The sequence below is a fragment of the Oncorhynchus gorbuscha genome, unplaced genomic scaffold (genome assembly GCF_021184085.1).
Source record: "Oncorhynchus gorbuscha isolate QuinsamMale2020 ecotype Even-year unplaced genomic scaffold, OgorEven_v1.0 Un_scaffold_844, whole genome shotgun sequence".
Classification (NCBI taxonomy): Eukaryota; Metazoa; Chordata; class Actinopteri; order Salmoniformes; family Salmonidae; genus Oncorhynchus; species Oncorhynchus gorbuscha.
The window spans coordinates 25,875-97,963 of record NW_025745836.1 but is presented as its reverse complement, the minus strand read 5'-3'; the positions used below and the strand labels follow the sequence as shown (position 1 = coordinate 97,963).

The 72,089-nt window shown below is 44.4% G+C and overlaps 3 protein-coding genes and 1 pseudogene across 4 annotated transcripts in view; 2 read left to right on the top strand and 2 right to left on the bottom strand.

The window, feature by feature from the left end:
• LOC124020514 overlaps positions 1 to 1,216 on the bottom strand; it is a 4,487-nt pseudogene extending 3,271 nt beyond the window's left edge. Inside the window, exons 1-2 of the transcript XR_006836095.1 lie at positions 1,059 to 1,216; positions 464 to 590 (exon numbers count right to left, since the gene is read on the bottom strand). The product of XR_006836095.1 is annotated as an actin, non-muscle 6.2-like (transcript). The remainder of the gene's footprint in view (positions 1 to 463; positions 591 to 1,058) is intronic.
• A 12,418-nt stretch (positions 1,217 to 13,634) lies between these two features.
• On the bottom strand, positions 13,635 to 17,946 carry LOC124020530 (actin, non-muscle 6.2). Its single transcript, XM_046335767.1, has 6 exons — positions 17,795 to 17,946; positions 17,184 to 17,310; positions 15,499 to 15,738; positions 14,800 to 15,238; positions 14,121 to 14,302; positions 13,635 to 13,911 (listed from the first exon to the last, which is right to left on the bottom strand). The coding sequence occupies exons 2-6, from the start codon at positions 17,307 to 17,309 to the stop codon at positions 13,768 to 13,770; spliced, it is 1,131 nt and encodes a 376-aa protein (XP_046191723.1). The 5' UTR covers position 17,310; positions 17,795 to 17,946; the 3' UTR covers positions 13,635 to 13,767.
• An 11,643-nt stretch (positions 17,947 to 29,589) lies between these two features.
• On the top strand, positions 29,590 to 33,174 carry LOC124020513 (actin, non-muscle 6.2-like). Its single transcript, XM_046335753.1, has 6 exons — positions 29,590 to 29,669; positions 30,110 to 30,236; positions 30,766 to 31,005; positions 31,268 to 31,706; positions 32,308 to 32,489; positions 32,694 to 33,174. Exons 2-6 carry the CDS (start codon positions 30,111 to 30,113, stop codon positions 32,835 to 32,837), a joined length of 1,131 nt encoding a protein of 376 aa, XP_046191709.1. The 5' UTR covers positions 29,590 to 29,669; position 30,110; the 3' UTR covers positions 32,838 to 33,174.
• Positions 33,175 to 34,524: 1,350 nt separating this feature from the next.
• Positions 34,525 to 56,821, top strand: LOC124020518 (chromobox protein homolog 2-like). Its single transcript, XM_046335756.1, has 3 exons — positions 34,525 to 34,981; positions 56,260 to 56,585; positions 56,802 to 56,821. Exons 1-3 carry the CDS (start codon positions 34,935 to 34,937, stop codon positions 56,819 to 56,821), a joined length of 393 nt encoding a protein of 130 aa, XP_046191712.1. The 5' UTR covers positions 34,525 to 34,934.
• Positions 56,822 to 72,089: the final 15,268 nt, after the last annotated feature.

Sequence of the window (72,089 nt, the reverse complement as noted above, 5' to 3'; positions counted from 1 at the left end):
GTGCAGCTGCTTGGCCACGGAAATTAATTTCATTATGCTCCGGACAAAGTTCTTGTGCTGAAGTTGCTTCCAGGGGCAGTTTGAAACTCGGTAGGGAGTGTTGCAACCAAGGTCAGACAATTTTTACATGCTTCTGCAGTCCCATTCTGTGAGCTTGTGTGGCCTACCACTTCACAGCTGAGCCATTGTTGCTCCTAGATGTTTCCACTTCACGATAAAAGCACTTACAGTTGACCAGGGTAGCTCTAGCAGGTCAGGAATTTGACAAACTGACTTGTTGGAAAGGTGGCATTCTAGGACAGTGCCACATTGAAAGTCAGAGCTTTAAGGCCCTTCTACTGACAACATGTGGATGAAACAGCCAAATCCACTAATTTGAAGAAGTGTCCACATATAGTTTGTGTATAAAAGTATAGCCTGTATTAAGTGAATCCAATATCCAAGAGCCCAGTATGGTTCCAACCTGATGTCTGGGTCTTCCAACAATGGAGGGGAAGACAGCACGGGGAGCATCATCCCCTGCAAAACCAGCCTTGCACATGCCTGAACCATTGTCAACCACCAGTGCAGCAATTTCATCTTCAGCCATTCTGTTAAAAAAACAGAGGATTAATGAATCAAGGCCTAAAAATCAAGAACAAAGCCATACCATTTTCTGGGTCAGGGTATATCATCAATACAGACCAACAATTACTACAGTATAAATGAGACAAATTAGAGGTCCTCATTAGTAAGTGTAGACATAGGACCATAGGCAGCTGTAATTCGTAACAATTAGTTCAAATGTTTGACCAGTGATTTAAAAGAGCACTAGCAGACCTTGTAAAAACAGTAGAAATACAATCATTTGGAACAAAGCAAAGAATTACAATCAGTAATTTAGTATTTCTCAATATATGGCTCCGATCCCAACAGCTCAAACACGTATTCACAGACAAATCCAAGCAAAGCTGTATTTCAAATGAAGTGATTTTAACCATTGCTAGAACACATTTAACGATACAACTCCACATTTCAGATTGGCTTTCTCAAACGTCGGGATAGTGGCGTTTTCTTACCTGTCAGTTAGGATGCTTTCTCTTCAAGAATCCGGGAATGATGTCTTCAATGAAGTGTAGCATCCACATTTCAGCAGGAGACTATATACCTCCTTTTCTCCACAACCGTGTCTCATCCTCCGCCTTCGCGTTCACCTGCTCACACCAAATATGGGCATTGTTTTCAAAAAAAGACACCGGATTGGATTGGGAGGTGTTTTACGGTGGAAGTGACCGACCGTTGTCATTCACATGGTAGACGATATTAAAGAGATTGGAAGGTAACAGGTACATGTTGGGTTAGCAGAAAGGTTTTGGGTAATTTAAAGTCGTATCATTTGGAAATGTAAGCAACGTCGTTGAATGTGTTAGCAGGCTAACCCAATATCAAGTGAATCCACATTGTGGAAAAGACAACAAAGAAGAGGTCTGGGGAAAAGAGGTCTGGGGCGATCATATTGTAGTGAGACAAAAGTAGCCGATAGTGCGCGATCAAATGTAATACCTCTACGTGCTCCATCCCTTCGTAATTTATGAACATGACTTGATTGTTTTGTTTTGTTAAATAAATGTTTCCCAAACTATTATTTTGAAAGATCAGCTGCGTGTCATGCATCATATCTGCGCACCCTGGACCAGAGTGTTGCATTGAAAGTTTGACGAGAGACAAGCATAGGTGGGTTATGCTGCCCTTCATAGTCTGTAGACATTAATCAAATACATATTAGACCATGTCAAATACGTGACCTGTGTTTAGTTATTCAGTACTTTACAATGCAACCTCAAAGCACCTAGTATACACAGGCAGCCTAATTCTGATCTGATTGGTCAAAATACCAATAATTGGGCAAAATATCAGAATTGGGCTGCCTTTGGGTAAAAATCAGGTATAATTGCTCCCGAAATACAGGCTAGTAGAAGGCAATTCTTGTAAAAAAAAAAAAAACTCAATGTGTGAGTGGCCTGTACTGTCTGTGGGGCTGTAATTGGCTAACAGGCAGTAGTGGTGTGTGGGTAAAATCACTGGGGTTAGCCAAACCTATGTGTTGTGATACTTGCGTTGTTACCACGGGTATGACAAAACATGTATTTTTCCTCCTCTAATTACGTTGGTATAGTTATAATAGCAGTGAGGCACCTCATAGGTTAGTGATATACTGTTTGGCCAATATACCACGGCTAAGGGCTGTGTCCAGGTACTCTGCATTGTTGGCCGTTGTACAGTATACTGGCCATATAACACACCTCCTCAGGCCTTATTGCTTAATTAGAAAATATAAAACATAGGTCTACATAGCCCACAGGAGCTGTGTAGTAGAAACAGGAGATATTTATTCTGGTACAATTAACATGTAACCTTTAACCTAAGGGGAAGAATCGGAAACTCTTTATCCAAGGGGTTATTTGTCACATAAATGGAAAGTTTTAGTGACAGAAGAAGCTGTTTAGTAGTAAAGAGGATTAATGTCTGTGTACGTACCCTACTGGTCTTGCTGGAGACACTTTCACAGTTATAGTCAGTCTGTCTTCAGAAAAAATGGATCTATATATCTGTGTCATATCTATGCAAGAATTGAGTTTACCCATTTTAACTTCCTTTTCTAAAATGAAGATATTTTCCTGTGTATGACCACTAAGGGGCAATGCAGTTCAATCTACTACAGACCTGGCTACCTACCAGGTGGTCGTCACTGTAGTTACCACAGCCAAAAGTAATAAACCCCACCTATTTCTATAAAAAAATAGACAATTTTGACTTTGTGGCTGTGCTTTCTAGTGGAAACCCTACCACACAGCGCTCATCTTACCGCTGTCCCCCACCCACTCAGCAACAATGGTAGTTAATGCCGTTTTAGGTTTTCTGCTGTGTGCCTCATGTTCTGTGGTCAGTCCCTACATGGGACTTCATTCCCCAAGAGCTCATCAATGTGATGTGTTTCTGCAGTGATGTATTACAGCTTGTTCATAGACATCCAACAATCTGTTGCTCCACATATGGTGTTTGAGACCTGGCGCTTTGTAGGCCTACTTGCAGAGCAATCATTGTACAATTTCTCCATCCCGGCCGTCACGATTTTGGCATCTAGTCTGGTTTGTAATTGCCTTACAGGACAAGCTGTCGCTTCCCTATCTCACTCTCTGACATTTTATAAACTGTTAACGAGGATGACGTGCTGGGCGCTTTAAATAAGTAATTTTAAAGGTAAATATCTCCTACTAACATATCTCCTCCTACTAACATATCTCCTACTAACATATCTCCTCCTACTAACATATCTCCTCCTACTAACACATCTCCTACTAACATATCTCCTACTAACATATCTCCTCCCACTAACATATCTCCTACTAACATATCTCCTACTAACATATCTCCTCCTAACATATCTCCTACTAACATATCTCCTTCTAACATATCTCCTACTAACATATGTCCTCATTCTAACAAATCTCCTCCTTCTAACATATCTCCTACTAACATATCTCCTCCTAACATATCTCCTCCTACTAACATATCTCCTACTACTAACATATCTCCTACCAACATATCTCCTCCTACTAACATATCTCCTACTAACATATCTCCTCCTACTAACATATCTCCTACCAACATATCTCCTACTAACATATCTCCTTCTAACATATATCCTACTAACATATCTCCTCCTAACATATCTCCTCCTACTAACATATCTCCTCCTAACATATCTCCTTCTAACATATCTCCTACTAACATATCTCCTCCTAACATATCTCCTCCTCCTAACATATCTCCTGCTACTAACATATATCCTCCTAACATATCTCCTCCTACTAACATATCTCCTACCAACATATCTCCTTCTAACATATCTCCTCCTACTAACATATCTCCTCCTACTAACATATCTCCTACTACTAACATATCTCCTACCAACATATCTCCTCCTACTAACATATCTCCTACTAACATATCTCCTCCTACTAACATATCTCCTACCAACATATCTCCCACCAACATATCTCCTACCAACATATCTCCTACCAACATATCTCCTACTAACATATCTCCTCCTACTAACATATCTCCTACCAACATATCTCCTACCAACATATCTCCTACTAACATATCTCCTCCTACTAACATATCTCCTACCAACATATCTCCTCCTTCTAACATATCTCCTACTAACATATCTCCTACTAACATATCTCCTACTAACATATCTCCTCCTAACATATCTCCTACTAACATATCTCCTCCTACTAACATATCTCCTACTAACATATCTCCTACTAACATATCTCCTACTAACATATGTCCTCCTACTAACATATCTCCTCCTTCTAACATATCTCCTACTAATATATCTCGTCCTACTAACATATATCCTACTAACATATCTCCTCCTACTAACATATCTCCTACCAACATATCTCCTACTAACATATCTCCTCCTTCTAACATATATCCTACTAACATATCTCCTACTAACATATCTCCTACCAACATATCTCCTTCTAACATATCTCCTCCTACTAACATATCTCCTCCTACTAACATATCTCCTACCAACATATCTCCTCCTTCTAACATATCTCCTACTAACATATCTCCTACTAACATATCTCCTCCTAACATATCTCCTACTAACATATCTCCTCCTACTAACATATCTCCTACTAACATATCTCCTACTAACATATGTCCTCCTACTAACATATCTCCTCCTTCTAACATATCTCCTACTAATATATCTCGTCCTACTAACATATATCCTACTAACATATCTCCTCCTACTAACATATCTCCTACCAACATATCTCCTACTAACATATCTCCTCCTTCTAACATATATCCTACTAACATATCTCCTACTACTAACATACCTCCTACTAACATATCTCCTCCTTCTAACATATCTCCTACTACTAACATACCTCCTACTAACATATCTCCTCCTTCTAACATATCTCCTACTAATATATCTCGTCCTACTAACATATATCCTACTAACATATCTCCTCCTACTAACATATCTCCTTCTAACATATCTCCTACTAACATATGTCCTCCTTCTAACATATCTCCTTCTAACATATCTCCTACTAACATATCTCCTCCTAACATATCTCCTACTAACATATCTCCTCCTACTAACATATCTCGTACTAACATATCTCGTACTAACATATCTCCTTCTAACATATCTCCTACTAACATATGTCCTCCTTCTAACATATCTCCTTCTAACATATCTCCTCCTACTAACATATCTCCTCCTACTAACATATCTCCTACTACTAACATATCTCCTACCAACATATCTCCTCCTACTAACATATTTCCTACCAACATATCTCCTACTAACATATCTCCTCCTAACATATCTCCTCCTACTAACATATATCCTCCTACTAACATATCTCCTACTACTAACATATCTCCTACTAACATATCTCCTCCTACTAACATATCTCCTACCAACATATCTCCTCCTAACATATCTCCTCCTCCTAACATATCTCCTCCTAACATATCTCCTCCTACTAACATATCTCCTCCTAACATATCTCCTCCTACTAACATATCTCCTCTTACTAACATATCTCCTACCAACATATCTCCTACTAACATATCTCCTTCTAACATATCTCCTACCAACATATCTCCTACCAACATATCTCCTACTAACATATCTCCTGCTAACATATCTCCTCCTAACATATCTCCTACTAACATATCTCCTCCTACTAACATATCTCCTACTAACATATCTAACATATCTCCTTCTAACATATCTCCTACTAACATATGTCCTCCTTCTAACATATCTCCTCCTACTAACATATCTCCTCCTACTAACATATCTCCTACTACTAACATATCTCCTCCTACTAACATATCTCCTCCTACTAACACATCTCCTACTAACATATCTCCTACTAACATATCTCCTCCCACTAACATATCTCCTACTAACATATCTCCTACTAACATATCTCCTCCTAACATATCTCCTACTAACATATCTCCTACTAACATATGTCCTCATTCTAACAAATCTCCTCCTTCTAACATATCTCCTACTAACATATCTCCTCCTAACATATCTCCTCCTACTAACATATCTCCTACTACTAACATATCTCCTACCAACATATCTCCTCCTACTAACATATCTCCTACTAACATATCTCCTCCTACTAACATATCTCCTACCAACATATCTCCTACTAACATATCTCCTTCTAACATATATCCTACTAACATATCTCCTCCTAACATATCTCCTCCTACTAACATATCTCCTCCTAACATATCTCCTTCTAACATATCTCCTACTAACATATCTCCTCCTAACATATCTCCTCCTCCTAACATATCTCCTGCTACTAACATATATCCTCCTAACATATCTCCTCCTACTAACATATCTCCTCCTACTAACATATCTCCTACCAACATATCTCCTTCTAACATATCTCCTACTAACATATCTCCTCCTACTAACATATCTCCTACTACTAACATATCTCCTACCAACATATCTCCTCCTACTAACATATCTCCTACTAACATATCTCCTCCTACTAACATATCTCCTACCAACATATCTAACATATCTCCTACCAACATATCTCCTACCAACATATCTCCTACTAACATATCTCCTCCTACTAACATATCTCCTACCAACATATCTCCTACCAACATATCTCCTACTAACATATCTCCTCCTACTAACATATCTCCTACTAACATATCTCCTCCTCTAACATATCTCCTACTAACATATCTCCTACTAACATATCTCCTACTAACATATCTCCTCCTAACATATCTCCTACTAACATATCTCCTCCTACTAACATATCTCCTACTAACATATCTCCTACTAACATATCTCCTACTAACATATGTCCTCCTACTAACATATCTCCTCCTTCTAACATATCTCCTACTAACATATCTCGTCCTACTAACATATATCCTACTAACATATCTCCTCCTACTAACATATCTCCTACCAACATATCTCCTACTAACATATCTCCTCCTTCTAACATATATCCTACTAACATATCTCCTACTAACATATCTCCTACCAACATATCTCCTTCTAACATATCTCCTCCTACTAACATATCTCCTCCTACTAACATATCTCCTACCAACATATCTCCTCCTTCTAACATATCTCCTACTAACATATCTCCTACTAACATATCTCCTCCTAACATATCTCCTACTAACATATCTCCTCCTACTAACATATCTCCTACTAACATATCTCCTACTAACATATGTCCTCCTACTAACATATTTCCTACCAACATATCTCCTACTAACATATCTCCTCCTAACATATCTCCTCCTACTAACATATATCCTCCTACTAACATATCTCCTACTACTAACATATCTCCTACCAACATATCTCCTCCTAACATATCTCCTCCTCCTAACATATCTCCTCCTAACATATCTCCTCCTACTAACATATCTCCTCCTAACATATCTCCTCCTACTAACATATCTCCTCTTACTAACATATCTCCTACCAACATATCTCCTACTAACATATCTCCTTCTAACATATCTCCTACCAACATATCTCCTACCAACATATCTCCTACTAACATATCTCCTGCTAACATATCTCCTCCTAACATATCTCCTACTAACATATCTCCTCCTACTAACATATCTCCTACTAACATATCTCGTACTAACATATCTCCTTCTAACATATCTCCTACTAACATATGTCCTCCTTCTAACATATCTCCTCCTACTAACATATCTCCTCCTACTAACATATCTCCTACTACTAACATATCTCCAACTAACATATCTCCTCCTACTAACATATCTCCTACCAACATATCTCCTACTAACATATCTCCTACTAACATATCTCCTTCTAACATATCTCCTTCTAACATATCTCCTCCTAACATATCTCCTCCTAACATATCTCCTCCTCCTAACATATCTCCTGCTACTAACATATCTCCTCCTACTAACATATCTCCTCCTCCTAACATATCTCCTCCTAACATATCTCCTCCTACTAACATATCTCCTCCTACTAACATATCTCCTACCAACATATCTCCTACTAACATATCTCCTTCTAACATATCTCCTACCAACATATCTCCTACCAACATATCTCCTACTAACATATCTCCTCCTTCTAACATATCTCCTACTAACATATCTCCTTCTAACATATCTCCTTCTAACATATCTCCTACTAACATATCTCCTCCTACTAACATATCTCCTACCAACATATCTCCTCCTACTAACATATCTCCTACTAACATATCTCCTCCTACTAACATATCTCCTACCAACATATCTCCTCCTTCTAACATATCTCCTACTAACATATCTCCTTCTAACATGTCTCCTCCTTCTAACATATATCCTACTAACATATCTCCTACTACTAACATACCTCCTACTAACATATCTCCTCCTACTAACATACCTCCTACTAACATATCTCCTACTACTAACATATCTCCTCCTACTAACATATCTCCTCCTTCTAACATATATCCTACTAACATATCTCCTCCTACTAACATACCTCCTACTAACATATATCCTTCTAACATATATCCTACTACTAACATACCTCCTACTAACATATCTCCTCCTACTAACATACCTCCTACTAACATATCTCCCCCTACTAACATATCTCCTCCTACTAACATATCTCCTACTACTAACATATCTCCTACTAACATATCTCCTCCTACTAACATATCTCCTCCTACTAACATAAAAGCATTTTAGACAGCAGGTATAGTGTACATAGATCTATGAATGAGGTACTGGTCATCAAGAATATTCCTACATAGAACCAGGAGGAGTAATGCATTTGAGAGCAGATATGCCATTTGTCCATTGCTTTGTTTTATTAATTCACAGGTGATATTTTTGGATGATTCTATCATTGTTTGGGGAATAAATAAGTTTAAATTAAATATTCAATGACATCAGCACATAATTGGAGCTGTAATGTAAATGTAAAATCCAATAGATAATTCACTCATCCTTTACCTCCTTTTCAGAGAAAATACTGTTATTGATCAATGAACTCACCAAATTGTCTCAACGATCTCATACCCCACAAGGGGCCAAAGCCTCATGGATTTTGCTCAAAAAGATGGAAAACAATAAACAGCTAGTTGGGTGTGAAACGGTCACTAATTAGTAAGGAACTCCCCTCACCTGGTTGTTTAGGTCTTAATTGAAAGGAAAAAATAAAAACCCAGACACTCGACCCTCCGTGGAATGAGTTTGACACCCGATTTAACCTATGATTCTATACAGCAGGGGCAAACTCTGGAGTACTGCTCATACACTGGAGGTCTGGAGTACTGCTCATACACTGGAGGTCTGGAGTACTGCTCAAACACTGGAGATCTGGAGTACTGCTCATACACTGGAGGTCTGGAGATCTGGAGATCTGGAGTACTGCTCATACACTGGAGATCTGGAGTACTGCTCACAGACTGGAGGTCTGGAGTACTGCTCATACACTGGAGATCTGGAGTACTGCTCATACACTGGAGGTCTGGAGATCTGGAGTACTGCTCACACACTGGAGGTCTGGAGTACTGCTCATACACTGGAGGTCTGGAGTGCAGCTCATACACTGGAGATCTGGAGTACTGCTCATACACTGGAGGTCTGGAGATCTGGAGTACTGCTCACACACTGGAGGTCTGGAGTACTGCTCATACACTGGAGATCTGGAGTACTGCTCACACACTGGAGATCTGGAGTACTGCTCATACACTGGAGGTCTGGAGTACTGCTCATACACTGGAGATCTGGAGTACTGCTCATACACTGGAGATCTGGAGTACTGCTCATACACTGGAGATCTGGAGTACAGCTCATACACTGGAGATCTGGAGTACTGCTCATACACTGGAGATCTGGAGTACTGCTCATACACTGGAGATCTGGAGTACTGCTCATACACTGGAGGTCTGGAGTACTGCTCATACACTGGAGGTCTGGAGTACTGCTCATACACTGGAGATCTGGAGTACTGCTCATACACTGAGAGGAGAGTGTATGGACCTATTTATTAGGGTTCTCAATCAGAGGCAGGTAGCCTGGGTTTCACTGTTGTTCACTGTTGTTTCCGTGTCTTGTTCGCCACATGGTACTGTTTTGGTTTTGTTCACATTTATTGTTTATTGTTTTGTATTTGTGTTCATTTTGAGGTTTTCATATTAAAAACCATGGACACTTACCACGCCGCATCTTGGTCCGATCCTTGCTACACCTCCTCTTCAGACAAAGAGGCGGAAAACCCTTACAGTAGGTGTGGTGTTCTTTGGATGCAACTCAGCATTCTTTTTCCTCCAAACACGACTAGTTGAGTTTTTACCAAAAAGTTATATTTTGGTTTCATCTGACCATATGATATTCTCCCAATCTTCTTCTGGATCATCCAAATGCTCTCTAGCAAACTTCAGACGGGCCTGGACATGTACTGGCTTAAGCAGGGGGACACGTCTGGCACTGCAGGATTTGAGTCCCTGGCGGCGTAGTGTGTTACTGATGGTAGGCTTTGTTACTTTGGTCCCAGCTCTCTGCAGGTCATTCACTAGGTCCCCCCCGTGTGGTTCTGAGATTTTTGCTCACTGTTTCTGTGATCATTTTTACCCCACTTGGTGAGATCTTGCGTGGAGCCCCAGATCAAGGGAGATTATTAGTGGTCTTGTATGTCTTCCATTTCCTAATAATTGCTCCCACAGTTGATTTCTTCAAACCAAGCTCCTTACCTATTGCAGATTCAGTCTTCCCATTCTGGTGCAGGTCTACAATTTTGTTTCTGGTGTCCTTTGACAGCTGTGAGAGCCATAAATCTTGCTTGTTTGTAGGTGACCAAATACTTATTTTCCACCATCATTTGCAAATAATTAAATAAAAAATCCTACAATGTGATTTTCTGGATTTGTTTTCTAATTTTGTCTGTCATAGTTGAAGTGTACCTATGATGAAAATTACAGGCCTCTCTCATCTTTTTAAGTGGGAGAACTTGCACAATTGGTGGCCGACTAAATACTTTTTTTGCCCCACTGTATATGGGGCTTTGGTGACAAAACGGATGGCACTGTGATAGACTGCATCCAATTTGTGGAGTAGGGTATTGGAGGCTATTTTGTAAATGCATCGCCGAAGTCGAAGATTGGTAGGATGGTCAGTTTTACAAGGGTATGTTTGGCAGCATGAGTGAAGGATGCTTTGTTGCGAGATAGGAAGCCAATTCTAGATTTAACTTTGGATTGGAGATGTTTGATGTGGGTCTGGAAGGAGAGTTTACAGTCTAACCAGACACCTAGGTATTTGTAGTTGTCCACGTATTCTAAGTCAGAGCCGTCCAGAGTAGTGATGTTGGACAGGCGGGCAGGTGCAGGCAGCGGTCGGTTGAAGAGCATGCATTTAGTTTTACTTGTATTTAAGAGCAGTTGGAGGCCACGGAAGGAGAGTTGTATGGCATTGAAGTTTGCTTGGAGGGTTGTTAACACAGTGTCCAAAGAAGGGCCAAAAGCATACAGAATGGTGTCATCTGCATAGAGGTGGATCAGAGACTCACCAGCAGCAAGAGCGACATCATTGATACATACAGAGAAGAGAGTCGGTCCAAGAATTGAGCCCTGTGGCACCCGCATAGAGACTGCCAGAGGTCCGGACAGCAGACCCTCCGATTTGACACACTGAACTCTATCAGAGAAGTAGTTGGTGAACCAGGCGAGGCAGTCATTTGAGAAACCAAGGCTGTCGAGTCTGCCGATGAGGATGTGGTGATTGACAGAGTCGAAAGCATTGGCCAGATCATTGAATACGGCTGCACAGTAATGTTTCTTATCGATGGCAGTTAAGATATCGTTTAGGACCTAGAGCATGGCTGAGGTGCACCCATAACCAGCTTTGAAACCAGATTGCATAGCAGAGAGGGTATGGTGAGATTTGAAATGGTCGGTAATCTGTTTGTCGACTTGGCTTTCGAAGATCTTAGAAAGGCAGTGTAGGATAGATATAGGTCTGTAGCAGTTTGGGTCAAGAGAGTCCCCCCCTTTGAAGAGGGGGATGACCGCAGCTGCTTTCCAATCTTTGGGAATCTCAGATGACACAAAAGAGGTTGAAAAGGCTAGTAATAGGGATGGCAAAAATTTCGGTAGATAATTTTAGAAAGAGTCCAGATTGTCTAGCCCGGCTGATTTGTAGGTCCAGATTTTGCAGCTCTTTCAGAAAATCTGACTGGATTTGGGAGAAGGAGAAATACACTGGAGGTCTGGAGTACAGCTCATACACTGGAGATCTGGAATACTGCTCATACACGAGGTCTGAACTACTGCTGTTTCTGTTCTACCTAATCATTAATGGCACCCACCTGTTATCCCAGGTCTAAATCAATACCTGATTAGAGGGGAACAATGAAAAATAAAGCAGTGGAACTGTCTTCCAGTCCAGATATGAATATGAGGGCTATACAGTATCAGTTCTAGGTACATGCAGCCACCAAAAAAAGACTAAGATCCCTAAGGGTTTAGATTAAACCACTGAGGTTCTCCCATGCTCAGTCAGTCTTCACTACCAGTGTAGGTCATGTGACAGCACTGCCATCTAGTGGACATCATGTAAATCAAGGATCTCCAACTGCAGGCCTGCAGGTGTTACTTCCAGGACTAACCCTAGCACTGTTCGATAGGATCATTAAATTACACCCATCTGGTGCCCCAGGTCTAGATAAATACTGAGTATAATCAGTGAACCTGACTTCGAGTGAAATGTGCCTGCCGTATGAAGTCCGACCCAGTTGCCCAGCGTGATCAATGCCAAAACAGGCGTCGGGTCTAGACAGCTCTTTGGTAAACTCACCTGCTTCAGTCTGGGAATTAATTACTGTCGTCAGGTGTTTTAGCACTGGTGTAGAACACACACCTGCAAAGCTTTATGTCTAGATCCCCCTGATATAGAATTAGCTGTCCTCTTATGTTCGTCATCACTGATGTGATTAGAACAGCTACTTCCGTTCATTAGCATGTACTCCTGTCAAAGACAGTGGGCTTTCAGTGTACATTATAGAAGTGGCTTCACCTTGCCTTCATCTATACTGAGATGAAAGGATGTCATCTGGTCAGCACATCCCATAGATCTGAGAGATGAAGCAATAAACATGAGGTTCAGCAAGAGAATGTAACAATGAGAAAACCATTTGATTTAACCTGCAGTGGGTCCCAGCTAATGACAAATACATTAAGTGTGTTTACAAATCACATCATTCCCTGAAATGAAAAGTAAATTAATAAAAAAGTGACAAAACGCATATGACAAGACTTAATGTTGCAAATAGACGACAGAGTATCACATTACAGTGAACTTTTATTCAAAATGGCCCAGTAGCAAATGTTACATACAAGACTAATAGTAACAAATACAACACAGAATGTCACAACCCTAACACTGAGCCTACCCAGAAACCACCCTGTCACACCCCCTCAGGACACCATGTAGAACTGAAACAATATGGCTTTATCTCTACCGATTAGGATAGGTGGAAGTCACTGCTATTCATCTGATCATTTTAGAGCCACACAAATGCTTAGTGGACAGGGGCAAGGTGTTGGCTTCTGGACAGGAGAGTCATCTGAAATAACAGACTCCCTGAAAGGAGTAACACCGAGGTTAAGAGTCAAGGCTTTAGAAACATTTGCGGTGGACGATAGACGGGCCGGATTCCTCGTATTCCTGCTTGGAAATCCACATCTGTTGGAAGGTGGAGAGAGAGGCCAGGATGGAACCGCCAATCCACACAGAGTATTTACGCTCGGGAGGGGCGATGATCTGGCAACAAGAGATTTGAACGTATTCATTAGTAAAACAGGGAGATCTAAAGTGGTTTTATTGCAGAACACATTCATAAATCAGATTTCTGATTAAAGTATTCGGGAAGCCAAAAAGATCACATGAGAAAAAATTAATATGGCTAGTCGAGAGATGCCACACTGAATGCCCATGGGCTAAAAGTGACAGAATAACACGTGAATGCCCACCTTAATCTTCATAGTAGGAGGTGCCAAGCCACTGATCTCCTTCTGCATTCTATCAGCGATGCCAGGGAACATAGTGGTTCCACCTGAGAGAACAGTGTTGGCATACAGGTCTTTCCTGATGTCCACATCACACTTCATGATAGAGTTGTAGGTGGTCTCATGCACTCCAGTGCTTTCCATTCCTACAAAAGCAAGCATGTACATGTCAATGGCAGCCCCAGGAACAGAAATTAACAGGCCTACAAGTATGGCTCTTTTAATGAGGTCAGTGAACACGCAACTGGCAAGAAGCTCAGCGCTCCAGAGGATTGTATAGTGGTGAATGACTGTCACTAAGCTGAGTAACATTGTCTAGACAAGAACATTTGTACATGTATTAAAGAGAGACTCCAGTGGCCAAATGGAACATTTGTCCGCTAATTTATAAAAAAATACATTTTTTTAAAAAGCCAGAAAGTTGTATGTTTAGTGCTTATGAATAGTCATATCAATACATAGAGGGTGCATCTTGTGTGACCTCTACCAAGAGGAATCATTTTCAGAGCCTCCATTTTAGTAGTGGATAGAAATGAGGATTTCGGGACTAGAATTACTATAGTCACCAACCATAGACAAATGGCTTTTAACAAAGACATTTTTAGCTTAAGTTACTCTTTAAAGACACAGAAAAACATCTCACCAATGAAGGACGGCTGAAACATGGTCTCAGGGCACCGGAAGCGCTCGTTGCCGATAGTGATGACCTGTCCATCAGGCAGCTCGTAGCTCTTCTCCAGAGAGGAACTGGAGGCAGAGGTATTCATCTCCTGCTCAAAGTCCAGCGCCACGTAGGCCAGCTTCTCCTTGATGTCGCGCACAATCTCCCTCTCGGCCGTGGTGGTGAAGCTGTAGCCACGCTCAGTCAGGATCTTCATCAGGTAGTCCGTGAGGTCGCGTCCGGCCAGGTCCAGACGCAGGATGGCGTGGGGAAGAGCGTAGCCCTCGTAGATGGGCACAGTGTGGCTGACGCCATCCCCAGAATCCATCACGATTCCTGTGGTGCGACCAGATGCGTACAAAGAAAGCACGGCCTGGATACCTACATACATGGCTGGGCTGTTGAAGGTCTCAAACATGATCTGGTGGAAGAATAGAAGGTGGGAATTAGGACTGAGAGACTCTTTATAAAAAGGGTGTTTTAAACACCTACAAATACTGCTAAGAATGTGAGGCCCACCACTAATCAATACCTACCCTCAGGCAAGGTGAACAGAGTAACCCTGATGTGAAACTGCTCTACATTCTGCTGGTGGATGAGGAGTCCATGTAAATAAAATGACTGGGTTTATTTACTACTGCCACAGTGTTTATTTGTAAAAAACGTAATGCCCCCACTTACCTGGGTCATCTTCTCCCTGTTGGCTTTGGGGTTGAGTGGGGCCTCTGTGAGCAGGACGGGATGCTCTTCAGGGGCCACACGCAGCTCATTGTAGAAGGTGTGATGCCAGATCTTCTCCATGTCGTCCCAGTTGGTAACAATGCCGTGCTCGATGGGGTACTTCAGAGTCAGGATGCCCCTCTTGCTCTGGGCCTCATCTCCCACGTAGCTGTCCTTCTGTCCCATGCCCACCATCACACCCTGGGGAAAGAGACATTACGTTACACTTTGTCCCTGCACTACGCATAAACTCAATTTACACTACAGAAGTTGTTTTCATCAAATGTTGGATTGAGTTGCCTGTATGTTTCACATACACAGCGCAATCAATTTAGTGGGTTTGGGGAGGGGTGTCCTTTTCTTTTTAATGAGGCCATTTCTGGCCAATATTTGTCCATTTAGTGGACCTCTTGGCTCAAGAGCACCCCCAGAAGGAAGAGTTCTGTATAGCCTCTTCAAAATATCCCAAAGTCAAATATTGGAGATTGAGAACATTACTGTAAGTAGACACATTCTCAAACATCTAAATTCCAAAATCATGGGTATTAATATAGAGTTGGTCCCCTCCTTTACTGCTATAATAGCCTCCACTCATCTGAGAAGGCTTTCCACTAGATGTTTGAACAATGCTGTGGGGAATTGCTTTCATTCAGCCACAAGAGCATTAGTGAAGTCAGGCACTGATGTTGAGCAAATAGGCCTGACTCACAGTCAGTGTTCCACTTCATCACAAAAGTGGTCGATGGGGTTGAGGTCTGGGCTCAGAGCAGGCCAGTCAAGTTCTTCCATACAATCCACAGACCATTTCTGTATGGACCTCGCTTTGTGCGCAGGAGTATTGTTATGCTGAAACAGGAAATAGTCTTCACCCAAACTGTTGCCACAAAGACAAGAGCACAGAATCATCCAGAATGTCATTGTATGCTGTAGCGTTAAGATGTCCCATTAATGGAATTAAGTGGCCTAGCCTGAAACATGGAAAAACAGCCCTAGACTTATTCCTCCACCAAACTTTAGTTGACAATACACAGTCGGGCAGGTAGCGTTCTCCTGGCATCCGCCAAGCCCAGATTCATCAGTCAGACTGCAAGATGGTGACGTGAGTCAACACTCAAGAGAACGTGTTTCCACTGCTCCAGAGTCTAAAGTGAGCTTTACACCACAATGCACATAGTGATCTTAGGCTTGTGTGCAGCTGGGCCAGAAATTAATTTCATTATTGAACAGTTCTTGTGCTGAAGTTGCTTCCAGGGGCAGTTTGAAACTCGGTAGGGAGTGTTGCAACCAAGGTCAGACAATTTTTACATGCTTCTGCAGTCCCATTCTGTGAGCTTGTGTGGCCTACCACTTCACAGCTGAGCCATTGTTGCTCCTAGATGTTTCCACTTCACGATAAAAGCACTTACAGTTGACCAGGGTAGCTCTAGCAGGTCAGGAATTTGACAAACTGACTTGTTGGAAAGGTGGCATTCTAGGACAGTGCCACATTGAAAGTCAGAGCTTTTCAGTAAGGCCCTTCTACTGACAACATGTGGATGAAACAGCCAAATCCACTAATTTGAAGGAGTGTCCACATATAGTTTGTGTATAAAAGTATAGCCTGTATGAAGTGAATCCAATATCCAAGAGCCCAGTATGGTTCCAACCTGATGTCTGGGTCTTCCAACAATGGAGGGGAAGACAGCACGGGGAGCATCATCCCCTGCAAAACCAGCCTTGCACATGCCTGAACCATTGTCAACCACCAGTGCAGCAATTTCATCTTCAGCCATTCTGTAAAAAAACAGAGGATTAATGAATCAAGGCCTAAAAATCAAGAACAAAGCCAAACCATTTTCTGGGTCAGGGTATATCATCAATAGAGACCAACAATTACTACAGTATAAATGTGACAAATTAGAGGTCCACATTAGTAAGTGTAGACATAGGACCATAGTCAACTGTAATTCATAACAATTAGTTAAAAATGTTTAACCACTGACTTAAAAAGAACTAGTCTACTAGCAGACATTGTAAAAACTGTGGAATTGAACAAAATACAATCATTTGGAACAAAGCAAAGAATTACAATCAGTAATTTATTATTTCTCAATATTTGGCTCCGATCCCAACAGCTCAAACACGTATTCACAGACAAATCCAAGCAAAGCTGTATTTCAAATCAAGTGATTTTAACCATTGCTAGAACACATTTAACGATACAACTCCACATTTCAGATTGGCTTTCTCAAACGTCGGGATAGTGGCGTTTTCTTACCTGTCAGTTAGGATGCTTTCTCTTCAAGAATCCGGGAATGATGTCTTCAATGAAGTGTAGCATCCACATTTCAGCAGGAGACTATATACCTCCTTTTCTCCACAACCGTGTCTCATCCTCCGCCTTCGCGTTCACCTGCTCACACCAAATATGGGCATTGTTTTCAAAAAAAGACACCGGATTGGATTGGGAGGTGTTTTACGGTGGAAGTGACCGACCGTTGTCATTCACATGGTAGACGATATTAAAGAGATTGGAAGGTAACAGGTACATGTTGGGTTAGCAGAAAGGTTTTGGGTAATTTAAAGTCAGTATCATTTGGAAATGTAAGCAACGTCGTTGAATGTGTTAGCAGGCTAACCCAATATCAAGTGAATCCACATTGTGGAAAAGACAACAAAGAAGAGGTCTGGGGAAAAGAGGTCTGGGGCGATCATATTGTAGTGAGACAAAAGTAGCCGATAGTGCGCGATCAAATGTAATACCTCTATGTGCTCGATCCCTTCGTAATTTATGAACATGGTTTGATTGTTTTGTTTTGTTAAATACATTTTTCCCAAACTATTATTTTGAAAGATCAGCTGCGTGTCATGCATCATATCTGCGCACCCTGGACCAGAGTGTTGCATTGAAAGTTTGACGAGAGACAAGCATAGGTGGGTTATGCTGCCCTTCATAGTCTGTAGACATTAATCAAATACATATTAGACCATGTCAAATACGTGACCTGTGTTTAGTTATTCAGTACTTTACAATGCAACCTCAAAGCACCTAGTATACACAGGCAGCCTAATTATGATCTGATTGGTCAAAATACCAATAATTGGGCAAAATATCATAATTGGGCTGCCTTTGGGTAAAAATCAGGTATAATTGCTCCTGAATACAGGCTAGCAGAAGGCGATTATTGTAAAAAATAAAATAAAAAACTCAATGTATGAGAGGCCTGTACTGTCTGTGGGGCTGTAATTGGCTAACAGGCAGAGGTGGTGTGTGGGTAAAATCACTGGGGTTAGCCAAACCAATGTGTTGTGATAATTGCGTTGTTTGCTCTATAACATGTTAGCTCATATGCCTTGCGACCGTGATATATGGGCCTAAGGTCGAGACAATAAGAAGACACAGTGGCTGAATAAATTCATCAACACCATTGTTTCATCACAAAACCGGAGAGCAACCTCTGTCTGGTGAAGTCCACAAAGCATATTGAATGTAACAAACAGTTACATGATCTACAGCATGGTCAAGTTAATGTTTCTGACATTTTCAGACTACTAAACAACTGTTGATTTAGAACCGTGGCAGCTGCATTCATATAAACGGTATCGCAATAGTCAATAACTGGAATAAATTATTTGTTTTCAGCTATTTAACAAAATAAATGACCTGTTCCTATAGAAGAAGCCTATTTTAATCCTTAATTTATTAACTAACTCATCAACATGCTTTTTGAAACATAGCTTTTTGTCAATTCAGATTCCCAGATATTTATACGAGGGAACATGATCAATGAGGGCACCATCCAAAGTACATGTGCATAAATCACCAGATACATTTTTTTAAATGAATCGAAACCAAACTTTTTGTAACATAAATATATTTTCTGCAACATTACCTCTGCTGGATGTTCCTCATTACAATCCCTCAACAAAATATGTGAACATGCCTTTCCTACTTGCTATGCTTTGACGAAAGAATGCTTTATGGTTCATTACTAATGAGCAAACGGATGGATCACTGGTATCTGAAACCATTTCCTTATATTAATTATAAACTGGGTGGTTCGAGCCCTGAATGCTGAATGGCTGACAGCCATGGTATATCAGACCGTATACCACGGGTATGACAAAACATGTATTTTTACTCCTCTAATTACGTTGGTATAGTTATAATAGCAGTAAGGCACCTCGGAGGTTAGTGATATACTGTTTGGCCAATATACCACGGCTAAGGGCTGTGTCCAGGCACTCTGCATTTTTAGCCGTTGTACAGTATACTGGCCATATAACACACCTCCTCAGGCCTTATTGCTTAATTAGAAAATATAAAACACAGGAGCTGTGTAGTAGAAACAGGAGATATTTATTCTGGTACAATTAACATATAACCTTTAACCTAAGGGGAAGAATAGGAAACTCTTTATCCAAGGGGTTATTTGTCACATAAATGGAAAGTTTTAGTGACAGAAGAAGCTGTTTAGTAGTAAAGAGGATTAATGTCTGTGTACGTACTCTACTGGTCTTGCTGGAGACACTTTCACAGTTATAGTCAGTCTGTCTTCAGAAAAAATGGATCTATATATCTGTGTCATATCTATGCAAGAATTGAGTTTACCCATTTTAACTTCCTTTTCTAAAATGAAGATATTTTCCTGTGTATGACCACTAAGGGGCAATGCAGTTCAATCTACTACAGACCTGGCTACCTACCAGATGGTCGTCACTGTAGTTACCACAGCCACAAAGTAATAAACCCCGCCTATTTCTATAAAAAAAATAGACAATTTTGACTTTGTGGCTGTGCTTTCTAGTGGAAACCCTACCACACAGCGCTCGTCTTACCGCTGTCCCCCACCCACTCAGCAACAATGGTAGTTAATGCCGTTTTAGGTTTTCTGCTGTGTGCCTCTCCTCCATGTTCTGTGGTCAGTCCCTACATGGGACTTCATTCCCCAAGAGCTCATCAATGTGATGTGTTTCTGCAGTGATGTATTACAGCTTGTTCATAGACATCCAACAATCTGTTTCTCCACATATGGTGTTTGAGAGCTGGCGCTTTGTAGGCCTACTTGCAGAGCAATCATTGTACAATTTCTCCATCCCGGCCGTCACGGTTTTGGCATCTAGTCTGATTTGTATTGCCTTACAGGACTTCTCTGCTGTCGCTTCCCTATCTCACTCTCTGACATTTTTTAAACTGTTAACGAGGATGACATGCTGGGCGCTTTAAATAAGTCATTTTAAAGATACATATCTCCTACTAACATACCTCCTACTAACATATCTCCAACTAACATATATCCTCCTAACATATCTCCTACTAACATATCACCTCCTACTAACATATATCCTCCTAACATATCTCCTACTAACATATCACCTCCTACTAACATATCTCCCACTAACATATCTCCTACTAACATATCTCCTACTAACATATCTCCTACTAACATATCTCCTCCTACAAACATATCTCCCACTAACATATCTCCTACTAACATATCTCCTACTAACATATCTCCTCCTACAAACATATCTCCTACTAACATATCTCCCACTAACATATCTCCTACTAACATATCTCCTGCTACTAACATATCTCCTACTAACATATCTCCTCCTACTAACATATCTCCTACTAACATATCTCCTGCTACTAACATATCCTCTACTAACATATCTCCTACTAACATATCTCCTGCTACTAACATATCCTCTACTAACATATCTCCTCCTACTAACATATCTCCCACTAACATATCTCCTACTAACATATCTCCTCCTACTAACATATCTCCTACTAACATATCTCCTCCTACTAACATATCTCCTACTAACATATCTCCTACTACTAACATATCTCCTACCAACATATCTACTACTAACATATCCCCTACTAACATATCTCCCACTAACATATCTCCTCCTACTAACATATCTCCCACTAACATATATCCTACTAACATATCTCCTCCTCCTAACATATCTCCTACCAACATATCTCCTCCTCCTAACATATCTCCTACTAACATATCTCCTACTAACATATCTCCTCCTAACATATCTCCTACTAACATATCTCCTCCTAACATATCTCCTACTAATATATCTCCTCCTAACATGTCTCCTACTAACATATCTCCTCCTACTAACATATCTCCTCCTAACATATCTCCTACTAACATACCTCCTACTAACATATATCCTACTAACATATCTCCTCCTACTAACATATCTCCTGCTAACATATCTCCTGCTACTAACATATCCTCTACTAACATATCTCCTCCTACTAACATATATCCTACTAACATATCTCCTACTAACATATCTCCTACTAACATATCTCCTACTAACATATCTCCTCCTACTAACATATCCTCCTACTAACATATCTCCTCCTACTAACATATCTCCTCCTAACATATCTCCTCCTACTAACATATCTCCTCCTACTAACATATCCTCCTACTAACATATCTCCTCCTACTAACATATCTCCTACTAACATACCTCCTACTAACATATCTCCTCCTACTAACATATCTCCTCCTAATAACATATCTCCTCCTACTAACATATCTCCTCCTACTAACATATCTCCTCCTACTAACATATCTCCTACTAACATATCTCCTGCTACTAACATATCTCCTACTAACATATCTCCTCCTACTAACATATCTCCTACTAACATATCTCCTGCTACTAACATATCCTCTACTAACATATCTCCTCCTACTAACATATCTCCTACTAACATACCTCCTACTAACATATCTCCTCCTACTAACATATCTCCTCCTAATAACATATCTCCTGCTACTAACATATCTCCTACTAACATATCTCCTGCTACTAACATATCTCCTAACATATCTCCTCCTACTAACATATCTCCTACCAACATATCTCCTACTAACATATCCCCTACTAACATATCGCCCACTAACATATCTCCTCCTAATAACATATCTCCTGCTACTAACATATCTCCTACTAACATATCTCCTGCTACTAACATATCTCCTCCTACTAACATACCTCCTACTAACATATCTCCTCATACTAACATATCTCCCACTAACATATATCCTACTAACATATCTCCTCCTACTAACATATCTCCCACTAACATATATCCTACTAACATATCTCCTCCTCCTAACATATCTCCTACCAACATATCTCCTCCTAACATATATCCTCCTACTAACATATCTCCTACTAACATATCTCCTCCTAACATATCTCCTACTAACATATCTCCTCCTACTAACATATCTCCCACTAACATATATCCTACTAACATATCTCCTCCTACTAACATATGTCCTCCTACTAACATATCTCCTCATACTAACATATCTCCCACTAACATATATCCTACTAACATATCTCCTCCTACTAACATATCTCCTCCCACTAACATATCTCCTACTAACATATCTCCCACTAACATATCTCCTCCCACTAACATATCTCCTACTAACATATCTCCTCCTACTAACATATCTCCTACTAACATATCTCCTACTAACATATCTCCTCCTACTAACTTATCTCCTCCTACTAACATATCTCCTCCTAATAATATATCTCCTCCTACTAACATAAAAGCATTTTAGACAGCAGGTATAGTGTACATAGAACTATGAATGAGGTACTGGTCACCAAGAATATTCCTACATAGAACCAGGAGGAGTAATGCATTTGAGAGCAGATATGCCATTTGTCCATTTTTTGTTTTATTAATTCACAGGTGATATTTATGGATGATTCTATCATTGTTTGGGGAATAAATAAGTTTAAATTAAATATTCAATGACATCAGCACATAATTGGAGCTGTAATGTAAATGTAGAATCCAATAGATAATTCACTCATCCTTTACCTCCTTTTCAGAGAAAATACTGTTATTGATCAATGAACTCACCAAATTGTCTCAACGATCTCATACCCCACAAGGGGCCAAAGCCTCATGGATTTTCCTCAAAAGGATGGAAAACAATAAACAGCTAGTTGGGTGTGAAACTGTCACTAATTAGTAAGGAACTCCCCTCACCTGGTTGTTTAGGTCTTAATTGAAAGGAAAAAACAAAAATGGAATGAGTTTTAACCTATGATTCTATACAGCAGGGAGTACTGAGTACTGCTCATACACTGGAGATCTGGAGTACAGTACACTGGAGATCTGGAGGTCTGGAGGACAGCTCATACACTGGAGATCTGGAGGTCTGTCTGGAGTACAGCTCATACACTGGAGATCTACAGCTCATACACTGGAGGTCTGGAATACAGCTCATACACTGGAGACTGGAGGTCTGGAATACTGCTACACTAGACTGGAGTACAGTCTGGAGTACTGCTCATACACTGGAGGTCTGGAGTACAGCTCATACACTGGAGGTCTGGAGTACTGGAGTACTGCTCATATACTGGAGGTCTGGAGTACTGCTCATACACTGGAGGTCTGGAGTACTGCTCATACACTGGAGGTCTGGAGTACAGCTCATACACTGGAGGTCTGGAGTACTGCTCATTTTTTTATTTAACTTTTTTTTAACCAGGTAGGCAAGTTGAGAACGAGTTCTCATTTACAATTGCGACCTGGCCAAGATAAAGCAAAGCAGTTCGACACATACAACGACACAGAGTTACACATGGAGTAAAACAAACATACAGTCAATAATACAGTAGAAACAAGTCTATATACAGTGGGGCAAAAAAGTATTTAGTCAGCCACCAATTGTGCAAGTTCTTCCACTTAAAAAGATGAGAGAGGCCTGTAATTTTCATCATAGGTACACATCAACTATGACAGACAAAATGAGAAAAGAAAATCCAGAAAATCACATTGTAGGATTTTTAATGAATTTATTTGCAAATGATGGTGGAAAATAAGTATTTGGTCAATAACAAAAGTTTATCTCAATACTTTGTTATATACCCTTTGTTGGCAATGACAGAGGTCAAATGTTTCTGTAAGTCCTCACAAGGTTTTCACACACTGTTGCTGGTATTTTGGCCCATTCTCCCATGCAGATCTCCTCTAGAGCAGTGATGTTTTGGGGCTGTTGCTGGGCAACACGGACTTTCAACTCCCTCCAAAGATTTTCTATGGGGTTGAGATCTGGAGACTGGCTAGGCCACTCCAGGACCTTGAAATGCTTCTTCCGAAGCCACTCCTTCGTTGCCCGGGCGGTGTGTTTGGGATCATTATCATGCTGAAAGACCCAGCCATGTTTCATCTTCAATGCCCTTTCTGATGGAAGGAGGTTTTCACTCAAAATCTCACAATACATGGCCCCATTCATTCTTTCCTTTACAAGGATCAGTCGTCCTGGTCCCTTTGCAGAAAAACAGCCCCAAAGCATGATGTTTCCACCGCCATGCTTCACATTAGGTGTCACGTTCTGACCCTGGTTCTTCGTTTGTTTGTTTTAGTTGGTCAGGACGTGAGTTGGGTGGGCATTCTATGTTTTGTGTTTCTAGGTTGGTTTTCTGTGTTCGGCCTAGTATGGTTCTCAATCAGAGGCAGGTGTCGTTAGTTGTCTCTGATCGAGAATCATACTTAGGTAGCCTGGGCTTCACTGTTGTTTTGGTCCGATCTTCAGACGAAGAGGAGGAAAATAGAGGAGATATGTTAGGAGGAGATATGTTAGTAGGAGGACATATGTTAGTAGGAGGACATATGTTAGTAGGAGATATGTTAGTAGGAGGAGATATGTTAGTAGGAGGAGATATGTTAGGAGGAGATATGTTAGTAGGAGGAGATATGTTAGTAGGAGGAGATAGGAGATATATAGTTAGGTAGGAGATATGTTAGTAGGAGATATGTTAGTAGGGATATATGTTAGTAGGAGATATGTTAGTAGGAGGAGATATGTTAGTAGGAGGAGATATGTTAGTAGGAGGAGATATGTTAGTAGGAGATATGTTAGTAGGAGATATGTTAGTAGGAGGAAATATGCTGGTAGGAGGAAATATGTTAGTAGGAGTAGATATGTTAGTAGGAAATATGTTAGTAGGACGAGATATGTTAGTAGGAGGAAATATGTTAGGAGGAGATATTTACCTTTAAAATGACTTATTTAAAGCGCCCAGCACGTCATCCTCGTTAACAGTTTATAAAATGTCAGAGAGTGAGAAAGGAAGCGACAGCAGAGAAGTCCTGTAAGGCGATACAAACCAGACTAGATGCCAAAACCGTGACGGCCGGGATGGAGAAATTGTACAATGATTGCTCTGCAAGTAGACCTACAAAGCGCCAGCTCTCAAACACCATATGTGGAGAAACAGATTGTTCGATGTCTATGAACAAGCTGTAATACATCACTGTAGAAACACATCACATTGATGAGCTCTTGGGAAATGAAGTCCCATGTAGGGACTGACCACACAACATGGAGGAGAGGCACACAGCAGAAAACCTAAAACGGCATTAACTACCATTGTTGCTGAGTGGGTGGGGGACAGCGGTAAGATGAGCGCTGTGTGGTAGGGTTTCCACTAGATAGCACAGCCACAAAGTCTAAATTATATTATTATAGAAATAGGCGGGGTTTATGACTTTGTGGCTGTGGTAACTACAGTGATGACCATCTGGTAGGTAGCCAGGTCTGTGGTAGATTGAACAGCATTGCCCCTTAGTTGAGCAGTTTACTACCGCTGTTAGCAGTGGCGTGTATTCATAGATGGCAAGGGAAGTCAGGCTTTCCCAAAACATTGACCAATAAAACAATACATAAACATCTTTCAGTTCGCAAGAGGCTGAACAGCATCCGAGTGAGCGAAACAGCGGCCATCTATCTGATGCCAGCAAGCATTTGGCCTCCCTTGATCATTTAAAAAAATAATAATAATAGCCAATCGGCGTTGGGCTAAACTGAGCGAGCTCAACTGTGACTGGTCCTGGCACACCCCAAAAAAAGTGTAAACGGAATCCAGTATGGATTTTACATCAAAAGCCAAACATAATTGACAGAGACATGAATTGTAATCTTGTGCTGTTTCCTCCGTTTGCTAGCTAGCTAAAATTGGCCCTTTCCTAAATTACCCATGGATGGAGATAGGGATTTGGACTTGTGGTTTTACTTCATTCTCCGTACTGGCCAATGATTATAATGGCGATTTTGATCCAACCATTAATTCATACATTGTGCTCCTGGCCTGAGAGGATGGAAGTTCAATATGTAGCTAATGTACTGTAGTAGGCTAATGTTACCTAGCGGCACATCGTTGCCCATGAAAGGAAGTTAGGTTGCGAGCAAGAATTTTAGCCAGGTCGCCTAAGAAAACAAAAACTAAGTGTGTACTGTATGACAGAGTCATAGACTGTTTCGTCAACATGAAAGAGAGGAGGATGGCATTGGAATTTCTCTACAAGTAGAGTCCACATGTTTTTTCTACTTGCACAAATGCACACACACACAAACACACACACACACACACACACACACACACACACACACACACACACACACACACACACACACACACACACACACACACACACACACACACACACACACACACACACACACACACACACACACACACACACACACACACTGTCATGTTTTGTCTTATATCATCTTGTCATTTTGCTTTTCCTTCTGTTCGTTTCCCCCTGCTGGTCTTATTAGGTTCGTTCCCTTTTTCTATCCCTCTCTCTCCCCCTCCCTCTCTCTCCTCTCTCTATCGTTCCGTTCCTGCTCCCAGCTGTTCCTATTCCCCTAATCATCATTTAGTCTTCCCACACCTGTTCCCGATCCTTTCCCTGATTAGAGTCCCTATTTATTCCTTTGTGTTCCGTTCCTGTCCCGTCGGTTCCTTGTTTTGTATTCACCATGCTGTGATTGTGTTTCGCCCTGTCCTGTCGTGTTTTTGCCTTCATCAGATGCTGCGTGTGAGCAGGTGTCTCTGTCTACTACGGCCTGCGCCTACCCGAAGCGACCTGCAGTCTGTGGCCGCTTCTCTTGTCATTCCCCTCTACAGACTAGAGGATTTCTGTTATTCCCTGTTTGGACTTGAATAAACTCTGTTTCTGTTAAGTCGCTCTGTCATGCAGGTGATAGAGGACCCAAAAGCGACTTAACAGAAACAGAGTTTATTCAAGTCCAAACAGGGAATAACAGAAATCCTCTAGTCTGTAGAGGGGAATGACAAGAGAAGCGGCCACAGACTGCATCGCGGTAGGCGCAGGCCCATGAAAGGACACCTGCTCACCACGGCATCTGATGAAGGCAAAATTTTAGGTCGAAACACAATCACAGCATGGTGAATACAAAACAAGAACCGACGGACAGGAACGGAACACAAAGGAATAAATAGGGACTCTAATCAGGGGAAAGATCGGTCAAAACAGGTGTGGGAAGACTAAATGATGATTAGGGGAATAGGAACAGCTGGGAGCAGGAACGGAACGATAGAGAGAGGAGAGAGAGGGATGCACAAGGGATGCAAAGGGAACACAACCTAATAAGACCAGCAGGGGGAAACAACAGAAGGAAAAGCAAATGACAAGATGATATAAGACAAAACATGACACACACACACACACACACACACACACACACACACACACACACACACACACACACACACACACACACACACACACACACACACACACACACACACACACACACACACACACACACACACACACACACAGAGAGAGAGAGAGAAACATCAGAACCATGGACAGCCACATCACATTTAGCTTACATTGATTGGACTAAATTGTTTTTGGTATCTTCTAGTTGTCACTGTATAAGACTAAGCAGAGGTGATTTGATGATGTTGAAATGGTGCTGGAATAGTGAAGGCAGCTTCTGTTTTCTTTGCAACTTGTGGCAACTTTGTGGTTCTAAATCAACAGTTGTTTAGCAGTCTGAAAATGTCAGAAACATTAACTTGACCATGCTGTAGATCATGTAACTGTTTGTTACATTCAATATGCTTTGTGGACTTCACCAGACAGAGGTTGCTCTCCGGTTTTGTGATGAAACAAAGGTGTTGTTAAATTTATTCAGCCACTGTGTCTTCTTATTGTCTCGACCTTAGGCCCATATATCACGGTCGCAAGGCATATGAGCTAACATGTTATAGAGCAAACAACGCAATTATCACAACACATTGGTTTGGCTAACCCCAGTGATTTTACCCACACACCACCTCTGCCTGTTAGCCAATTACAGCCCCACAGACAGTACAGGCCTCTCAGACATTGAGTTTTTTTACAACAATTGCCTTCTGCTAGCCTGTATTTCAGGAGCAATTATACCTGATTTTTACCCAAAGGCAGCCCAATTATGATATTTTGCCCAATTATTGGTATTTTGACCAATCAGATCAGAATTAGGCTGCCTGTGTATACTAGGTGCTTTGAGGTTGCATTGTAAAGTACAGAATAACTAAACACAGGTCACGTATTTGACATGGTCTAATATGTATTTGATTAATGTCTACAGACTATGAAGGGCAGCATAGCCCACCTATACCTGTCTCTCGTCAAACTTTCAATGCAACACTCTGGTCCAGGGTGCGCAGATCTGATGCATGACACGCAGCTGATCTTTCAAAATAATAGTTTGGGAAACATTTATTTAACAAAGCAAAACAATCAAACCATGTTCATAAATTACGAAGGGATCGAGCACATAGAGGTATTACATTTGATCGCGCACTATCGGCTACTTTTGTCTCACTACAATATGATCGCCCCAGACCTCTTTTCCCCAGACCTCTTCTTTGTTGTCTTTTCCACAATGTGGATTCACTTGATATTGGGTTAGCCTGCTAACACATTCAACGACGTTGCTTACATTTCCAAAATATACTGACTTTAAATTACCCAAAACCTTTCGGTTAACCCAACATGTACCTGTTACCTTCCAATCTCTAATATCGTCTACCATGTGAATGACAAAGGTCGGTCACTTCCACCGTAAAACACCTCCCAATCCAATCCGGTGTCTTTTTTTGAAAACAATGCCCATATTTGGTGTGAGCAGGTGAACGCGAAGGCGGAGGATGAGACACGGTTGTGGAGAAAAGGAGGTATATAGTATCCTGCTGAAATGTGGATGCTACACTTCATTGAAGACATCATTCCCGGATTCTTGAAGAGAAAGCATCCTAACTGACAGGTAATCAAACGCCACTATCCCGACGTTTGAGAAAGCCAATCTGAAATGTGGAGTTGTATCGCTAAATATGTTCTAGCAATGGTTAAAATCACTTGATTTCAAATACAGCTTTGCTTGGATTTGTCTGTGAATACGTGTTTGAGCTGTTGGGATCGGGGGCATATATTGAGAAATAAATTACTGATTGGAATTCTTTGCTTCGTTCCAAATTATTGTATTTCCACTATTTTTACAAGGTCTGCTAGTAGACTAGTGCTCTTTTAAATCACTGGTCAAACATTTGAACTAATTGTTACGAATTACAGCTGACTGGTCCTATGTCTACACTTACTAATGAGAACCTCTAATTTGTCTCATTTATATTGTAGCAGACCCAGAAAATGGTATGGCTTTGTTCTTGCTTTTTAGGCCTTGATTCATTAATCCTCTTTTTTTAACAGAATGGCTGAAGATGATATTGCTGCACTGGTGGTTGACAATGGTTCAGGCATGTGCAAGGCTGGTTTTGCAGGGGATGATGCTCCCCGTGCTGTCTTCCCCTCCATTGTTGGAAGACCCAGACATCAGGTTGGAACCATACTGGGCTCTTGGATATTGGATTCACTTCATACAGGCTATACTTTTATACACAAACTATATGTGGACACTCCTTCAAATTAGTGGATTTGGCTGTTTCATCCACAAGTTGTCAGTAGAAGGGCCTGACTGAAAAGCTCTGCCTTTCAATGTGGCACTGTCCTAGAATGCCACCTTTCCAATTTGCTCAACATCAGTGCCTGACTTCACTAATGCTCTTGTGGCTGAATGGAAGCAATTCCCCACAGCATTGTTCAAACATCTAGTGGAAAGCCTTCTCAGATGAGTGGAGGCTATTATAGCAGCAATATTAATACCCATGATTTTGGAAATTAGATGTTTGAGCATGTGTCCACTTAGAACATTACTGTATCTCTATATTTGACTTTGGGATAGAGTTTGAAGAGGCTATATAGAACTCTTCCTTCTGGGGGTGCTCTTGAGCCAACAACTTCTGTAGTGTAAATTGAGTTTATGTGTAGTGCAGGGACAAAGTGTAACGTAATGTCTCTTTCCCCAGGGTGTGATGGTGGGCATGGGACAGAAGGACAGCTACGTGGGAGATGAGGCCCAGAGCAAGAGGGGCATCCTGACTCTGAAGTACCCCATCGAGCACGGCATTGTTACCAACTGGGACGACATGGAGAAGATCTGGCATCACACCTTCTACAATGAGCTGCGTGTGGCCCCTGAAGAGCATCCCGTCCTGCTCACAGAGGCCCCACTCAACCCCAAAGCCAACAGGGAGAAGATGACCCAGGTAAGTGGGGGCATTAGTGTTTTTTGCAAATAAACACTGGCAGTAGTAAATAAACCCAGCCATTTTATTTACATAGACTCCTCATCCACCAACAGAATGTAGAGCAGTTTCACATCAGGGTTACTCTGTTCACCTTGCCTGAGGGTAGGTATTGATTTAGTGGTGGGCCTCACATTCTTAGCAGTATTTGTAGGTGTTTTAAACACCCTTTCGATAAAGAGTCTCTCACAGTCCTAATTCCCACCTTCTATTCTTCCACCAGATCATGTTTGAGACCTTCAACAGCCCAGCCATGTATGTAGGTATCCAGGCTGTGCTTTCTTTGTACGCATCTGGTCGCACCACAGGAATCGTGATGGATTCCGGGGATGGCGTTAGCCACACTGTGCCCATCTACGAGGGCTACGCTCTTCCCCACGCCATCCTGCGTCTGGACCTGGCCGGACGCGACATCACGGACTACCTGATGAAGATCCTGACTGAGCGTGGCTACAGCTTCACCACCACGGCCGAGAGGGAGATTGTGCGCGACATCAAGGAGAAGCTGGCCTACGTGGCGCTGGACTTTGAGCAGGAGATGAATACCTCTGCCTCCAGTTCCTCTCTGGAGAAGAGCTACGAGCTGCCTGATGGACAGGTCATCACTATCGGCAACGAGCGCTTCCGGTGCCCTGAGACCATGTTCCAGCCGTCCTTCATTGGTGAGATGTTTTTCTGTGTCTTTAAAGAGTAACTTCAGTTAAAAATGTCTTTGTTAAAAGCCATTTGTCTATGGTTGGCGAGTTTAGTAATTCTAGTCCTGAAATCGTCACTTCTATCCACTACTAAAATGGAGGCTCTGAAAATGATTCCTCTTGGTAGAGGTCACACAAGATGCACCCTCTATGTATTGATATGACTATTCATAAGCACTAAACATACAACTTTCTGGCTTTTTTAAAATGTATTTTTTATAAATCAGTGGACAAAGGTTCCATTTGGCCACTGGAGTCGCTCTTTAATACATGTACAAATGTTCACCTGCATTGTTTGCTGTTTGGGGTTTTAGGCTGGGTTTCTGTACAGCACTTTGAGATATCAGCTGATGTACGAAGGGCTATATAAATAAATTTGATTTGATTTTGATTTGATTCTTGTCTAGACAATGTTACTCAGCGTAGTGATAGTCATTCACCACTATACAATCCTCTGAGCTTCTCGCCAGTTGTGTGTTCACTGACCTCATTAAAAGAGCAATACTTGTAGGCCTGTTAATTTCTGTTCCTGGGGCTGCCATTGACATGTACATGCTTGCTTTTGTAGGAATGGAAAGCTCTGGAGTGCATGAGACCACCTACAACTCTATCATGAAGTGTGATGTGGACATCAGGAAAGACCTGTATGCCAACACTGTTCTCTCTGGTGGAACCACTATGTTCCCTGGCATCGCTGATAGAATGCAGAAGGAGATCAGTGGCTTGGCACCTCCTACTATGAAGATTAAGGTGGGCATTCACGTGTTATTCTGTCACTTTTAGCCATTGGGCATTCAGTGTGACATCTCTCGACTAGCCCCATTTTTATTTCTCTATCTTTTTTGCTTCCCAAATAGTTTCATCAGAAATCTAATATATGACTGTATTCTGTACTAAAACTACTTTAGATCTCCCTGTTTTACTAATGAATGCGTTCAAATCTCTTGTTGCCAGATCATCGCCCCTCCCGAGCGTAAATACTCTGTGTGGATTGGCGGTTCCATCCTGGCCTCTCTCTCCACCTTCCAACAGATGTGGATTTCCAAGCAGGAATATGAGGAATCTGGCCCGTCTATCGTCCACCGCAAATGTTTCTAAAGCCTTGACTCTTAACCTCGGTGTTACTCCTTTCAGGGAGTCTGTTATTTCAGATGGCTCTCCTGTCCAGAAGCCAACACCTTGCCCCTGTCCACTAAGCATTTGTGTGGCTCTAAAATGATCAGATGAGTAGCAGTGACTTCCACCTATCCTAACCGGTAGAGATAAAGCCATATTGTTTCAGTTCTACATGGGGGGGGGGGGGATTGACAGGGTGCTTTCTGGGTAGGCTCAGTGTTAGGGTTGTGACATTCTGCCTTGTGTTGTATTTGTTACTATTAGTCTTGTATGTAACATCTGCTACTGGGCCATTGAATAAATGTTAACTGTAATGTGATACTCTGTGTAGTCTATTTGCAACATTAAGTCTTGTAATTTGTTTGACATTTTTTTTAATTTACTGCTCATTTCAGGGAATGATGTGATTTATAAACACACTTAATGTATTTGTCATTAGCTGGGACCCACTGCAGGTCAAATCAACTGGTTTTCTCATTGTTACATTCTCTTGCTGAACCTCATGTTTATTGCTTCATCTCTCAGTTCTTTGGGATGTGCTGGCCAGATGACATCCTTTCATCTCAGTATAGATGAAGCCACTTCTATAATGTACACTGAAAGCCCACTGTCTTTGACAGGAGTACATGCTAATGAATGGAAGTAGCTGTTCTAATCACATCAGTGATGACGTGAACATAAGAGGACAGCTAATTCTATATCAGGGGGTCTTGTCATGAAAGGCTGTGCAGGTGTGTGTTCTACACCAGTGCTAAAAAACCTGATGGCAGTATTTAAATCCCAGACTGAAGCAGGTGAGTTTACAAAATAGCTAGCTAGACCCGACGCCTATTTTGGCATTGATCACGCTGGTCAACTGGGTGGGACTTCATACGGCAGGCACATTTCACTCGCAGCCAGGTTCACTGATGATTTTCAGTATTTATCTAGACCTGGAGCACCAGATGAGTGCAATTTAATGATCCTATCGAACAGGGTTAGTCCTGGAAGTTGTGCCAGACTCCAGGCCTGCAGTTGGAGATCCCTGATTTACATGATATGTCCACTTGATGGCAGTGCCGTGTTGACATTGTCACATGACCTACACTGGGCGGGGAGCAGGTGCTGCTGTCACATGACCTACACTGGTAGTGAAGACAGTGCTGCTGTCACATGACCTACACTGGTATGACCTACACTGGTAGTGAAGACAGTGCTGCTGTCACATGCCCTACACTGGTAGTGAAGACAGTGCTGCTGTCACATGACCTACACTGGTCGGGGAGACAGTGCTGCTTTCACATGACCTACACTGGTAGTGAAGACTGTGCTGACTGAGCATGGGAGAACCTCAGTGGTTTAATCTAAACCCTCAGGGATCTTAGTCTATAATATGTTGTTTTGGTGGCTGCATGTACCTAGAACTGATACTGTATAGCCCTCATATTCATATCTGGACTGGAAGCCAGTTCCACTGCTTTATTTTTCATTGTTCCCCTCTAATCAGGTATTGATTTAGACCTGGGATACCAGGTGGGTGCCATTAATGATTAGGTAGAACAGAAACAGCAGTAGTTCAGACCTCATGTGTATGAGTAGTACTCCAGATCTCCAGTGTATGAGCTGTACTCCAGACCTCCAGTGTATGAGCAGTACTCCAGTACTCCAGACCTCCAGTGAATGAGCAGTACTCCAGACCTCCAGTGTATGAGCAGTACTCCAGACCTCCAGACCTCCAGTGTATGAGCAGTACTCCAGAGTTTGCCCCTGCTGTATAGAATCATAGGTTAAATCGGGTGTCAAACTCATTCCACGGAGGGTCGAGTGTCTGGGTTTTTGTTTTTTCCTTTCAATTAAGACCTAGACAACCAGGTGAGGGGAGTTCCTTACTAATTAGTGACCGTAATTAATCAATCAAGTACAAGGGAGGAGCAAAATCCCACAGATATTCAGCCTTCTATGGAATGAGTTTGACACGTGTATGAAATTAATTTGGTTCACTGTAGTCTTTTGAAATGGGAATTGAATGAACAACCAATCCATAGACAGTTTCACACCCAACTAGCTGTTTATTGTTTTCCATCCTTTTGAGGAAAATCTATGAGGCTTTGGCCCCTTGTGGGGTATGAGATCGTTGAGACAATTTGGTGAGTTCATTGATCAATAACAACATTTTCTCTGAAAAGGAGGTAAAGGATGAGTGAATTATCTATTGGATTTCACATTTGCATAACAGCTCCAATTATGTGCTGATGTCATTGAATATTTAATTTAAACTTATTTATTCCCCAAACAATGATAGAATCATCCATAAATATCACCTGTGAATTAATAAAACAAAGCAATGGACAAATGGCATATCTGCTCTCAAATGCATTACTCCTCCGGGATCTATGTAGGAATATTCTTGATGACCAGTACCTCATTCATAGTTCTATGTACACTATACCTGCTGTCTAAAATGCTTTTAAAGGGAATTCAGTATAACAATATCCCTTGGTATGTCAATCAACACAGAGATCAACTCAAGTGAGGAGTGTGTAATTTGGGGGCAGACCACAGGCATGTTACATTACTACAGTAATACAGTGCCTTGCGAAAGTATTCGGCCCCCTTGAACTTTGCGACCTTTTGCCACATTTCAGGCTTCAAACATAAAGATATAAAACTGTATTTTTTTGTGAAGAATCAACAACAAGTGGGACAAAATCATGAAGTGGAACGACATTTATTGGATATTTCTAACTTTTTTAACAAATCCAAAACTGAAAAATTGGGCGTGCAAAATTATTCAGCCCCCTTAAGTTAATACTTTGTAGCGCCACCTTTTGCTGCGATTACAGCTGTAAGTCGCTTGGGGTATGTCTCTATCAGTTTTGCACATCAAGAGACTGAACATTTTTCCCATTCCTCCTTGCAAAACAGCTCGAGCTCAGTGAGGTTGGATGGAGAGCATTTGTGAACAGCAGTTTTCAGTTCTTTCCACAGATTCTCGATTGGATTCAGGTCTGGACTGTGACTTGGCCATTCTAACACCTGGATATGTTTATTTTTGAACCATTCCATTGTAGATTTTGCTTTATGTTTTGGATCATTGTCTTGTTGGAAGACAATCTCCGTCCCAGTCTCAGGTCTTCTGCAGACTCCATCAGGTTTTCTTGGTGTGTTTAGGGTGATGAGCTGTGTTGCTTTTACGCCAAACATAACGTTTTGCATTGTTGCATTGTTACCGAAAAGTTCAATTTTGGTTTCATCTGACCAGAGCACCTTCTTCCACATGTTTGGTGTGTCTCCCAGGTGGCTTGTGGCAAACTTTAAACGACACTTTTTATGGATATCTTTAAGAAATGGCTTTCTTCTTGCCACTCTTCCATAAAGGCCAGATTTGTGCAATATACGACTGATTGTTGTCCTATGGACAGAGTCTCCCACCTCAGCTGTAGATCTCTGCAGTTCATCCAGAGTGATCATGGGCCTCTTGGCTGCATCTCTGATCAGTCTTCTCCTTGTATGAGCTGAAAGTTTAGAGGGATGGCCAGGTCTTGGTAGATTTGCAGTGGTCTGATACTCCTTCCATTTCAATATTATCGCTTGCACAGTGCTCCTTGGGATGTTTAAAGCTTGGGAAATCTTTGTGTCCAAATCCGGCTTTAAACTTCTTCACAACAGTATCTCGGACCTGCCTGGTGTGTTCCTTGTTCATCATGATGCTCTCTGCGCTTTTAACAGACCTCTGAGACTATCACAGTGCAGGTGCATTTATACGGAGACTTGATTACACACAGGTGGATTGTATTTATCATCATTAGTCATTTAGGTCAACATTGGATCATTCAGAGAACCTCAGTGAACTTCTGTTGAGTTTTCTGCACTGAAAGTAAAGGGGCTGAATAATTGTGCACGCCAAATTTTTCAGTTTTTGATTTGTTAAAAAAGTTTGAAATATCCAATAAATGTCGTTCCACTTCATGATTGTGTCCCACTTGTTGTTGATTCTTCACAAAACAATACAGTTTTATATCTTTATGTTTGAAGCCTGAAATGTTGCAAAAGGTCGCAAAGTTCAAGGGGGCCGAATACTTTCGCAAGGCACTGTACATGTCATAACTGCTGATCAATTATGATTCATAGTAACTTTGCTGTCTGTCGAGTTTGCAGGTATAAAAAGTACTTGTTACTGTTGTCTGATCCTAGATCAGTGTCTGAAAGCAGAATTAAGCTGGAGTTTGGGAATGACATGTTTATTTTATTTGCTGCCCTGAGTACCCCACTGTGTGAGTGCATCCGTGTGTGTGTTTGAGCATGTATACGTGTGAGTGTGTGTGTAACAGTATAACTTTAGACCGTCCCCTCTGCTAACGTTTCACATCCGTTACACTCACCCTCCTTTTCCGCAGCAACCAGTGATCCGGGTCAACAGCATCAATGTAACAGTATAACTTTAGACCGTCCCCTCGCCCATACCCGGGCGCGAACCAGGGACCCTCTGCACACATCAACAACAGTCACCCACAAAGTATCGTTACCCATCGCTCCATAACAGCCGCAGCCCTTGCAGAGCAAGGGGAACCACTACTTCAAGGTCTCAGAGCAAGTGACGTCAGTCGAAACACTATTTGGCGCGCACCACCGCTAACTAAGCTAGCGTTTCACATCCGTTACATGTGTGCGTGCATGTGTATATGTGTGTGTGTGTGTGTGTGTGTGTGGTACTATAATGTTGTATTGTTGACTTCTGGAATGCTCTAATGCACTGTGAGGTGTGTGACCAGAGTGCTGGCAGATGAAGGTCTCAATGAGCTAATGAGGACAGTGGCTTTCTTCTCTCCTTAACCCCCCTCTCTTCATCACGCTCTCCTGCTGAGTTACCCAACCACTGTTCTTGGAAGCCTGTGTGCATTACCAATTTAATCTTATTCATTATTTGTCTTGATCCCTCTCACTGTCTCTCGCTTTCTCTCTCTCTCTCTCTCTCTCTCTCTCTCTCTCTCTCTCTCTCTCTCTCTCTCTCTCTCTCTCTCTCTCTCTCTCTCTCTCTCTCTCTCTCTCTCTTTATCTGTCTCACTCTCAATTCAAATAACTTCAATTCTCTCTCTCAGGTAAATGACACTCCCCCCACCTATTCAAAACCCATTGGATGAGAAGGTCAGAAGGGATGGACCTCTGAACTCATCATCCAATGTTCTGACCTTCTCATCCAATGGGTTTTCAGAAGGAGGCGAGGAGGTAGGAAGCCAGGAATAAAGGAAATACAATAGAGGTTCTATGCCTCCTCTCCTCTTCCATCTGTAAGCTTGTAGCCCCTCCAACTGCCACCCCTGTAGACCAGGCAGGACCAGAGGAGGAGAAATGTGTTGAGATGTGCTGTTACTTAGGCCAGGATTCAATCTGGACCATGGAAGATCCACGTTGTAGCGCGGTTGACATTTAAAGGTCATTTTAGATTGAGACACCATCTGCAGCGTTTACCTTGCATGTGATCTCCGATGCACTAACATTGGGAGATGGGATTAAAAGGGTGTCTTTGTCTGGGATTCTCCCTCCTTAGCATGTCTGTGGTCTGTGACCCTATTAACCAAGGTGTTCATTCATTTACAGGACAGCCCTCCCACAAGCCTGTTAAAGGCTCACCCAGCCCAGCCTAGACCCACGCACAAATCCACTCACTCACTCACTCACTCACTCACACTCACTCACTCACTCACTCACTCACTCACTCAGCCACCCACTCATGCTCTCTACCTGTTTAAATGACAGTCATTTAAATTAGCCTCCGTAAATGTCGGCTCTTTTAATGCCAAGTTGTAACAGCAAATTGTTTAGCGAGCTGTCATTTGTTTTTATCGTACGCCAACTTGTTAAAACCTTTTTTCTCTGTCTAGCGTGTAAAAGCACAGACGTGCTCATAGTAATGGCTGGAATGGTATCCAACACATCCAACATGTTTTCCATGTGTTTGATACCATTCCATTCACTCCATTCCAGACATTATTATGAGCCGTCCTCCCCTCAGCAGCCCCCTGTGATTGTAAAGACAAAAGCGGTCATGCAAACAGAGCAGGTTATTTCACTTACTTTCAGGGTCAAACGATTAACTCGGACATATGGCACAATACAACATACTCCTAGTTTGTTGTTGTAAAAACCTCTGGGATCTAAATACCTGGCTGTGAATGATTGTGGGAGCCCTGTGTAGATGGAGACAAACATGGGTTCAAGTAGTATTTGTTTTCTTCCAAATATTTTAGCTGCACTTGAATGAGCTTTCCTGACAACTCTGGGTCATTGGAATAGTGTCTGCAAACTGGCACTCCAGACAGGCTCAATTGAACGCTCACATTATTTGAAAGTACACCAATACTATATGAACCCAGGTCTGGATAGAATGGTGGTCTTTTAGGGCCCAGACAGGCCTTCAGGGGACAGCAGCAGCAGCAGCACTCCTGTTATTGCCCTCCTCTCTGTTCACCGGCTCAGACAGACAGGAAAGGTCATCTGTGGCCTCAGCGGCTCCCTCCGCTCTGACAGATGCCTGTCTCTTTCATGTAAGAAAAATGACCACATGAATTACACTGGCAGGTGTGTTGGCAGGTGTGTGTGTGTGTCTTGCTCCCCTGCATTCACAGAGGTTTATGTAGGACAGCTGCCATGTTACAGGGGCTAGACATAGCTGGCTCCCACTGCATTTCTCCTCCATGGCTTTAACTGTATTTCCACAACCAGACACTGTCAAATTAAATAAATACTCTGTGGTCCAGTGATACAGCGTATTACTCCTCCCATGCTGATTCCAAGGCTGGTGCTACTGTAGGGAGGTCACAGAGATGTGATGCTGGTTCTCCTGTAGGGTCACAGAGACATGGTGCTGTTTCTCCTGTAGGGAGGTCACAGAGACATGGTGCTGTTTCTCCTGTAGGGAGGTCACAGAGACATGGTGCTGTTTCTCCTGTAGGGAGGTCACAGAGACATGGTGCTGTTTCTCCTGTAGGGCGGTCACAGAGACATGGTGCTGTTTCTCCTGTAGGGAGGTCACAGAGACATGGTGCTGTTTCTGCTGTAGGGAGATTACAGAGACATGGTGCTGTTTCTCCTGTAGGGTGGTCACAGTAAAATGGTGCTGGTTCTCCTGTAAGGAGGTCACAGAGACATGGTGCAGTTTCCCCTGTAGGGAGTTCACAGAGACATGTTGCTGGTTCTCCTGTAGGGTCACAGTGGCTCTCCTGTAGGGAGGTCACAGAGACATGGTGCTGGATATCCTATAGGGAGGTTACAGAGAAATGGTGCTGGTTCTCCTGTAGGGAGGTCACAGAGAAATGGTGCTGGTACTCCTGTAGGGAGGTCACAGAGACATGGTGCTGGATATCCTATAGGGAGGTCACAGAGAAATGGTGCTGGATATCCTATAGGGAGGTCACAGAGAAATGGTGCTGGTTCTCCTGTAGGAAGGTTACAGAGAAATGGTGCTGGTTCTCCTGTAGGAAGGTTACAGAGAAATGGTGCTGGTTCTCCTGTAGGAAGATTACAGAGAAATTGTGCTGGTTCTCCTGTAGGAAGGTTACAGAGAAATGGTGCTGGTTCTCCTGCTTTTAAAATGTTCAGTTTTGGTGGTCAAAGACCTGTAGCACCTACCAGAGGGTAGGGTCTGAATGAGGTAATTGGCTGGATGGGAGGGGTTGTTGTTGATGATTTCTTTCTGCACTTTGGAGGGGTGCTTGGTGTACAGACAGGTCATAGAGTGAAGGTCCCAGCCAGTGATCTTTGAGGCTTTCGACACAACCCTCTCTAGTCTGATATTTAAGGCTTTCAACACAACCCTCTCTAGTCTGATATTTAAGGCTTTCGACACAACCCTCTCTAGAATTGTTAAGAATTTGTCAGGGTTATTGGTTGGCCAGTGATTATGACGGGCTCAGAGGGGGTCTTTCTTATTCTGTAGTCTGTCTGTCTCTGTGGTTTATGAGGCGTGGAGCATGAGGTCGTTGTCCTTGCACCACATCACCACCCGAGCCACTTCACGGCGGTACTGTGTTAGCAGGCCTCTAGCAGGCCTCTGGTCAGAACAGTAGCATGCAGGGGAAAATATCTCAAACATGAGGATCGTACCTGTCCTTTATAGTTTGTAGAGCCTTGATCTACTGTCAATGGGAATGTTACTACTGCCATCGGAATGATGCTTCTACTGCCATCTGAATGATGCTTCTACTGCCATCTGATTGTTGTTACTACTGCCATCTGAATGTTGTTTACTGCCATATGAATGATGCTTCTACTGCCATATGAATGATGCTTCTACTGCCATCTGAATGTTGTTACTACTGCCATATGAATGATGCTTCTACTGCCATCTGAATGTTGTTACTACTGCCATCTGAATGTTGTTACTACTGCCATCTGAATGATGCTTCTACTGCCATATGAATGATGCTTCTACTGCCATCTGAATGTTGTTACTACTGCCATCTGAATGATGCTTCTACTGCCATATGAATGTTGTTACTACTGCCATCTGAATGTTGTTACTACTGCCATCTGAATGTTGTTACTACTGCCATCTGAATGTTGTTACTACTGCCATCTGAATGATGCTTCTACTGCCATCTGAATGATGCTTCTACTGCCATCTGAATGATGCTTCTACTGCCATCTGAATGATGCTTCTACTGCCTTCTGAATGATGCTTCTACTGCCTTCTGAATGATGCTTCTACTGCCGTCTGAATGATGCTTCTACTGCCGTCTGAATGATGCTTCTACTGCCGTCTGAATGATGCTTCTACTGCCTCTCTGAATGATGCTTCTACTGCCTCTCTGAATGATGCTTCTACTGCCGTCTGAATGATGCTTCTACTGCCGTCTGAATGATGCTTCTACTGCCGTCTGAATGATGCTTCTACTGCCGTCTGAATGATGCTTCTACTGCCGTCTGAATGATGCTTCTACTGCCGTCTGAATAATTATTCTACTGCCGTCTGAATGTTGTTACTACTGCCGTCTGAATGATGTTACTACTGCCATCTGAATGATGCTTCTACTGCCACCCAAACCAAGTCTTTAATATGGGGGATGTGTATCACATCCCAGGTCCCCTAGACAACCCCTATCGTGACCTCTAGCCCCTGTCTGGCTGTCTGTCTGTGTAGAAGTAGATACAAGTGTTCCTTGTTTCCCACACACCCATTGAGCCTAACTTCACTGACAAACTGATGTCAATGTGTTTACAGAACAGAAGTAGATGTACCAATCACGCCCTTCTGTATGTCTCTTCTAGTCATTTTCACACTCTTGTCTTTTAGATTGTTTACAGAAGGAAGTGCTTGGCATTCTCTAATCTGGCATTGAGAGACCATGACTTGGCTTGGGTTTGTTAGCAGAGCATCATTCACAGTCCCAGTGCCTGTTTCACTCTAATTCATGCACTACTGAGATCCATTCTTCCCCCAATAAAAGACATTTAGTTGATTGTTCAGTCTGTTTTTGATTACATCCTTGTTGGTGAGCAGAACAGGACAACAGTCCAGCAGCCATCGCCTGAGGATTGGACAATGGGGCCGATGCTACATTTATAGGCCAGATTTCAAGCCAGTACAGTAACTGTTGTGGTTTTCAGTCAGTTGAACAATTATCATTGCGTTCTTCTGTTGTTTGCCCAGCTGTAATGCAGGGTGCAGAGAGAGAGAGGATATTGATGTCTTTGAAGTGCAAACAGAAGGTGACACTTGACCTCAGAGAGGGAGGTGGCATGGTGTGAATAGTGCAGAATCTCCTGCGTAACTATTCCAATTGGTCGGTGCTGAAGTGCTAAGCCTATCGGGAGTCTTTGTGCCGTATAAGGCTTGTGTTCCCCTGAGCATCCCCCACCTGTCAACTTGTTTTAAGAAACGCAAGTGTTGTTTGTGTGTGTGTGTTTAAGTGCTTACAGAGATAGTGTGATGGTAGTCTTGGATGTTAGCAGGAGCTGAAAGTGCAGTATGTCTGAGAGTATTGTTCTGGGGAGGGGGAGTATGTCTGACAGTATTGTTCTAGGAGGAGGAGGGGAGTATGTCTGAGAGTATTGTTCTAGGAAGGGGAGGGGCAGTATTTCTGAGAGTATTGTTCTAGGAAGGGGGAGGGGCAGTATATCTGAGAGTATTGTTCTAGGAAGGGGGATGGGCAGGTGGGCAGTATGTCTGAGAGTATTGTTATAGGAAGGGGGGGGCAGGTGGGCAGTATGTCTGAGAGTATTGTTCTAGGAAGGGGGATGGGCAGGTGGGCAGTATGTCTGAGAGTATTGTTCTAGGAAGGGGGGCAGGTGGGCAGTATGTCTGAGAGTATTGTTCTAGGAAGGGGGGGGCAGGTGGGCAGTATGTCTGAGAGTATTGTTCTAGGAAGGGGGATGGGCAGGTGGGCAGTATGTCTGAGAGTATTGTTCTAGGAAGGGGGATGGGCAGGTGGGCAGTATGTCTGAGAGTATTGTTCTAGGAAGGGGGATGGGCAGGTGGGCAGTATGTCTGAGAGTATTGTTCTAGGAAGGGGGATGGGCAGGTGGGCAGTATGTCTGAGAGTATTGTTCTAGGAAGGGGGGGGCAGGTGGGCAGTATGTCTGAGAGTATTGTTCTAGGAAGGGGGGGGCAGGTGGGCAGTATGTCTGAGAGTATTGTTCTAGGAAGGGGGGGCAGGTGGGCAGTATGTCTGAGAGTATTGTTCTAGGAAGGGGGGGGGCAGGTGGGCAGTATGTCTGAGAGTATTGTTCTAGGAAGGGGGATGGGCAGGTGGGCAGTATGTCTGAGAGTATTGTTCTAGGAAGGGGGGCAGGTGGGCAGTATGTCTGAGAGTATTGTTCTAGGAAGGGGGGGGGGGCAGGTCGACAGATTCAGAACACCCAATAATACTTTCACTTCACCACTTACATTAGTGATCCAAGAAAAGAATGTGCATGTGCGTGTGTGCTTACGTGCATGCACATTCACGTGTGTGTGCTTTCGTGTGTGTGTGTGTGTGTGTTTTTGTGTGTGTGTTTTCGTGTGTGTGTTTTCCAAGGGGGCCACCTGATCATATAACATCAAAGGCTGAAGAGCCGTCTGCCTCCTGTAGTCATTAAGCCCCTACGAGAGGCAGTAAATCAGCCCTGCGTCTGCAGCAGCTGCTCTGATCACCTATTAAAACTTCCAGAATGTGTGTGAGGACAGAGTGCTGTCTTGTAAGCCGATACCATTGGACAGACCACTGATAAAGGCCATCTTAAACCCAGTACTCCGGCTCTGTGGTTTGGATACCAAAGGAAGTGAGAATCCGGGGGGTAGCGAGGAGGGGGGAAGTGGAGATGGAGAGGCGCTATCATTATGGACAACTGCCCCAGGCAGTTTAAGACAGATATGAAGCTGTGGGTGTATTTATGAACGTTAAGCCACTGGACTCTCTGAGCCAAAGCCTTATATCCCCCAGGTGTTTGGTGTGTTTACATTTGAATGCATTCAACGTGGTGGTAGTGGACTTCCTAGGCGAATGCCTGCAAGATCGTCAACCAGGAAGACTGAGATATAAGTTTCTCTCACATATGACAGATCGTGTTACTCTGATAGGGAAAGAGAAGAGGACATGTTGGCCATATAAAAGAGGTATTCTGTGATTGTCACGGTTGTCGTAAGAACGGGATCAAGGCGCAGCGGATGTTGAGTTCCACCTATTTATTTCAGAGTGAAACTTAAGCAGAAACAATAAATCAATAACGAAACGTGACTACTTGATGCACAAACACAAAACAATATCCCACAAACACAGGTGGTAAAAATATCTACAGAAATATGTTCCCCAATTAGAGACAACGATTACCAGCTGCCTCTAATTGGGAACCATACAAAACACCAACATAGAAACTATAAACTAGAACACAGAAATGTTACACCAGAATACCCCCTAGTCACGCCCTGACCTACTACACCATAGAGAAACAAGGGCTCTCTATGGTCAGGTCGTGACAGTGATAGGGAAAGAAAAGAGGACATGTTAGCCAAAACACTGCAGATAATACTTGGACTCTCCCTGAATTGACATGAATTGATCCTGTATGTGAATGGACAAAAGGATCAATAACAAATCAAAGAGAACGTTAAGACACTGGCCTCAACCGCTCTTCATTGCTCGGGTTTTGTGTCCTAGGTGATCTTGACCACAGCCTTGTTTCTGATCAGACCAGAGGAACATAAACAGTATTAAAATGAATACCAGTCATGAGTTGACGGGAGCAGTCAGACCAGAGAAAATACTCCCCACTCAGGAGCGTCTCCATGGAGACCAAACAGGGCATGAAGTGAATTCTCTGTGTGGATCAGACAGCTTAATTAGACAATTGAAGTTACATTTTCTCTTTCTTCCTTTCTTTCTCTCTCTAAAACCCTTCTCCCCTTCTCTATTTATCACCTCTGTCTCTCTGTCCCGCTCTACTCCTCTGAATTGGGTGGTAGGGCTAGAATAGAAATCCCTCCCATAACCTTTTTTTCTTCACTCAAACTACAATCCCCTTGACTGTACAATTACATACATTGCAAATGGCTAGCTAGTTAGCGGTGCCTGCTACTAGAGTTTCAATCAGTGACGTCACTCGCTCTGAGACCTTGAAGTATTTGTTTCCCTTTAACTGTAAGGATTGTGGCTTGTGTGGAGAGATGGGTAACGATGCTTGGCGGGTGTGTTCAGAGGGTCCCTGGATGGAGCCCAGGTCGGGGCGAGGGACAGGATTAACACTGTTACATGACAATGGCTTTACCTTCTGCACCAGGTGCAGTTTGTGCTTTGAGTTTCACTATAACCCTGTGGATTTGTTTTAAGGAAATGAAAAATGTCTCCAAAATGTCTGATCAAAGGAGTGCTTTGTGGCCCAGGGGCTTTTACTGTGATGATATGTGAGGCTGTCAGTCATAGTGGATGACTCAGTGTTCTGTCAGTATGTCTGATCAAAGGAGTGCTTTGTGGCCCAGGGGCTTTTACTGTGATGATATGTGAGGCTGTCAGTCATAGTGGATGACTCAGTGTTCTGTCAGTATGTCTGATCAAAGGAGTGCTTTGTGGCCCAGGGGCTTTTACTGTGATGATATGTGAGGGTGTCAGTCATAGTGGATGACTCAGTGTTCTGTCAGTATGTCTGATCAAAGGAGTGCTTTGTGGCCCAGGGGCTTTTACTGTGATGATATGTGAGGGTGTCAGTCATAGTGGATGACTCAGTGTTCTGTCAGTATGTCTGATCAAAGGAGTGCTTTGTGGCCCAGGGGCTTTTACTGTGATGATATGTGAGGGTGTCAGTCATAGTGGATGACTCAGTGTTCTGTCAGTATATTTTATAATGCTGAATATAAACGGAGAGTCACACAGTGGAGGATATACACACACACACACAGTGGAGGACGTGTTTAGGGGCCTTGGCAGCGGGCGCTGGAGGCTTGGCAGCTGGGCAGACTCTTTTATACCCTGGAATGACTGGCAGTTTGACCCACACATTCACACAACTCAGACAGAGGGGTTTGAAAGGAGAGAGCCAATAGATATCCTCTGTCTGTGAGTGAGTGTGTGTATTCAGGGTATTGGGTAGCCTGACTGTGCTAGTCTCTACTTTGTCTCTGTCCCTGCATGTGTGTGTGTGTGTGTGTGTGTGTGTGTGTGTGTGTGTGTGTGTGTGTGTGTGTGTGTGTGTGTGTGTGTGTGTGTGTGTGTGTGTGTGTGTGTGTGTGTGTGTGTGTGTGTGTGTGTGTGTGTGTGTGTGTGTGTGTGTGTGTGTGTGTGTGTGTGTGTGTGTGTGCGCGTGCGTGTATTCAGGGTATTGGGTACCTGACTGTGCTAGTCTCTTCTTTGTCTCTGGCCCTGCATGAACAGGTGTGTGTGTGTATTCAGGGTATTCAGGGTATTGGGTAGCCTGACTGTGCTAGTCTCTTCTTTGTCTCTGGCCCTGCATGAACAGGTGTGTGCAATAGGACACTAGCATGCCTCAGATCCTCCTCTCTCGCCTGGCTGACTCATCTCATCTGTTTCTCAGTGCTATTTCCCACAATTCAACCCATGTTTGTTGCTGTAGAGCAAATACTCAGAGAGAGAGAGAGAGAGAGAGAGAGAGAGAGAGAGAGAATCAAGAAAACTGTGTTTTTCTAGCTACCTCCACAGCTGAGGTCATGTATTTAATATCAGACTGCAACAATTAATTAACAACATTATTGAGTATTGTTGCCTACTTTGTTCTGAAGTGTCCCCCCTGCTACTACAGTGCCGTGCGAAAGTATTCGGCCCCCTTGAACTTTGCGACCTTTTGCCACATTTCAGGCTTCAAACATAAAGATATAAAACTGTATTTTTTTGTGAAGAATCAACAACAAGTGGGACACAATCATGAAGTGGAACGACATTTATTGGATATTTCAAACTTTTTTAACAAATCAAAAACTGAAAAATTGGGCGTGCAAAAAAAAAGCATTAAACATTTATGGCAATTTAGCTTGCACTTGCTAGCTAATTTGTCCTATTTAGCTAGCTTGCTGTTGCTAGATAATTTGTCCTCGGATATAAACATTAGGTTGTTATTTTACCTGAAATGCACAAGGTTCTCTACTCCGACAATTAATCAACACATAAAAACGGTCAACCGAATCTTTTCTTGTCATCTCTCCTCCTTCCAGGCTTTTTCATTGTTTAACTTATATGGTGATTGACATCTAAACTTTCATAGTATTACCACGACAACTGGCAACAGTTTGTCTTTCAATCACCCACGTGGGTATAACCAATGAGGAGATGGCACGTGGGTACTCGCAGGACTTGCAGCGCGATCTTTGTCAGAAATAGGAATGACTTCTATTTTAGCCCAACGCTCGTGTCTGCGTTGTAGTCAGGTTATGAGACTGCATTTTCGGCAGTTCTTACTTTCACCACTAGAGGCCATTTTCTAAAGGTCTCTACTCCCAAAGTTGTTGACTGTTTTTGTGTTTGCCAGTACACCTGGACCCAGTGTGATTTGGCTCTCGCTCCTGAGGACATATGATGGGACTGCTGCCAGGTGCCAGGGGTTCCTGATGCAGGAGGGAGGGTCATGAGGAGAGAATTAGTCTCTTCCTGATTGATTCTCCTGCGTTCCCGTGGTGTTGGGCCTTCCCTGTTTGGCCTATCATGACCCCACTATTTCGTGGTAACAGAGGGCTCTCAAGGGATGGTCACGTAAGTGCTTAGGGAGGTGTCTAGATGTTTCCATTGGTGCTAATAGGGTGGAGAGTCCAGACCAGGTCTCCACCGTGCACATCCCCTCTGAATATGCCGATGTCTCTGAACAAACTTTATTTAACTCTTTGCAAACTGGAAACCATTTATCCGGAGGCTGCATTCATTGTAGCTGGGGATTTTAACAAGGCTAATCTGAAAACAAGACTCCCTAAATTTTATCAGCATATCGATTGCGCAACCAGGGGTGGAAAAACCTTAGATCATTGTTACTCTAACTTCCGCGACGCATATAAGGCCCTGCCCCGCCCCCCTTTCGGAAAAGCTGACCACGACTCCATTTTGCTGATCCCTGCCTACAGACAGAAACTAAAACTAGAGGCTCCCACACTGAGGTCTGTCTAACGCTGGTCCGACCAAGCTGACTCCACACTCCAAGACTGCTTGCATCACGTGGACTGGGATATGTTTCGTATTGCGTCAGATAACAACATTGACGAATACGCTGATTCAGTGTGCGAGTTCATTAGAATGTGCGTTGAAGATGTCGTTCCTATAGCAACGATTAAAACATTCCCTAACCAGAAACCGTGGATTGATGGCAGCATTCGCGTGAAACTGAAAGCGCGAACCACTGCTTTTAATCAGGGCAAGGTGTCTGGTAACATGACCGAATACAAACAGTGCAGCTATTCCCTCCGCAAGGCTATCAAACAAGCTAAACGTCAGTACAGAGACAAAGTTGAATCTCAATTCAACGGCTCAGACACAAGAGGCATGTGGCAGGGTCTACAATCAATCACGGACTACTGGAAGAAATCCAGCCCAGTCACGGACCAGGATGTCTTGCTCCCAGGCAGACTAAATCACTTTTTGCCCGCTTTGAGGACAATACAGTGCCACTGACACGGCCTGCAACGAAAACATGCGGTCTCTCCTTCACTGCAGCCGAGGTGAGTAAGACATTTAAACGTGTTAACCCTCGCAAGGCTGCAGGCCCAGACGGCATCCCCAGCCGCGCCCTCAGAGCATGCGCAGACCAGCTGGCCGGTGTGTTTACGGACATATTCAATCAATCCCTATACCAGTCTGCTGTTCCCACATGCTTCAAGAGGGCCACCATTGTTCCTGTTCCCAAGAAAGCTAAGGTAACTGAGCTAAACGACTACCGCCCCATAACACTCACTTCCGTCATCATGAAGTGCTTTGAGAGGCTAGTCAAGGACCATATCACCTCCACCCTACCTGACACCCTAGACCCTCTCCAATTTGCTTACCGCCCAAATAGGTCCACAGACGATGCAATCTCAACCACACTGCACACTGCCCTAACCCATCTGGACAAGAGGAATACCTATGTGAGAATGCTGTTCATCGACTACAGCTCGGCATTCAACACCATAGTACCCTCCAAGCTCGTCATCAAGCTCGAGACCCTGGGTCTCGACCCCGCCCTGTGCAACTGGGTACTGGACTTCCTGACGGGCCGATAACAACATCTCCTCCCCGCTGATCCTCAACACTGGGGCCCCACAAGGGCGCGTTCTGAGCCCTCTCCTGTACTTCCTGTTCACCCACGACTGCGTGGCCACGCACACCTCCAACTCAATCATCAAGTTTGCGGACGACACAACAGTGGTAGGCTTGATTACCAACAACGACGAGACAGCCTACAGGGAGGAGGTGAGGGCCCTCGGAGTGTGGTGTCAAGAAAATAACCTCGCACTCAACGTCAACAAAACTAAGGAGATGATTGTGGACTTCAGGAAACAGCAGAGGTAACACCCCCCTATCCACATCGATGGAACAGTAGTGGAGAGGGTAGCAAGTTTTAAGTTCCTCGGCATACACATCACAGACAAACTGAATTGGTCCACTCACACAGACAGCATCGTGAAGAAGGCGCAGCAGCGCCTCTTCAACCTCAGGAGGCTGAAGAAATTCTGCTTGTCACCAAAAGCACTCACAAACTTCTACAGATGCACAATCGAGAGCATCCTGGCGGGCTGTATCACCGCCTGGTACGGCAACTGCTCCGCCCTCAACCGTAAGGCTCTCCAGAGGGTAGTGAGGTCTGCACAACGCATCACCGGGGGCAAACTACCTGCCCTCCAGGACACCTACACCACCCGATGTTACAGGAAGGCCATAAAGATCATCAAGGACATCAACCACCCGAGCCACTGCCTGTTCACCCCGCTATCATCCAGAAGGCGAGGCCAGTACAGGTGCATCAAAGCTGGGACCGAGAGACTGAAAAACAGCTTCTATCTCAAGGCCATCAGACTGTTAAACAGCCACCACTAACATTGAGTGGCTGCTGCCAATACACTGACACTGACTCAACTCCAGCCACTTTAATAATGGAAATTGATGGGAAATGATGTAAATATATCACTAGCCACTTTAAACAATGCTACCTTATATAATGTTACTTACCCTACATTATTCATCTCATATGCATACGTATATACTGTACTCTATATCATCGACTGCATCCTTATGTAATACATGTATCACTAGCCACTTTAACTATGCCACTTTGTTTACATACTCATCTCATATGTATATACTGTACTCGATACCATCTACTGTATCTTGCCTATGCTGCTCTGTACCATCACTCATTCATTTACATTACATTTACATTTACATTTAAGTCATTTAGCAGACGCTCTTATCCAGAGCGACTTACAAATTGGTGCATTCACCTTATGACATCCAGTGGGACAGTCACTTAACAATAGTGCATCTAAAACTTAGGGGGGGTGGGGTGAGAGGGATTACTTAACCTATCCTAGGTATTCCTTAAAGAGGTGGGGTTTCAGGTGTCTCCGGAAGGTGGTGATTGACTCCGCTGTCCTGGCGTCGTGAGGGAGTTTGTTCCACCATTGGGGGGCCAGGGCAGCGAACAGTTTTGCCTGGGCTGAGCGGGAGCTGTACTTCCTCAGTGGTAGGGAGGCGAGCAGGCCAGAGGTGGATGAACGCAGTGCCCTTGTTTGGGTGTAGGGCCTGATCAGAGCCTGGAGGTACTGAGGTGCCGTTCCCCTCACAGCTCCGTAGGCAAGCACCATGGTCTTGTAGCGGATGCGAGCTTCAACTGGAAGCCAGTGGAGAGAACGGAGGAGCGGGGTGACGTGAGAGAACTTGGGAAGGTTGAACACCAGACGGGCTGCGGCGTTCTGGATGAGTTGAAGGGGTTTAATGGCACAGGCAGGGAGCCCAGCCAACAGCGAGTTGCAGTAATCCAGACGGGAGATGACAAGTGCCTGGATTAGGACCTGCGCCGCTTCCTGTGTGAGGCAGGGTCGTACTCTGCGGATGTTGTAGAGCATGAACCTACAGGAACGGGCCACCGCCTTGATGTTAGTTGAGAACGACAGGGTGTTGTCCAGGATCACGCCAAGGTTCTTGGCGCTCTGGGAGGAGGACACAATGGAGTTGTCAACCGTGATGGCGAGATCATGGAACGGGCAGTCCTTCCCCGGGAGGAAGAGCAGCTCCGTCTTGCCGAGGTTCAGCTTGAGGTGGTGATCCGTCATCCACACTGATATGTCTGCCAGACATGCAGAGATGCGATTCGCCACCTGGTCATCAGAAGGGGGAAAGGAGAAGATTAATTGTGTGTCGTCTGCATAGCAATGATAAGAGAGACCATGTGAGGTTATGACAGAGCCAAGTGACTTGGTGTATAGCGAGAATAGGAGAGGGCCAAGAACAGAGCCCTGGGGGACACCAGTGGTGAGAGCGCGTGGTGAGGAGACAGATTCTCGCCACGCCACCTGGTAGGAGCAACCTGTCAGGTAGGACGCAATCCAAGTGTGGGCCACGCCGGAGATGCCCAACTCGGAGAGGGTGGAGAGGAGGATCTGATGGTTCACAGTATCGAAGGCAGCCGATAGATCTAGAAGGATGAGAGCAGAGGAGAGAGAGTTAGCTTTAGCAGTGCGGAGCGCCTCCGTGATACAGAGGAGAGCAGTCTCAGTTGAATGACTAGTCTTGAAACCTGACTGATTTGGATCAAGAAGGTCATTCAGAGAGAGATAGCGGGAGAGCTGGCCAAGGACGGCACGTTCAAGAGTTTTGGAGAGAAAAGAAAGAAGGGATACTGGTCTGTAATTGTTGACATCGGAGGGATCGAGTGTAGGTTTTTTCAGAAGGGGTGCAACTCTCGCTCTCTTGAAGACGGAAGGGACGTAGCCAACGGTCAGGGATGAGTTGATGAGCGAGGTGAGGTAAGGGAGAAGGTCTCCGGAAATGGTCTGGAGAAGAGAGGAGGGGATAGGGTCAAGCGGGCAGGTTGTTGGGCGGCCGGCCGTCACAAGACGCGAGATTTCATCTGGAGAGAGAGGGGAGAAAGAGGTCAGAGCACAGGGTAGGGCAGTGTGAGCAGAACCAGCGGTGTCGTTTGACTTAGCAAACGAGGATCGGATGTCGTCGACCTTCTTTTCAAAATGGTTGACGAAGTCATCTGCAGAGAGGGAGGAGGGGGGAGGGGGCGGAGGATTCAGGAGGGAGGAGAAGGTGGCAAAGAGCTTCCTAGGGTTAGAGGCAGATGCTTGGAATTTAGCGTGGTAGAAAGTGGCTTTAGCAGCAGAGACAGAGGAGGAAAATGTAGAGAGGAGGGAGTGAAAGGATGCCAGGTCCGCAGGGAGGCGAGTTTTCCTCCATTTCCGCTCGGCTGCCCGGAGCCCTGTTCTGTGAGCTCGCAATGAGTCATCGAGCCACGGAGCGGGAGGGGAGGACCGAGCCGGCCTGGAGGATAGGGGACATAGAGAGTCAAGGGATGCAGAGAGGGAGGAGAGGAGGGTTGAGGAGGCAGAATCAGGAGATAGGTGGGAGAAGGTTTGAGCGGAGGGAAGAGATGATAGGATGGAAGAGGAGAGAGTAGCGGGGGAGAGAGAGCGAAGGTTGGGACGGCGCGATACCATCCGAGTAGGGGCAGTGTGGGAGGTGTTGGATGAGAGCGAGAGGGAAAAGGATACAAGGCAGTGGTCGGAGACTTGGAGGGGAGTTGCAATGAGGTTAGTGGAAGAACAGCATCTAGTAAAGATGAGGTCGAGCGTATTGCCTGCCTTGTGAGTAGGGGGAAGGTGAGAGGGTGAGGTCAAAAGAGGAGAGGAGTGGAAAGAAGGAGGCAGAGAGGAAAGAGTCAAAGGTAGACGTGGGGAGGTTAAAGTCGCCCAGAACTGTGAGAGGTGAGCCGTCCTCAGGAAAGGAGCTTATCAAGGCATCAAGCTCATTGATGAACTCTCCGAGGGAACCTGGAGGGCGATAAATGATAAGGATGTTAAGCTTGAAAGGGCTAGTAACTGTGACAGCATGGAATTCAAAGGAGGCGATAGACAGATGGGTAAGGGGAGAAAGAGAGAATGACCACTTGGGAGAGATGAGGATCCCGGTGCCACCACCCCGCTGACCAGACGCTCTCGGGGTGTGCGAGAACACGTGGGCGGACGAAGAGAGAGCAGTAGGAGTAGCAGTGTTGTCTGTGGTGATCCATGTTTCCGTCAGTGCCAAGAAGTCGAGGGACTGGAGGGAGGCATAGGCTGAGATGAACTCTGCCTTGTTGACCGCAGATTGGCAGTTCCAGAGGCTACCGGAGACCTGGAACTCCACGTGGGTCGTGCGCGCTGGGACCACCAGAGTAGGGTGGCCGCGGCCACGCGGTGAGGAGCGTTTGTATGGTCTGTGCAGAGAGGAGAGAACAGGGATAAACAGACACATAGTTGACAGGCTACAGAAGAGGCTACGCTAATGCAAAGGAGATTGGAATGACAAGTGGACTACACGTCTCGAATGTTCAGAAAGTTAAGCTACGTAGCAAGAATCATTCATATATCCTTATGTATATATTCTTTATCCCCTTACACTGTGTATAAGACAGTAGTTTAGGAATTGTTAGTTAGATTACTTGTTGGTTATTACTGCATTGTCGAAACTAGAAGCACAAGCATTTCGCTACACTCGCATTAACATCTGCTAACCATGTGTATGTGACAATTATTATTATATTATTATTATTATTAAATAACATTTGATTTGATTTGGCGAGTCAACTACCACCTCATCGATGGGGGGATTGTGTGATTAATCTCTTGGTAGACGCAGCACTTCCCAGGAGTCACATGTATCCCTTGTCACAGGAGGAGATGGCGGCTATGGAAAGATATGTCTCCGAATCTCTGGGTCAGGGATACATTTGGCCTTCCACTTCACCTGCCTCCTCGAGTCTATTTTGTGAAGAAGAAGGACTGTGGTTTACACCCGTGTATTGACTATCACTATGAGTACCTCTTCATGCCCTACGGGGTGATGAATGCTCCATCGGTATTCCAAGCCTTTGTAGATGAGATTTTCAGGGACCGACACGGTCAGGGTGTAGTGGTGTATATCGAAGACATTCTGATATACTCCGCTACACGCACTGAGCATGTGTCCCTGGTGTGCAAGGTGCTTAGTTGACTGTTGGAGCATGACCTGTATGTTCTTTCAACAGTCCGTCTCCTTCCTAGGGTACCGCCTTTCTACATCAGGGGTGGAGAAGGAAAGTGACCGCAATTCAGCCATGGGAAATTGGCCGACTCCAACCACGGTAAAGGAGGTGCAGCGGTTCTTAGGGTTTGCCAACTACTACCCGAGGTTTATCCGGGGCTTTGGTCAGGTAGCGGCTCCCATTACCTCACTGCTTAAGGGGGGACCGGTGCGACTGCAGTGGTCGGCTGGGGCGGACAGGGCTTTTGGTCACCTGAAGGCTCTGTTTAACCAGGCTCCCGTGCTGGCTCATCCTGATCCCTCCTTGGCATTTATAGTGGAGGTGGAGGTATCTGAGGCTAAGATAGGTGCTGTGCTCTCTCAGCGCTCGGGTACGCCACCCAAACTCCACCCTCGTGCTTTCATTTCGAAGAAGCTCAGCTCAGTGGAGCAAAACTATGATGTTGGGGACCGGGAGCTACTGGCTGTCGTAAAGGCTCTGAAAGCGTGGAGGCATTGGCTTGAGGGGGCTAAACACCCTTTCCTCATCTGGACTGACCACCGCAATCTGGAGTACATCCGGGCGGCGAGGAGACTGAACCCTCGCCAGGCAAGGTGGACCATGTATTTCACCCGTTTTTGTTTTCACCCTGTCCTACAGACCAGTTTCCCAGAACGCGAAGGCAGACACACTGTCCCGGATGTATGAGACAGAGGAGCGGTCCATGGAACCCACTCCCATACTTCCTAGTGGCACCATTGGTGTGGGAGCTAGACGTAGACATCGAGCGGGCATTACATACAGAGCCCACTCCAACCCAGTGTCCAGCTGGGCGGCTGTATGTTCCATCTGCTGTCCGTGACTGTTTGCTCTATTTGGTCCACACGTCCCCCTCCTCTGGTCACCCTGGCATCGGTAGGACGGTGCGCTGTCTTAGTGGGATGTACTGGTGGCCCACTTTAGCTAAGGACGTGAGGGTTTATGTTTCTTCCTGCTCGGTGTGTGCCCAGTGCAAGGCACCTAGACACCTGCCCAGAGGGAAATTACAAACCCTACCTGTTCCACAACGGCCGTGGATCTTCCTCCGTCACAAGGCAACACCACGATCCTGGTCGTTGTGGATCGGTTTTCTTAGTCCTGCCGTCTCCTTCCTTTGCACGGTCTCCCTACGGCTCCACAGACTGTGGAGGCCCTGTTCACCCACGTCTTCCGGCACTACGGCGTGCCTGAGGATATAGTTTCTGATCGGGGTCCCCAGTTCACGTCTAGGGTCTGGAGGGCGTTTATGGAACGTCTGGGGGTCTCGGTCAGCCTCACATCAGGTTTTCACCCCGAGAGTAAAGGGCAGGTGGAGAGAGTTAACCAGGATGTGGGTAGGTTTCTGCAGTCCTATTGCCAGCACCGGCCGGGGGAGTGGGCGGCTTTCATCCCTTGGGCAGAGATGGCCCAAAACTCCCTTCGCCACTCCTCCACTAACCTATCATTTGGTCCTGGCAACACCTGCGGTAGATGAATGGTTTCAGCGGTGTGCACCTGCAATGGGCCATCAGGCGGCAGAAAGCAAGCGCCAACCGCCACCGCATTGAGGCCCCGGTTTATGCACCAGGGGACCGGGTCTGGCTCTCGACCCGAAACCTGCCCCTTCGCCTGCCCTGCCGGAAGCTGAGTCCGCAGTTTGTGGGGCCATTGAAATTCCTAAGGAGACTGAACGAGGTATGTTACAGGTTACAGCTCCCCCTGATTACCGTATTAACCCCTGGTTTCATGTGTCTCTCCTCAGGCCGGTGATGGCTGGTCCACTCCAGGAGTCTGAGGTGCAGGAGGTTCCTCCGCCCCCTCTGGACATCGACAGGGCCCAGGCGTATACTGTTCGAGCCATCATGGACTCAAGGCGTCGGGCAAGGGGCCTTCCGTACCTCGTGGAGTGGGAGGGGTACAGTCCGGAGGAGAGATGCTGGGTGCCGGTGGAGGACATCCTAGACCCTTCGTTACTGCGGGAATTTCACCGTCTCCACCCGGATCGTCCTGCGCCTCGTCCTCCGGGTCGTCCCCGAGGCCGGTGTCGGTGCGCTGCTGGAGCCGCGCACGTCAAGGGGGGGGGGGGGGGTACTGTCACGACTTCCGCTGAAGTTGGTGCCTCTCCTAGTTCGGGCGGCGTTTGGCGGTCGATATCACCGGTTTTCTAGCCGCCACCGATCTACGTTTCATTGTCCATTTGTTTTGTCTATATTGTACACACCTGGTTTCCATGACATTATTAGTTATTCCTTATTTAAGCCTCTGGTTCCCACATGGTTTTGTGCATGTTTGTTCTGTGTTTAGCTGTCGCTACTATTTTGTAAGCTGGTTGTTTTCACTGCGTGGAATTTATTTTGTTGTCGTCTTGAGTAAAAGTCCGTTATTACTCATCCTCTGTGTCCTGCGCCTGACTCCGTCCCACCTGCTGCACATCGACCTTTTACAGTGTGAGAGTTATTGTTACACACACACACACAACCCAAGAGCACAAACACATGCATGCAAGGGTCGCACACACACGTGTGCACATCCTATGCACGCACAAAATCACACATACTCACTCACACATGCAAGCACTCCCTCACATAAATATGTAAACATGCTTACACACAAACAGGCCCCTACAATATTCCCATGCCCCCCCAGACAGAAGCCATTGTATTGTGATTAATGAGGTGTCTCCTGTCCCCGTTGCTACTCAGGGTGATGGTGGCCTTTCTCTCAGATTTCCTCCTCTCCTCCTGACCCAGCAACCAGCTGTGTGTGTGTGTGTGTGTGTGTGTGTGTGTGTGTGTGTGTGTGTGTGTGTGTGTGTGTGTGTGTGTGTGTGTGTGTGTGTGTGTGTGTGTGTGTGTGTGTGTGTGTGTGTTAAGGGGGTGGTTTGTGTGTGTGTGTTAAAGGGGGGGGGGCGTAGTGTGTGTGTGTGTGTGTGTTAAAGGGGGAGGGCGTAGTGTGTGTGTGAGGCAGTGCGCTGTGTGTGTCTGTACGTGTGCTGTGTGCGCATGTGTGTGTGATGAGGAGGAGGAAAAGGGCGGTTGAATACACGGAGGGGGAGATAACTCCCACACGAGGAGACTATTCATAGTGTAGTATGGTCTGCATGTCCCTGACCCACTCTTACTGTAATAACTTGACTGTCCGACTCTGTTGACTCAGTGTGGAGACAGTGGCCTTGTTCCTATACCTTCAAGATCAGGGCTCTACAAACCTGTTCCTGGAGAGCTACCGGCCTGTGGGTTTTCGCTCCAACCCTAATCTAGCACACCTGTGTGTATGTGTGTTAAAGGGGGGGGGCGTAGTGTGTGTGTGTGTGTGTGTGTGTGTGAGGCAGTGCGCTGTGCTGCGGTAACAGTACCAGCCGTGCCAGCACACGCAGGCAGTTATCGGGAGAGCTGGGAGCTTCATGAGAGCCCTGTGTGGGTTACAGCAGCCCACTCACTCTCAGCTGAACAGCTGTTTGTAGTGAGCTGCACCAGAGAGCTGGACAACACTGTCAATAGAGGAGGAATGCTGTGTAAACAGCCATGGGTTTCAGGAAGCTAGCTAGCTGTGTTGGCTGTGAATGAGGGGTAAACTACACTACAAGCCGGGGAGAGGAGAGGGAGATGAGGGAGAGGGGAGGTTGAGAGGGAGGGAGAGAAGGGAGAAGAAGGAGGGGAGGGGGAGGAGAAGGAGGGGGAGAGCGAAGGAGAAGGAGTGGGGAGGTTGAAAGGGGAGAGGGGAGTAGAAGGAGAGGGGAGGGGAGGAGAAGGAGAGGGGAGGAGAAGAAGAGGGGAGGGGGAGAAGGGGGAGGGGGGAAAGCTATGCCCAACTATAGGAAACAAGAAAACATGGGACAGAAACATTTAAAAAATGTTGTGCAAAAGAAAACGAAAACAAGTGGTTCTCTTTGGAACTGCTCAGATAGTACCACTATGAATGAACTGTATTTCATTCCATTTCTTACTGTTCTTCTCAGTTTCTTTTCTAGTGAACAGTACTTAGGAGTAGGCACTTACCCCTCTCATCTTTCTTGATTTCTCAGTTCAGGAAGGTTTTGCTGGGGACCTTAAAACCTCTAGGAATAAATACACAATGAGCAATGATAGCTTGGCTATATGCATGGAGTACCAGTACCAAGTCAATGATAGCTTGGCTGTATGCATGGAGTACCAGTACCAAGTCAATGATAGCTTGGCTGTATGCATGGAGTACCAGTACCAAGTCAATGATAGCTTGGCTGTATGCATGGAGTACCAGTACCAAGTCAATGATAGCTTGGCTATATGCATGGAGTACCAGTACCAAGTCAATGATAGCTTGGCTGTATGCATGGAGTACCAGTACCAAGTCAATGATAGCTTGGCTGTATGCATGGAGTACCAGTACCAAGTCAATGATAGCTTGGCTGTATGCATGGAGTACCAGTACCAAGTCAATGATAGCTTGGCTGTATGCATGGAGTACCAGTACCAAGTCAATGATAGCTTGGCTGTATGCATGGAGTACCAGTACCAAGTCAATGATAGCTTGGCTGTATGCATGGAGTACCAGTACCAAGTCAATGATAGCTTGGCTGTATGCATGGAGTACCAGTACCAAGTCAATGATAGCTTGGCTATATGCATGGACTACCAGTACCAAGTCAATGATAGCTTGGCTGTATGCATGGAGTACCAGTACCAAGTCAATGATAGCTTGGCTATATGCATGGAGTACCAGTACCAAGTCAATGATAGCTTGGCTATATGCATGGAGTACCAGTACCAAGTCAATGATAGCTTGGCTATTTGCATGGAGTACCAGTACCAAGTCAATGATAGCTTGACTATATGCATGGAGTACCAGTACCAAGTCAATGATAGCTTGACTATATGCATGGACTACCAGTACCAAGTCAATGATAGCTTGGCTATATGCATGGAGTACCAGTACCAAGTCAATGATAGCTTGGCTATTTGCATGGAGTACCAGTACCAAGTCAATGATAGCTTGGCTGTATGCATGGAGTACCAGTACCAAGTCAATGATAGCTTGGCTGTATGCATGGAGTACCAGTACCAAGTCAATGATAGCTTGGCTGTATGCATGGAGTACCAGTACCAAGTCAATGATAGCTTGGCTGTATGCATGGAGTACCAGTACCAAGTCAATGATAGCTTGGCTATATGCATGGACTACCAGTACCAAGTCAATGATAGCTTGGCTGTATGCATGGAGTACCAGTACCAAGTCAATGATAGCTTGGCTATATGCATGGAGTACCAGTACCAAGTCAATGATAGCTTGGCTATATGCATGGAGTACCAGTACCAAGTCAATGATAGCTTGGCTATTTGCATGGAGTACCAGTACCAAGTCAATGATAGCTTGACTATATGCATGGAGTACCAGTACCAAGTCAATGATAGCTTGACTATATGCATGGACTACCAGTACCAAGTCAATGATAGCTTGGCTATATGCATGGAGTACCAGTACCAAGTCAATGATAGCTTGGCTATTTGCATGGAGTACCAGTACCAAGTCAATGATAGCTTGACTATATGCATGGAGTACCAGTACCAAGTCAATGATAGCTTGGCTATATGAATGGAGTACCAGTACCAAGTCAATGATAGCTTGGCTGTATGCATGGAGTACCAGTACCAAGTCAATGATAGCTTGGCTATATGCATGGAGTACCAGTACCAAGTCAATGATAGCTTGGCTATATGCATGGAGTACCAGTACCAAGTCAATGATAGCTTGGCTATATGCATGGAGTACCAGTACCAAGTCAATGATGGCTTGGCTATATGCATGGAGTACCAGTACCAAGTCAATGATAGCTTGGCTATATGCATGGGGCACCTGTACTGACGTGAAGGGGTATGAGGTAATTGAGGTAGATATGTACATAAAAGTAGGGGTAAAGTGACTAGGCAACAGGATAGATAATAGACAGTAGCAGCAGCGTGTGTGGAAGTGTGTGTGGAGAATGTGTGTGTATGTGTTGGAGTATCAGTGTAAGTATGTGTGAGTGTGTGGGTGGAGTCCAGTGTGTGTGTTGGAGTATCAGTGTAAGTATGTGTGAGTGTGTGGGTAGAGTCCAGTGTGTGGGTAGAGTCCAGTGTGTGTGAGTGTGTGGGTAGAGTCCAGTGTGTGTGAGTGTGTGGGTAGAGTCCAGTGTGTGTGAGTGTGTGGGTAGAGTCCAGTGTGTGTGAGTGTGTGGGTAGAGTCCAGTGTGTGTGAGTGTGTGGGTAGAGTCCAGTGTGTGTGAGTGTGTGGGTAGAGTCCAGTGTGTGTGAGTGTGTGGGTAGAGTCCAGTGTGTCTGTGTTGGAGTATCAGTGTAAGTATGTGTGAGTGTGTGGGTAGAGTCTAGTATGTGTGAGTGTGTGGGTAGAGTCCAGTGTGTCTGTGTTGGAGTATCAGTGTAAGTATGTGTGAATGTGTGGGTAGAGTCCAGTGTGTGTGAATGTGTGGGTAGAGTCCAGTGTGTGTGAATGTGTGGGTAGAGTCCAGTGTGTGATGGAGTATCAGTGTAAGTATGTGTGAATGTGTGGGTAGAGTCCAGTGTGTGTGAGTGTGTGGGTAGAGTCCAGTGTGGGGGTAGAGTCCAGTGTGTGTGAGTGTGTGGATAGAGTCCAGTGTGTGATGGAGTATCAGTGTAAGTATGTGTGAATGTGTGGGTAGAGTCCAGTGTGTGTTTGATGGAGTATCAGTGTAAGTATGTGTGAATGTGTGGGTAGAGTCCAGTGTGTGGGTAGAGTCCAGTGTGTGGGTAGAGTCCAGTGTGTGGGTAGAGTCCAGTGTGTGGGTAGAGTCCAGTGTGTGTTTGATGGAGTATCAGTGTAAGTATGTGTGAATGTGTGGGTAGAGTCCAGTGTGTGGGTAGAGTCCAGTGTGTGGGTAGAGTCCAGTGTGTGTTTGATGGAGTATCAGTGTAAGTATGTGTGAATGTGTGGGTAGAGTCCAGTGTGTGTTTGATGGAGTATCAGTGTAAGTATGTGTGAATGTGTGGGTAGAGTCCAGTGTGTGTTTGATGGAGTATCAGTGTAAGTATGTGTGAATGTGTGGGTAGAGTCCAGTGTGTGTTTGATGGAGTATCAGTGTAAGTATGTGTGAATGTGTGGGTAGAGTCCAGTATGTGTTTGATGGATTCATTGACAATTTTTAAGGCCTTCCTCTGACACGGGCTGGTATGGAGGTCCTAGATGGCAGGAAGTTCTGCCCCAGTGATATACTGGGGCGTACACACTACCCTCTGTAGCGCCTTGCTGTCGGACGCTGAGCAGTAGTCATACCAAGCAGTGATGCAGGCAGTCAAGACGCTCTCAATGGTGCAGCTGTATAACTTTTTGAGGATCTGAGGGCCCGTGCCAAATCTTTTCAGCCTCCTGAGGGAGAAGAGGAGTGGTCGTTCCCTCTTCACGACTGTGTTGGAGTGTTTGGACAATGATAGTTCCTTAGCGATGTGGACACTGAGGAACTTGAAGCTGTCAACCCGCTCCACTACAGCCCCGTCAATGTGAATGGGGGCGTGCTCAGCCCGCCTTTTCTGTAGTCCACGATCAGCTCCTTTGTCTTGCCCACGTTAAGCGAGAGGTTGTTGTCCTGGCACCACACTGCCAGGTCTCTGACCTCCTCCCTATAGGCTGTCTCGTCGTCATTGGTAATCAGGCCCACCACCTTGTGTCATTGGCAAACTTGATGATGGTGTTGGAGTCGTGCGCGGCCACACGGCCATGCATTAACAACGTACAACACGTTTAAGTGTCTATGAACAACCCTATAGTCTAATAGGTTGTAGAAGGGTTGCCGTTAATTGCTCCAGTCTCACTGGCCTTGCCGGTTCAGAAGGAAACCTGTAACAGCCCTAACAGCCACAGGCCCCTCTTCCTTATTTACGAGGTGTGGCTGCTTTTCCAGCTGTCCCACCACTTACACACGGGACAGTACGAGAGGGGACTCGGGGTGTTTTATGACAGCCCATAACTTTGGGCCGTTGTTGGTTCCCTCAGGGCCAGGGGCCACTGACAGATTTTGTGCAGGTGACAGCATTGGAGGTTTGGAGGCCACTACAGCTCATTCCGTCAAGTTTCCCCGGCGCCATTTTGTAACCTGTCGCCGACAGAGCGGAAGAGGGTGATCAAACACAGACCCTGAGAGGTGATAGAGGGCTATTAGGCAGGCAGATCCCCTTTGTGACTTCCAACAGGAGAGCTACACCCTTGAAGTGGCGCTGTGAGCCACCTCGTAAAGAACAGCCTTGTAATTTCCCATGATAGCCTCACAACTCTGACTAGCAGTCGTCCACTATTATTAAAGTCTCATAGCAGAGTGAAGCTGCACAGCACAGCACCCACTGTGGGCCACTTACAGCAAACACATCCTGGAGGAAGGAGTCGTCCCTCGACATGAGGAGCCTCCCTGGCAGACTTCAGAGGCTTCATGATCTCTCACCAACATCCAGCAGCTAGCCAATGTCAATAAGGGACAGACTCTTGCAGTGTGCTCTTGTTCTCTCTGTGCTATTTGCTTGGTTGAAGACCATTCCCTCTAGTGTACAAAACATTAAGCACATGTTGACTCCAATGCTTCCCACAGTTATATCAAGTTGACTGGATGTCCTTTGGGTGGTGGACCATTCTTAATACACAGGGTAGTAGGGTTTTCAGTTCTGGACACAAACCGGTGCACCTGGCACCTACAACCATACCCTGTTCAAAAACACAAATATTTTGTCTTGCTCATTCACCCTCTGAATGGCACATAGTGTTAGTAGCTCCCGAGTGGTGCAGCGGTCTAAGGCACTGCATCTTAGTGCTAGAGGCGTCACTACAGACCCTGGTTTGATTCCAGGCTGTATCACAACTGGCCGAGTACCATAGGGCGGCGCACAATTGGCCCAGCGTTGTTAGGGTTCGGCCGGGGTAGGCCGTCATTGTAAATAAGAATTTGTTCTTAACTGACTTGCCTAATAAAATAACCAAAGACAATCCATGTCTCAATAGTCTCCAGGCTTAAACAACCTTCTGTAACCCGTCTCCTCCCCTTCATCTACACTGACTGAAGTGGAGTTAAGAGACATCAATAAGGGATCATAGACTGACCAGGTAAAAGCTATGTCATGTTTTGTACACTCAGTGTATATATTTTATAGTTCATCTGTGGTTATTTTTTTTATCTAAGAGAGTCACAATTACTGAAATAATCTGTTAATTTGTCATGTTGCTGGTATACAAATCAAATCAAATGTATTTATATAGCCCTACGTACATCAGCTGATATCTCAACGTGCTGTACAGAAACCCAGCCTAAAACCCCAAACAGCAAGCAATGTAGGTGTAGAAGCACAGTGGCTAGGAAAAACTCCCTAGAAAGGCCAAAACCTAGGATGAAACCTAGAGAGGAACCAGGCTATGAGGGGTGGCCAGTCCTCTTCTGGCTGTGCCGGGTGGAGATTATAACAGAACATGGCCAAGATGTTCAAATGTTCATAAATGGCCAGCAGGGTCAGATAATAATAATCACAGTAGTTGTTGAGGGTGCAGCAAGTCAGCACCTCAGGAGTAAATGTCAGTCGGCTTTTCATAGCCAATCATTAAAAGTATCTCTAACGTTACCGCTGTCTCTAGAGAGTTGAAAATAGCGGGTCTGGGACAGGTAGCACGTCCGGTGAACAGGTCAGGGTTCTATAGCCGTAGGCAGAACAGTTGAAACTGGAGCAGCACAGCCAGGTGGACTGGGGACAGCAAGGAGTCATCATGCCAGGTAGTCCTGAGGCATGGTCCTAGGGCTCAGGACCTCCGAGAGAGAGAAAGAAAGAGAGAATTGGAGAGAGCATACTTAAATTCACACAGGACACCGGATAAGACAGGAGAAATACTCCAGATTTAACAGACTGACCCCGACACATAAACTACTGCAGCATAAATACTGGAGGCTGAGACAGGAGGGGTCAGGAGACACTGCGGCCCCATCCGATGATACCCCCGGACAGGGCCAAGCAGGCAGGATATGACCCCACCCACTTTGCCAAAGCACAGCCCCCACACCACTAGAGGGATATCTTCAACCACCAACTTACCATCCTGAGACAAGGCTGAGTATAGCCCACAAAGATCCCCGCTAAGGCACAACACAAGGGGGGGCACCAACCCAAACAGGAAGACCACGTCAGTCACTCAACCCACTCAAGTGACGCACCCCTTCTAGGGACGGCATGGACTAGCACCAGTAAACCAGTGACTCAGCCCCTGTAATAGGGTTAGAGGCAGAGAATCCCAGTGGAAAGAGGGGAACCGGCCAGGCAGAGATAGCAAGGGCGGTTCGTTGCTCCAGAGCCTTTCCGTTCACCTTCACACTCCTGGGCCAGACTACACTCAATCATATGACCTCCTGAAGAGATGAGTCTTCAATAAAGACTTAAAGATTGAGACCGAGTCTGCGTCTCTCACATGGGTAGGCAGACCATTCCATAAAATTCTAGGGAAAATTAGGAGGCCTGCGTCTTGTGACCGCAGAGTACGTGTAGGTATGTACGGCAGGACCAATTCGGAAAGATAGGTAGGAGCAAGCCCATGTAATGCTTTGTAGGTTAGCAGTAAAACCTTGACATCAGCCCTTGCCTTAACAGGAAGCCAGTGTAGGGAGGCTAGCACTGGAGTAATATGATCAAATGTTTTGGTTCTAGTCAGGATTCTAGCAGCCGTGTTTAGCACTAACTGAAGTTTATTTTGTTCTTTATCCGGGTTGCCGGAAAGTAGAGCATTGCAGTAGTCTATCCTAGAAGTAACAAAAGCATGGATTAATTTTTCTGCATCATTTTTGGACAGAAAGTTTATTTTTGCAATGTTACGTAGATGGAAAAAAGCTGTCCTTGAAACAGTCTTGATATGTTCGTCAAAAAAGAGATCAGGGTCCAGACTAACGCAGAGGTCCTTCACAGTTTTATTTGAGACGACTGTACAACCACCAAGATTAATTGTCAGATTCAACAGAAGATCTCTTTGTTTCTTGGGACCTAGAACAAGCATCTCTGTTTTGTCAGAGTTTAAAAGTAGAAAGTTTGCAGCCATTCACTTCCTTATGTTTGAAACACAGGCTTCTAACGAGGGCAATTTTGGGGCTTCACCATGTTTCATTGAAATGTACAGCTGTGTGTCATCCGCATAGCAGTGAAAGTTAACATTATGTTTTTGAATGACATCCCCAAGAGGTAAAATATATAGTGAAAACAATAGTGGTCCTAAAAGGGAACCTTGAGGAACACCGAAATTTACAGTTGATTTCTTAGGGGACAAACCATCCACAGAGACAAACTGATATCTTTCTGACAGATAAGAACTTGTCCGTGTAGACCAATTTAGGTTTCCAATCTCTCCAAAAGAATGTGGTGATCGATGATATCAAAAGCAGCACTAAGGTCTAGGAGCACGAGGACAGATGCAGAGCCTCGGTCTGACGCCATGAAAAGGTCATTTACCACCTTCACAAGTGCAGTCTCAGTGCTATGATGGGGTCTAAAACCAGACTGAAGCATTTCATATCAAATCAAATCAAATCAAATTTATTTATATAGCCCTTCGTACATCAGCTGATATCTCAAAGTGCTGTACAGAAACCCAGCCTAAAACCCCAAACAGCAAACAATGCAGGTGTAAAAGCACGGTGGCTAGGAAAAACTCCCTAGAAAGGCCAAAACCTAGGAAGAAACCTAGAGAGGAACCGGGCTATGTGGGGTGGCCAGTCCTCTTCTGGCTGTGCCGGGTAGAGATTATAACAGAAAATGACCAAGATGTTCAAATGTTCATAAATGACCAGCATGGTCAAATAATAATAAGGCAGAACAGTTGAAACTGGAGCAGCAGCACAGTCAGGTGGACTGGGGACAGCAAGGAGCCATCATGTCAGGTAGTCCTGGGGCACGGTCCTAGGGCTCAGGTCTGGAGCAGGAGCATGGCCAGGTGGACTGGGGACAGCAAGGAGTCCTCATGTCAGGTAGTCCTGGGACATGGTCCTAGGGCCCAGGCCAGTTGAAACTGGAGCAGCAGCATGGCCAGGTGGACTGGGGACAGCAAGGAGTCATCATGTCAGGTAGTCCTGGGGCATGGTTCTAGGGCTCAGGTCCTCCGAGAGAGAGAAAGAAGGAGAGAAGGAGAGAATTAGAGAACGCACACTTAGATTTACACAGGACACCGAATAGGACAGGAGAAGTACTCCAGATAAACAAACTGACCCTAGCCCCCCGACACATAAACTACTGCAGCATAAATACTGGAGGCTGAGACATATACATTGTTTGTCTTCAGGAAGGCAGCGAGTTGCTGCGCAACAGCTTTTTTATTTTTATTAAGAGGAATGGAAGATTCGATACAGGCCAATAGTTTTTTTTTTCTTTTCTGGGTCAAGGTTTGGCTTTTTCAAGAGAGGCTTTACTACTGTCACTTTTAGTGAGTTTGGTACACATCTTTCAGTAACACTATATACTATCACCACTACCACTACTACAACCACTAAAGCTATAGACTACCACTAATACCACTACAAACACCATAGACTACCACTACTACCACTGCTGACACTGTAGACTACCACTACTACCACAACTATCACTATAGACTACCACTACTATCACTACTAACACTATGGACTACCACTACTACCACTACTACCACTATGGACTACCACTACTAACGCTATAGACTACCTCTACTACCACTACTACCACTGTAGACTACCACAACTATCACTACTAACATTATAGACTACCACTACTAAGACTACTAACACTATAGACTACCACTTCTACCACTACTACCACTACAAGCACTATAGACTACCACTACTAATGCTATGGACTACCACTACTACCACTACTTACGCTATAGACTACCACTACTACCACTACTCCCACTACTAATGCTATAGACTACCACTACTACCACTACTTACGCTATAGACTACCACTACTACCACTACTCCCACTACTAATGCTATAGACTACCACTACTATCACTACTAACACTATAGACTACCACTACTCCCACTACTAATGCTATAGACTACCACTACCACTAACACTGTAGACTACCACTACTACCACTACCAATGCTATAGACTACCACTAGTAATGCTATAGACTACCACTACTACCACTACTTACGCTATAGACTACCACTACTCCCACTACTAATGCTATAGACTACCACTACCACTAACACTGTAGACTACCACTACTACCACTACCAATGCTATAGACTACCACTACTAGCGCTTTTGACGACGACTAATTTTTAAACACTGCCTAGAACTGGAATTGAACCCCCAATGTTCGGAGCCGTAGTCAGTGGTCCCCATCCCTTTTCGGTTACTGTTCCACCAACTGAATTTTGCTCTGTCCATAGTACCCTGTCGTACCCCCTTGTGCATTTTAGCAGTAGGCCTATGGTTTCATGAGTCCTCTCAAGTACTTGCAGTGGATAGGCCAAATTCCCCCATGGGTTCCACTGTGGGAACCACTGTACTAGATGTTAACAAGCACATGCATTGCCCTCGTGGACAAGTAATTGGCATGTAAATACACAGACTTGCCTTCTCATAACTTCATCCCCTCCCCCTCCCCCTCCTCCTCCCCCCCAATCCCCAGCTGGTCAGTGGTCAGACAGGGTCAGGCAGGGGTGTGGATATTTGTGCAGTGTAGCATTCCTCCTGTTGACACCGAGCAACGCTCCCTGAGACGAGTCCGCATGCAGAGTGAGAAGAGAGGGTAGGAGAAGAGAGGAGGGGGGGAAGACGCTCCCTGAGACGAGTCTGCATACAGAGTGAGAAGAGAGGGTAGGAGAAGAGAGGAGGGGGGAGGGGAGTGGAGGAAGAGGTAGGAGAAAAGATTGGCCTTCAAAATGTTTATCCAAATGCATTCCCATTTTAAATACTTCCTTAAAATGTATTTGAAAGTAATTTAAATACAATAAATAGTATTTCAACCCAGGTCTAGTGTCTATAGAGTGTCAACAGAGTGCTACATTGCATAAGCATGTGAACATCATATGTTGCGAGGAGAGACAGTAATCCCACGTAATGCTGTGGAAAGCTCAGCTAGCATAGCCGATACAGAATCTGTACAAGCCACTGGTAATGAGCAACAGAGAGATGGATTAGGGGTGTCATGGCTGGATCTAGGCCATGGCAGGAGAAACAAGTGTAATGTGAAATGTGTCATTTAACAGAGGGTCCACCACATTTCACCTATTTGTCTGCCTCTTCAGTCCCGCGGGCATTGCCTGGTGCCGTACATGGCTGTTGCGAATGTCACACCACTCTGCGAGGCACATCGATCTGCAGGTTGAACATGGTGAGATTGTAGACTCCTAAATTGATAGTGGAGTTTGTTTAGCTGATTTAACAGCAAACTAGCCACTTCACATGCATATGTTGACATATTGTATTATTGTGTGTAGCTACGTTTGCTAGCTAGCTATCTAGCCAGTCCATAGAGAGAGCATTCCATTGTGGGTTTTGTACTTAACTTGAGCCGTAACAGATTTCCACAACGATTTTCACGTTGCTACCAACCTTATTATAAAGACAAAATGAAAAGAAAACACAAAAAAATATTGTTCTCACATATTTGTGTTATTTAACACTGTAAGTTATAAGAATTTGTGGTTTTGGGTGGATTTTTTGTTACTCAAGCAAATGGTTTTAATCCCCCAAAATAAGCATATATTTGTACACATTTATTTAAAAAATATATGTTTCTGTATGTTTTTCACGTGTTGAACAGTTATTGTTATCAATATCTGTCACGACTTCCGCCGAAGTCAGCTCCTCTCCTTGTTCGTTCGGCGGTCAACGCCACCGGCTTTCTAGCCATCGCCGCTTCGCTTTTCATGTATCCATTTGTTTTGTCTTGTTCCCTGCACACCTGGTTTTCATTCCCCAATCAATCTACATGCATGTATTCCTCTGTTCGCCATCATGTCTTTGTGTAAGATTGTTTGTGTTACGTGTGTATTGTTGATGTGCCAGACTGGCTTGTTTTTTCAGTGTTATTTTTCACGAAGGTGTTTATTGTTAAACATAATTCTTGTGACTGTTTTGCGAGTTTTGCACTTTTTCCTAAATAAAGTGTGCGTGCGCCTGTTCACAAATCTCTGCTCTCCTGCACCTGACTTCGCTACCAGTACGCACACATCTCACAATATCATCTAAAGCAACTTGTCAGGAAAAGTTTTTGTTATTCATTCAAAGTGTTTTGTTTCTGTGATACTTAGTCTGAGAAATTAGCGAGTGAGCTCATCTGACATACCGGTACGATGTACGATGGCCACCAATATGGGTGATATAGGCACCATTGTGTTTTGTCTCGGTAACTAGTTGCTTGACAAAGTCCCAAAAAAGTGTTTCGAAATGGAAGCTTTTGACCCCTTGTGGACAAAATGGATCACTGTTTGTGCTTTTAGGGTTGTATAACTAAATGTACTGCAGGCTACTAAGATTTATATTCAAACACATGTTGTCATGAAGTTACCCAAGCCTGTAATGAACTCAAAGGTCTTTGTTTTGAATTTATATCTTTGGAGCACAGAGAGTTGACTTGAGGCGCCCTCCCACCCCTTTGGTGATTACCCTTCACACCCACGGTGATTCGGCCAGCCAGCTCCTACCACCCCTACAGTGATGACGCAGAGCGAGCCCTGGCCTGGACATGGGACAGTGGCCACGGTTAGCACACAAAGGCCTGCTCACAGTAAAAGAAGACAATGTTTGTGTTCACTGGGGGCCACTGGTGGAGATTGTGATGACTGATGTATCATTAACCCCGTCTGAGCCAGGGGGGAGGAGGTGGAGGAGGTTTGGGGGAGGGGAGGGGTGGGATGGGGGAGGTATGGGCTCTGGGGAAGTGGAGGAGTTGGGGGGAGGGAAATGTGGCGCTGGACCCCCAGGCCCCTCAGAGAGAAAGGTCAGTGACCCATATTGTGCCCACCCTCCGGTAATGACAGCGAAGTTATCTCACTTGAGTCTGGTGACGGAGATTGTCTTTGTCAAGTTGTCGGGAAAACGCACAAATGTGCAGATATGGTAAATCTATGTATGGCTGGTGGGATGTGCGTGACACCTTAGCTTGGACCTTGAGGCAGTGCTGAAAGCAGAACAGAGGAAAAACTGACTGACTGAGTACTGAACAGTTTTAACTCAATTGTTAGAACTGTATGTGCAAATCCACAGGTCTTCAGTGTGGTGATAACTGACTGAGAAAGCGGAATCTCACACAGACACTCCTCCAGGGTTGGGGTTAATTCCACAAATGTAATTCTAATTCAATTCCTTCTCCCTGTAAATTCCATTTAATTCAATTCAAATTCCAGGTCAGATTTGGAATTCAGAGATAATTCAATTCCTCTCAATTCCAATGTTAGGTCAATTCCAATAATTAAATAATTCCCAATTCAGTATTATCCCTAACAATTCCACAAATTCCCATTCCAATTCAATTCCCCCAGGCTGATCTTGTCACGGTTCAGGCAGCCTAGATACAGTATACTGGAATTATAAAGGTACAAGTTAAAAAAGTCCAAGTCCAATTCAATTCCAAAACTTGAACATTGTTGAAATTCAAATTGATTTCAACGTAAATTCTCCAGTTCATGAGTGAATTCAAGAATGAAATTGGAATTTCAAATTAAATTGGGATTGACCCCAACCTTGCACTCATCATACTGTGAGTACACTGCTCACTGCATTCGCGTTAGTCATGGAACGTGGTGCAAGGCACTCTAGATTCCACCATAGAGCACCCTTCTCATTGGTCGAAACAGAGCAGTCTCACCAGCACCAGCGATCAAGATTTTTTTGCCAATAAAGGACAGCACAAGCGGCTAATTCATATTGCTATCAAAGAATTGATCCAGAAAAATGATTCATTATCATCCAGACATAGGTGTATAAATTAGCAATACAAATAATACTGTTTTAAGTTTTGATATTTATTCATAACCCAGATAAAAAAATCTTGATACTAAAACATTATTTACAGATTTATATTATTAGTATTTATTTGTAAAACATTTACCCCCAAACTTACTATACACATCTACATGTCTTTATAACATTGAGGAGATAATTCAATAAAACAATATTAAAATAATAATCATCATATTAAACATAATGTGTCAACATTATGTTCATATTTACCATAACAACTCTATCAGAGACTGCATACCTTTCACACCTTATATTTCCGTTCCCTTATAACCAAAAGTGAGTTGAAAAGAAAGATGCTCCTGCATCCTGATTTTCTTTGGCCCATGAGCCTTTGCAATATTCTGCCCAATCACTGAACTTCAATGCAACTTCTCTGAGCCATCCAAACAAAATGCTAAGGCTGTCTCTCTCGTTATACGTGAAGACACGGGAGTTCCAAAACGACATTCTAATTTCATCATATCCAGTGGCCTCTTTTTAACAGGCATCTTGCAAGCACACACACACACACACACACACACACACACACACACACACACACACACACACACACACACACACACACACACACACACACACACACACACACACACACACACACACACACACACACACACACACACACACACACACACACACAC

Coding starts and splice junctions, on each gene's coding strand:
- LOC124020530 (XM_046335767.1), bottom strand. CDS start 17,309: ATGGCTGAAGATGAAATTGCTGCACTGGTGGTTGACAATGGTTCAGGC. Junction 15,739..17,183: donor TTGGAAGACCCAGACATCAG/GTTGGAACCATA, acceptor CTCTTTCCCCAG/GGTGTGATGGTGGGCATGGG. Junction 15,239..15,498: donor ACAGGGAGAAGATGACCCAG/GTAAGTGGGGGC, acceptor TTCTTCCACCAG/ATCATGTTTGAGACCTTCAA.
- LOC124020513 (XM_046335753.1), top strand. CDS start 30,111: ATGGCTGAAGATGATATTGCTGCACTGGTGGTTGACAATGGTTCAGGC. Junction 30,237..30,765: donor TTGGAAGACCCAGACATCAG/GTTGGAACCATA, acceptor CTCTTTCCCCAG/GGTGTGATGGTGGGCATGGG. Junction 31,006..31,267: donor ACAGGGAGAAGATGACCCAG/GTAAGTGGGGGC, acceptor TTCTTCCACCAG/ATCATGTTTGAGACCTTCAA.
- LOC124020518 (XM_046335756.1), top strand. CDS start 34,935: ATGAGGCTTTGGCCCCTTGTGGGGTATGAGATCGTTGAGACAATTTG. Junction 34,982..56,259: donor GAGATCGTTGAGACAATTTG/GTGAGTTCATTG, acceptor GTCTCTCCTCAG/GCCGGTGATGGCTGGTCCAC. Junction 56,586..56,801: donor CGTCAAGGGGGGGGGGGGGG/GTACTGTCACGA, acceptor TTCTGTGTTTAG/CTGTCGCTACTATTTTGTAA.